The sequence below is a fragment of the Humulus lupulus genome, chromosome 1 (genome assembly GCF_963169125.1).
Source record: "Humulus lupulus chromosome 1, drHumLupu1.1, whole genome shotgun sequence".
NCBI lineage: Eukaryota > Viridiplantae > Streptophyta > Magnoliopsida > Rosales > Cannabaceae > Humulus > Humulus lupulus.
In genome coordinates this window covers 3410652-3482740 of record NC_084793.1, presented here as the reverse complement: position 1 = coordinate 3482740, position 72089 = coordinate 3410652, and the positions used below count along the sequence as shown (strand labels likewise).

At 37.8% G+C, this 72089-nt stretch overlaps 3 protein-coding genes across 3 annotated transcripts; 2 read left to right on the top strand and 1 right to left on the bottom strand.

Moving 5' to 3' along the window:
- The first annotated feature begins 28068 nt into the window (after window positions 1-28068).
- Window positions 28069-30453, top strand: LOC133782532 (dimethylnonatriene synthase-like). Its single transcript, XM_062221866.1, has 2 exons — window positions 28069-29094; window positions 29817-30453. The coding sequence occupies exons 1-2, from the start codon at window positions 28123-28125 to the stop codon at window positions 30444-30446; spliced, it is 1602 nt and encodes a 533-aa protein (XP_062077850.1). The 5' UTR covers window positions 28069-28122; the 3' UTR covers window positions 30447-30453.
- A 28325-nt stretch (window positions 30454-58778) lies between these two features.
- On the top strand, window positions 58779-61119 carry LOC133782524 (dimethylnonatriene synthase-like). The gene is made up of 2 exons (XM_062221856.1): window positions 58779-59819; window positions 60378-61119. The coding sequence occupies exons 1-2, from the start codon at window positions 58842-58844 to the stop codon at window positions 61005-61007; spliced, it is 1608 nt and encodes a 535-aa protein (XP_062077840.1). The 5' UTR covers window positions 58779-58841; the 3' UTR covers window positions 61008-61119.
- Window positions 61120-69647: 8528 nt separating this feature from the next.
- Window positions 69648-71792, bottom strand: LOC133812978 (uncharacterized). Its single transcript, XM_062246830.1, has 4 exons — window positions 71655-71792; window positions 71416-71428; window positions 70797-71110; window positions 69648-70748 (listed from the first exon to the last, which is right to left on the bottom strand). The coding sequence occupies exons 1-4, from the start codon at window positions 71790-71792 to the stop codon at window positions 69648-69650; spliced, it is 1566 nt and encodes a 521-aa protein (XP_062102814.1).
- Between the last annotated feature and the right edge of the window lie 297 nt (window positions 71793-72089).

The following is a 72089-nucleotide window of genomic DNA, read 5'->3' as shown; positions in this document are numbered from 1 at the left end:
CCGGTCAGGTTTTGCACGTCCTTATGCTTCCGGGGAGAGGGCATATCAATCAGTGCCTTGATCTTATCCAGATTGGATTCTATTCCCCGGAAGCTCACTATGAAGCCCAGGAATTTCCCGGAAGCCACGCTGAAAGTACATTTCTTGGGATTCAGCTTCATCCCGTACTTTCGAATGACTGCGAAAGCTTCGGCCAGGTCGTCCAAATGCTTCCCGGATGTCTTGGACTTGATCAGCATGTCGTCGATATAAACTTCCATGTTTCGCCCCAGCTGGGCTTGGAACATTCGACTGACAAGCCTTTGATAGGTTGCCCCGGCGTTTTTCAGTCCGAAGGGCATAACGATGTAGCAGTATATCCCCTTGTCGGCTTGGAAACTGGTGTGTTCCTGATCCGCCACATGCATGGATATCTAATTGTAACTGGAATACGCATCCATGAAGCTTAAGATCTCATACTCGGACGTTGCATCCACCATTTGGTCGATCCTGGGGAGCGGGAAACAATCCTTCGGACAAGCTTTGTTGAGATCCGTGAAATCAATGCACGTTCTCCACGCTTCGTTCGGTTTTGGCACCAGGACGGGGTTGGTCCACCATACGGGGTATACAGCCTCGCGGATGAAGTTGATTGATGATAGCTTCTCTACTTCCAGTTTGAGGGCTTCGTCCCTCTCCGTCCCCAAAGGCCTGCGTTTTTGGCAGACCGAGGTCGCGTTCGGGTCGATACTAAACGCGTGGCAGATGATGTTGCGGTTGATCCCCGTCATATCCGGGTGAGACCAGGCCAAAATATCCTGGTTCTCCTTAACTTGGATGATGATGGCAGCCCGGACCTCCAACGACAGATTTTTCTCGACTTGGATAACCCTGGGCAGATCGGTGTCGCTGATGCACACCTCTTCAATTTTGTCCATCGGCTCCAGGACGCGGTCGTCCCTTAACCTCGGGTCTAGGTCATCTTCTTCCCGGATCACTCTCTCAGCAGGTGGGGGAGGAATCAGGTCGATGAAGTCCCCAACGGGCTTGTCCTGACCATATATATTGGCCGGGCGGCACATGATAGCACTTTTGGGTGCTCTTTTGATCTCCGCGGACAGTCCCCACCCCTCCATTGTCTCAAGGGAACTTCATGCAAAGATGACGGATAGAGGTGATGGCCCCAAACTCAACTAATGCGGGCCGGCCAAAAATGACGTTGTAAGTGGTGGGGCAGTCCACCACCACGAAGGTGCAGAATTTGAACGAGTGCTGCAACTCACTTCCGAACATTACGGGCAACTGGATCTTCCCCATGGGTAGCAGTATGTCTCCGTTGAAGCCGTAAATCTGGGTCGGGCACGATGCCAGATCCGTTTCAGTCAAGCTGATGGCGGTGAAAGCTGGATTGAATAAGAGGTTGACAGAGCTTTCATCGTCCACCAACACACGGGTACCAACTTGTTGGCGATTTGCGCATCTATGACCAGCGGGTCATGGTGTGGGAAATGGACATTGCGGGCGTCGTCCTCCGTGAAGGTGATGGGGAGGTTCATCAACTTCGGGCGCTGAGCTAGGGCCTGGACAAGGGCGCATACCTCCTGATCATGGTCCAGTTCACTCAGGTAGTGTTTTTGGTCGTTCCTGGATGGTTCTCCCAGGTGAGGTCCGCCCGAGATGGTGGCCACATGTCCGTCCACTCGAGGGGGTGCAGCCCCAGACGGGTAAGGCATTCCAGGGCTGAGAGATAGCGGGACGGGGGGCCCTTGAGGGGCCTGTGCCCTTGGTCCCTGTGCATACCCTCCCAGAGGCGGGTAGGCCCTGGGTGCTCCCGGGACGAGGGAATGTCCAGGACCTGCTAACAGGCCCAGAACTCCCACGGGCATCCTGACCCATTGGTGGAGATGCCCCAGCTTGATGAGATTCTTGATCTCATCCTTGAGCTGCCGGCACTCTTCGGTAGTGTGGCCCACATCCTTATGATAGGCGCACCTCTTGCTGGTATCCCTCGGATTTCTTCCCCCCTTGAAAAAGGGGCCAGGCTTCTGATAGTGAACCGCCCTTTCTGTGGCCAGGTAGATGTTCTCCCTGGTGTCCACCAGATTGGTGTATTCTGTATATTGGGGCTCGAAGCCCCTTTTTCCTTTCTTGGCAGGCTTAGGCCGGTTTTGGCCTTTGTTGAATCTCTTCCCTCGGGAGGGGTTTATGCTTGCCTCTGTTGCTCCCACATGCGATTGTTGGGCCCCGACAATGGCAACGCTGTGACCCGCCGGCACGGCTCCGTACCCGAAAAGTGGGTGGATTGAACCGGGGCATATCCTGAAGAGGCAAGACCGGACACCGTAGGGGTGTAGGTGATTCCAAGCGCAACTGCCTATCCTGGGGCGACGGGGGGCGTGACGTAGGGCTGCACCGGGAACTGCATCTCATACCCCGGGAACATTGGGGCACTTGGCTGTGGTGCCGGAGGCCATCCGAAAGCATGGATCTAAGCCTCTTCCCAATTGATAAATCCTTCGGCCCTTCTGATGAACTCTTCCAGGGTAGCCGCCTGGCTACGCTGCATGTCATCCCAGAGTGGAGACTCGGCCTGGATTCCGGACTGCAATGCCACCAGGTGCTGTCCATCGTCCACCTTCATCTTTGAGGCTTCTTCAGTGAGCGTTGGATGTAGGCCCTCAGGGTCTCCGCGGGAAGCTGTTTAATATTTGTGAGGGCGCTGATTTTCATGTCCATCCTCATGGCGGCCACGAACTGCTTGCGGAATGCCGACTACAGCCCTGGCCAGAATTGGATGGATCCCAGCTTAAGTATTTTCCATCACTCCTCGGCGGGACCACCTAGAGTGATCGAGAAATAGAGGCACTTGCCGTCGTCGCTGACGTGGGCCACGGTCATAAGCCAGTTGTATCGGGATAGATGGTCCCTGGGGTCAGTGTTTCCGGTATAGGAGGTGAGGCTTGGCATCTTGAACCCCTTGGGGAGCACAACGTCCAGGATGTGCCTCGGACATGGCTCTTTGTCCTCCTCATCTGAGTCGGTATCTGCTCCTTCCTGTTTGCGGACCAACGGTCCGTGACCTTTTTCAACGCGACCATCTGCTCCATGAGCTGCTTTGCCGTGCCATCATTCAGGGGGATTCTTTCGTTCCTCCTACCGTTGATATTGTTCCTTAGGTTGCCACCTCAGGGGAGGATCTTTTCCTTATGAGCCCGCTCTTTCCGAGCGTTCAATCCATCGCGTAAGTCTACCCGGGATGTGTCGTCCCCTGAACTAAGGGCATGACGCTCCTCGCTGCGCGTCTGTTCCCGACGATTTTTGTTTACCGAGGCACTTTGGTGCAAAGACCTTTCCCGTTTGTCTCGCCCTGGGGCGTGCTGGGACTGTGCGTTCTGTGGCCGTGTCCCCTGCGGATCAATCGGGTGGGCCCGTCCTAGGACAAGGTGCACCTTTTCTTTCCTAGAGAGCAGCCGGGAACGGGTTCCGGGTTTTGTGAGCGGGGGTTCTCATCTCAGGTCTTTCCACCGGCCTTCCTTTTCTCCCTGTCCGGGTTTTCTGGGGCTGGCTCAGGAAACTGTTCCAGGGGAGGGGTCAGACTCGCTCCTTTGGGGCCCCCAGCTCAAGCTTGCGCAGCAGGATGCTGTGCTCCCAGTAGTGGTCCAGGTGGAGGATTGGTCTCCGGACCTTGCGTGGCTATGAATGCCTTCAGGGCTTGGAGAGACTCCTGCATCCGCCGATGCGCCTCTGCTTGCTCAGCGATCCTGGCCTCCTAGTCTAGGACTTGCTCCCTCAGTCTAGTCACCTCCAGGTCCTGCTGGTTGGGCTCTCCTTCTGGAATCTCGGGATCCACAGCTTCGTCGTGGTACCCCCCTCGTTTTCCTCTTCGTAATAGTCCTCCTCGTTCTCCTCTTCGTACAATGTCCCACCCTCATAGTCTCGTGACTTTTCAAGGTGAGATGTTGGAGGAGGAACGTTCTCAGGCAGATTCTGAGGAAGATGATGGGAAGGCAACGGGCCTCAATTGCCCTGCTCTAGGTTACTAGGGTCGAAAGTGGTGTGTCGTGTATTCACCATTGTAGTAGAGACATGGTATTAGCACTAGCTTTCTCAGGCTCTCAATGAAAGCACCAAAATGTTTACCGAGGTTTTCGGCAACTATATTAATGAGTATTAAGCAAGATTAATGGTATGGAATTTAGAAGATAAAAACAGGATTTTTATGTGGTTGGGGCGTTAACGAGCCCTAGTCCACGAGTCAGTTGTATTAGAGCTTGGAAAGCTTGTTACAATGGAGTTTCTCTATGTTTTGACAGAGCAACTGTATATTTTTCGCCCCCTTTTCCAGTGTTCTAGTACCTGTATTTATAGGCCCTCAGGAGCACTGGGCTTGGGCCGGGCTGACCCGAGCCCAACAAGGAAATAAATACCCTTGGCTTCTCTGTCGAAAGCCCAATATAGAGGATAAAAATACAGACAGACTAAGAATTATCAAGGCCTAAAGGGGCAGCCAAGAACTGCATTTCGCCCAACAAAATAGGGCTTTTGGTCTAGACATTCCGAGTTACGAGGCAGATTCAGGAGACAAGATTGGTCAGTGTACTGGCGGCGCAGATCTGAACCAACGCCGTGCAATCCCGAGGTGGCCTTTCCTACAGGTGAAAAGTGGGGACAGCTCCCACGCGTCACGGGACGGCTTCAGGGTCACGGATGCCTTTACCTGCCAACCTGGAAGGCATGACCCGGGATCGTTTACCTCTATCCCTCTTCATTTACCACAGGCCCGGACCGTACCAGGCTTCGGGACCGTTTCCGCGTACCTCGACCGTACCCCCAACTGGCCATATGCCTCCCGAGTGACCTTCACGGATCCTCTTCTTGGATACCATCCGGGCCCCCCGGAAACACTTGGGCCATCGCTCTTGGTTACTCCCGGACTACGCGGCCTGGGCTGGGCCCACATCCATTCTCCCCAGACCATGGGCTTGGACCTTCGTCTCGGGCCCACGACAGGAAATGGGGATAACAGTAATATTCTCAAGAGTTGTGAAACTCATGAACTCTAGTTCATTGATCACAGTGTTGAGATTCAAGATCAATAATAAGACTAAGTGGACGTAGGTCATTACCATCCAATTGAGGCTGAATTACTATGAATTGTCTGTGTTATTTACTTTATATTTGATTTTCATCTTGTTTTCCTCTCATTTCCTGTCATTATTTTGACTCCATGTCGTTGGCCAAATCAATGGTCAACATTTTGGTGCTTTCATTGAGAGCTTAACAAATCATTTCAAGAAGATCAAATGGCTAAGACATCGAAGAGGGCAAGTCAGGCTGCTGGCGCTGCATCCACCCAACCTCCTCCATCAAATGTGGCAGAAGATGAGCAACAATTGGATTTTGAGGAGGAAGAAATGGATTCTGAAACTCTGAAGACAACACTTTGTGTGTTGCAAGAAGAGCTGCCCAATTTGAGGGCCATCCAAGAGAATGCGGCTGAGACATTGGTGCTACAGCAGAGGAAAATCGAGCATCAACGTCAGGAATTGAATGAGCGGCAGGCAGATATGGACCGGTTGCAGAGAGATGCCACAGCCACTTTAGCAGCAGTCATTCAGTTGGCTCGGGGACAAGCTGTGCCACCTTCTCAATCGGGTCGGCCATCATATGAACCACCACAAAGGGCCCCAAATCTGAGTCCTTCGCTTCAGCCAAAGAGCCCTCAAAGGCCGAAGCACCCGCATGCTGCTCAACAGGATATCCCAATTCAGGATCCTGAGCAGCAGCCTCCTTCCCGAAGCCCTAGATGCCCAGCGGATGATGAGCTAAATTTACCGAGCAAAGGCCAACGTCCTTCTGCTAACAAAAGGCACACCGAGTCAGGCTCTGCGGTCAGAGGACCCCCACGGCATAATAATGCACGGGGCCCACTGACCAACGTAGGCCCCCCTCTGACGCTCGGGAAATGCCAGCTAGAGGAGGAAGCAGCATGACCAGCCGGTCGTGACATAGTCGATCACAGTTTAGAGATGACCATGGTTATAATGAAGCTGACTCCGACACGAGAAATGTTTTTCGAGGGCATGAAGAAAGAGGTGGAGATAGAAACCCCCACCAAGAGAAAATAGGCCTACGAGCTAATTACGCTAGGGGGCAGCCTAGGCCGCCTAACGTCTTCGATTGGTTGGGCGCCAGCGAGCAAAGGCGCAGAGATGATGACCTGAGGGACGTGCTCAACGACAGTCGTGAGAGGCACGATGAGTACACTCCTCCGGTACTAGTCTCACCAGCGATCCAAGACGTCGTACAATCCCAAATCGACGCACTAAACAAGGTTGTTCACACAGCTGGTGAAAATCCAAACATCCCACATGGAGTACGATCGAAGAAGAGGTACTCCGTTTGTACAGAGGATTGCTGTAGCGGAAACCCTCAGCAAGTTCATGATGCCATTATTGCCGAACTTCGATGGGTATGGGGACCCAGTATCTCATGTAAACATGTTTGAGATACAGAAGGAAATCCATAAAGTATCGGACGGTGCTCGATTACAGCCAAGGAGGCAAGAGCAGGCGCATATACGCCAACGATCGCCACCTTTACAGCCAGCTCCTGTGGCAGGCACGTTACTCACTATATGTGGCGGCCCACACCTAGCAGGAGATAGTGGGAAGGCAAGGGAGTGATGCGCTCGGTCCTTACGCCATGACCAGGACATCGAGATGATGAGTGTAGCGCATAAAATATCTCGAATAGAAGAAGAGTCAATAACTTTCTCTGAAGACGATGTTCAGCATGTCCGGTTCCCACATTCAGACCCGCTAGTCGTGGACGTCCAGATTGCCAACATAATGGTGAAGAAGGTGTTGGTTGACACAGGGAGCTTAGCCAACATCTTGTATAAACCTTCACTGGAAAGGATGAAATTGTCTGTAAAGGACCTGGAGCCGTGCAACCAAACCATATATGGTTTTTCTAGCAAAGGGCTCACACCGACAGGGTCAATTAGACTCTCAGTTACAGCAGGAGCTGCGCCCGTGAACACGACATTGCTCACTACTTTCATAGTAGTTGATTGTCCTTCCGCATATAATGTTGTAATCAGAAGGCCTATTTTGGTCGACCTGCGATATGTGAGCTCAGTTTTGCACCTTGCCATGAAATTCCCAACTGACACAGGGATAGGATGCGTATTGGGAAACCAAAGAGAAGCAAGGGAGTGTTACAACTCCTCGATATCTAAGGCAAATAGAGGTGGATCAAGGGAAACCGCTAGAAAAGAGGTGCAGATAGCCAATGGAGTACAAGCCCAATCAGGTGATTGTGTCACCAAATAGGGTGTTGCCCTAAGTGAGGATAGGGATTTGGATCCTCACTTTGGGGATTTTGATGAAGAAGTAGGACCTATCGAGGACCTCGAAGAGGTCCAACTCGATGAAGCAGAACCAACCAGGGTTGTGAAAGTCAATAAAAACTTAGAGACAACCAGCAAAACAAAAGCTGGTGGAATTTTTAAAGAAAAACCAGGGAATCTTCGCCTGGTCACATAAAGACATGGTTGAAATTGATCCAGCCGTTATCAGCCATGTCCTGAACATAGACAAAAATTTTCTACCAGTGCAACAAAAAAAAAGGCTCCTCGACAAAGACAGATCAAAGGCTTTGAAGGAAGAAGTCGAGAAGCTAAAGGAGAACGGATTCATCAAGGTAGCGTTTTATCCATCGTGGGTCTCTAATCTTGTATTAGTTCCAAAGCCGAATGGCAAGTGGAGAACATGCGTGGATTTCACTGACCTTAACAAAGCCTGTCCTAAAGATTGTTTCCCACTCCCTAGGATCGACTAGCTGGTCGATGCCATTGCAGGACACGGGATCCTGTCATTCATGGGTGCGTACTCTGGGTACAATCAGATCAGTATGCATCCACCTGATAAGGATCACACTAGCTTTCGGACCGATACATGGCTTTACTGTTGTAAGGTAATGCCCTTTGGTTTGAAAAACACTGGTGCGACTTACCAGTGATTGGTCAATCACATGTTTAAAGATCTGATCGGTACAAACAATGAAGTATATGTCGATGACATGCTGGTCAAGTCAAAGAAGGCAGAAGAACACATAGGGGACTTGCAAAAGTGCTTCAACGTCTTGAACAAGTATCAGATAAGGCTAAATCCTCTCAAGTATTCCTTCAGAGTTGGATCAGGGAAATTTTTGGGATTCATAGTGAACTCACGAGGAATTGAAGCTAATCCCGAAAAGATCAAGGCTCTGATCGATATGAAATCGCTAACAAAGTTAAAAGATGTTCAAAGTTTAGCCGAGAGAATCTCTGCTCTAAGTAGATTTATTTCCAAATCGACGGACAGGTGCATCCCATTTTTTAATCTACTTAGGGGCAATAAGAAATTCGAATGGACCAAGGAGTGCGAGCAGGCTTTTCAGGCCTTAAAGTCCCATATGTCACTGCCACTGATTCTATCTAAGTCGGTTGAAAAGGAAACTCTGTTAATCGATTTGGCGATTACAGAATATTCTGCAAGTGCTGTCTTGGTAAGAGAGGAGGAAAATGTGCAAAAAGTCGTATATTATGTAAGCAAGAGGCTAATAGGAGCAGAGCTCCAGAATCCACCCATTGAAAAATTAGCATACAGCTTTATTTTAGCCTTCAGAAAGTTGTGGCCGTACTTCCAAGCTCACACCATCACAGTATTAACCGACCATCCCTTGCAGCAAGTTCTGCAGAAGCCAGAAACTGCTGGCCGATTATTGAAATGGGCGGTCAAACTTGGGCAGTTCGAAATTTTTTATTTACCACGAACTACAATAAAAGGGCAAGCTCTGGCCGACTTTTTTGCAGAGTTCACTGGAATTCCAGATGGTGAACAAACAGAGAAGCATGATCCTCACAACCAAACTCCCACTTGGAAGTTGTTTACGGACGGTTCTTTTAATGAGCATCATGCTGGAGCCGGAGTGATTTTGATAACGCCTGAAGGGCATCGATTCCACTGCAGATTAGATTTGACTTCGCGACGTCCAACAATGAAGCCGAGTATGAAGCGTTGCTCGCAGGTTTACAATTAGCCAAGGACATGAACATAAAGTCACTTGAGGTCTACAATGACTTCTAGTTGGTGATTAATCAGATCATTTTAGAGTATCAAGCTCGAGGGATGAAGATGGTTGTTTACTTGAACAAAACAAAAGATTTGTTGGCATAGTTTGAAAGGTATAACCTGCAGCAAATACCTCACGACCAGAATTCAAACGCTAATGCCTTGGCCAAGTTGGCAAGTGCAACGGATGCAGACACGGTGAATATAGTGCCAGTTGAGCGGCTATCCGAACCAAGCATCAGCACAGAAGAAACTTCTCTGATAATTCAGACGGCAGATACGTGGATGGTACCTTTCAATGAGTACTTGACGCATGGAGTATTGATGACGGACAGGAACAAAGCCAGGAATCTTCAGCGGAAAGGCTGCCCGGTTTATCCTGGTCGATGGAATACTGTACCGAAGAGGATATTCAATGCCACTCTTAAGGTGTGTTTCTAAAGAAAAAGCTAAAGAGTTAATGCGAGAAGTCCATGAAGGTTTCTGTGGGGACCACATTGGGGGCAGAGTTTATCGAAAAAGATCTTAAGGCAAGGGTACTTCTGGCGAAGAATGAATGAAGATTCGATAGAATTTATTCGAAAGTGCGACAAGTGTCAGAGATTCTCCAAGATTCTGCGAGCAGCCCCTAATGAGCTAAAGCAGATACAAAGTCTGTGGCCATTCGCAGTATGGGGAATAGACCTAATCAGGTCATTGCCCACAAGGAAATGTGGCGTCAAATACGCTGTGGTGGCTGTCGATTACTTCACGAAGTGGGCCGAAGCTGAGCCACTCGCAACCATAATGACCAAAAAAGTGCTGGATTTTGTGGTCAAAAACATTGTATGTCGCTATAGATTGCCGAGAAAAATTGTCTCAGACAACGACACGCAGTTTGATAGTGATCTATTCATGGATTTTTGTGAACAACATGAAGTTGTCAAAAGTTTTCTTCAGTTGCGCATCCACAGGAAAATTGACAAGTCGAGGCTATTAATAAAACACTGAAGGATACACTGAAGAAGAGGCTTGAGGAAGCAAAGGGGGCATGGCCAGAGCAGCTGCCTGAAGTCCTATGGCCGTACAGAACATCCCATCGAAAAACAATGGGCCATACTCCATTTTCCTTAAGTTATGGATATGAGGCTATGTTGCCTGTTGAATTAGATCCGCCATCACATCGACGGATAGCATACGTTCAAGATGCTAATAGGTAGTTATTGATGGAATCTTTGGATTTGGTGGATGAAAAGCGTGAGCAAGCCCAACTCCGTCACCCGGTATTTTAACTTTAAAGTATGAGAAAGGAAGTTTAATGTGGGAGATCTGGTACATAGAACAGTTTTCCTTAACACCCGCGATCAAGCTGCTAGAGTACTCGGACCTAACTGGGAAGGGTCCTACCAAATCAAAGAAGTCCTCCATCCAAACACTTATAAACTTGCTCGCTTAAATGGAGATCTCATTCCTCGCTATTAGAATGGAGAACACCTGTGCAAGTACTATCAATGAACAATTCTTCTTAAATAATTGGCTTGTATTAATTTTACTTTTTACAAGTTTATGAACAAGGGTTAGTCATTCTCGTGGCTGATCGCTTATAAGTGTAAGGTCATACTTTTGATCACTCATACAGACTCGATTGTCCATTAATTACAAGAAATAAAAGGGACTGTGCGCAGCCAGTCAATCTTGCCAACTATTATATTTATTACAAGTATTTGCTCATTACGTGTGTTGTATTGCTATATCATCATTTTTACAAGTATCTATTACGAGCAGAAATGTTCGAACAGGTTTTGGTCAAGGCAAGTGACCGAGGACCTAAAGCTTCTCAATCACTTGGGGGGCATATAAGGTATCTAGTAAGCAAAGCAAATCAACAGATATGTAAACACACGAGCAAAATAAGTGAAAACATACTACGGTACTTAGAGAATTTTTCAAAATTTTGTTATCTTGTTAAATTAAACTAAAGTGCTATGCTAAGTTCAGTCATGCAAATAGATGTTATAATAAAATGCAAGTATTATAATATCAAAAGTGAAATCCTTTACACTGCGAGCAGTTACTGCTCGGATGTAATTGTCTATTAAAAGGAATGTTGCCCGTGCAGCAATAAAATTAAAAAATTGTCTTAACATCACGAACCGTGGTTCATGTGTCTTAAATTTCAAGATAAATTGTAAAAAGAAAAATAATTATGTGGCAGGAGGGTCTTGAGGATTTTCTTGGTCGACCAAGGCCCCAACTTCCATTTTTGAGCCTTCAACACCCGTGGCCAAAGAGATCTTGGGGGAGGCTGGGATTTGTGCTCTCTCCTCTTCCTCTAGGTGAGCAATGCACCGGGCTATTTCAGTTCACCTCATGCGCTCAGGAAGATAGTTGAAGTTGGCCTCGCGGTTGTATTTCCAGAAGGCATAAAAGCAATTAAAGGTGGCGCCCTTGTACCTCTCCAAGTTGCTGGCGTTTGTCTCCTCGAGCTCTTTGACGCATGCCTCCAACCCATCAGCCTCTTTCCTGTTCGCGATCAGGTCCTACTAGAGTCTTTTGGCTTCCTGGTAATTATTGATGTTGGCACTCTTGTACTTCTCCTTTTTTTCGAGGGCTTTGATCAGAGCAGCCTGATGTTGTTTCATCTCCTCGCCCAATTTGGTATTCTTCTCGAGCAGGGCAGCATTTGCCTTCTTAGCCGCCTCGAGTTGCCCAGAGTACCCCACCTTGGCTGCCTCAAGTTGCTCGATATATTTCGCTTCAACAGCCCTAAGCTCCTCAGTGTGCCTTTGCTTGGACGCCTTAAATTGCTCAGTGATGACCCCTGAGCAACACCGGCTGGCGGTCATAGTCAGCATTGCCTATGATCGGAAGAAAAGTTAAGTTGATGGTGAAAATTAAAAGATAAATAAGTGAATCTCAACGAGAAAAGGCAACTTACATTGGCTAATTCATTCAGCGAGCGATTGGTGATCTGGTCGACGTCCATGGACTCGGTCCCACCCATGACTTATCAGCTATGTTTGTGCCTCAGGATTCTTGTCATCCTATCCTTGGCCGATTTGAGTACGCGGCTCGACAAGTCATCTCATGTTTGAGCAGGAGCAGCAGATTGTGTCAGGTCAACAGGAGCTGGTGGAGGAGGATTCAGGTCAACTTGTACAGAGGGAGACGGCTGGTCGAGGGGAGATGGAGGCGATGTTGTATTTTTTGAAGGAACCGCTGCTAGAGGGTTCTCGGTGCGGGCCTTTTTGGTCGGAGGCTCCTTGCTACATTCTCCGCGGTGTCGCCTGTTCTCCTTCTTCTGGCTCGAAGGAGCAGCATGTGCGCTATAGAGATTGAACATATCTTCAGATGGCATATCTACAAAGTAAGAAAACACACGAGCAGTTAGGCAGTATGAATAAATGTATGTGCTACGTCAATGAAGATAAGAACAAGGAAATTGTAAGTAAAATACCCAAGCTATAACTACTGGTCAATACACTATTTACCGAACTACTGCAACACTCACTCTTTGGCTTGAAGAAATCTGAATTTAAAGTAGGGTGTATTTAAAGTTGCCATCCCCATCAAATCAATGACAGGGAATTGGCAAATTATCTAAAAGCGAAAAGTCAGTACCGTGCTCATCTAAGGATTCGTCGATAGGCGCAGGGTGTTCAGAGACCTTCTTTTTGCCCTTTCCCATAGGGGCAGAGGGAGCAGTTGCTCTCTGGGTGCTCGAAGGTTCCCTGATTGTCACCCCAGTAGCCGCCTCCTCAGAGTTTGGGTCACGTCATGGTGCTGCTTGGGAATTTCTTCCCTAGTAGCACTCCCAGCTGTTGATCCCTCACATCCTGGTGAGGGGCCAGAAGGCCAACTAACCTTAGATTATTCTCCATGACCAGCTCTTTGACGCTTTCTTCTATGTCAGTGAGGCTGGCCAGGGATGCTGCTCGAACCTCCATTTCAGGAGTAGGAGCCGGTCGGTGCCATGGACCTGAAGAATAAAAATTTTCTAAGGAATGTCTAGAAAATCTAAAAAGAATTTAAACGACTAGAGAATAGAGAAGTTACCTCCTTGAGTGAAGGCCAAGTTGTTAGCGACCAAGTTTGTTGTTACAAAGTACTCTTGGAAGTACTTTCTTACATTGGACTTGTAGGTAGTCTCACTCAGGAAGGTGCGAGCAGATTCCTGGTGGTAAAAATGGAAGAACCCTGTATTGTTGTGATTGAGGTTGGATTTGAGATCGAACAGATAGTTGATCACATGTGGTGTCGGGATGGGCCACTTTTTATGGTTATACAAGATATAGAGAGCAGAAAGCACTCTATACCCGTTTGGTGTGATTTGGAAGGGGGCAACGTCAAAATAGTTGGCCACTACCTGGAAGAATGGATGAAGAGGCAAGGTTTCCCCTGCCTCAATGTGGTATCTCGACCAGGCGCTAAAGGCACCCCCAGCCAAGTTTGTCCGCTGGTCGGTGGAAGGTTTGGTTAGGTCTACCCCAGCAAGGCCATACTTTATGAGATAATTTTTTACCATCCTAACAGTAATTCTGCTAGGAGGTACCATGTACCACTCGACTTCTGGTCAGAGGATGTCCCGAGGTTTGGCCTTAGTTTGGATTTCTGGGTCAGTGTTTTCAGATCGACTGCTGGTGGAAGGAATTTCAGCCCGAGGAGCAGGTTGATTTGAAGAGGGGTTGGTGGATATCTTTTTCTGGGCAGTAGATTTTACTCGACCCATGTTTGATGGACTAGTAGAGGATTTTTTAGACGGGGTGTGGGAAAAAGGAATCTCCTAGATAAGAAGAGACGGCTGGTCGTAATCCTTGAGCAGCTGGGCAAGCAGGTCGTCGTCGACCGACCTCTCACCTCCCCACAGATCGTGCATGAAAATCTACGAACAGAAAATGGAAGATGAGAATCTACGGCCAAAAGACCAAGTTTAAAAGTTTGAATAACGTTGCTCTTGTATAAAAGTTAAGCTTCTATACGACTAGCAACATTCTAACAAAAACACTACATTCTAAGCGAACAGTTCGGAAACGGATTAAAAAGCATAAGTGAAAAGATTTTTAGAAAAAACTTTTCGACTCTGAAAGGGTGGGAAAAACCCAGTTTTTTCTACAAGCTTAAAAATAAAATTTTTACTTCGATTTTACGCCCTAAATTTACAATCCTAACTACCCAACTGATTCCTCACCTCTGCAAAGTGTTATTTTCCTACCATGCTAAGCTCAGATCTACGTGCCCTTTTTACCCCGAAACGAATTTTTCAAAACAGTCAAGAACATTCAAGAGTAACAGATATGAAACAGATATGGCACGACATCTCAGTGACTGGAAGGGTTGAGAAACTTAGTTGTATAGAGGTTGGAGTAGATTTCTATGATGCTAAGTCGATTTGGCTGGGCAGGGACTTCGTAGATCGTCAAAGACTGTTTGAGTTTCTGAGATTTTACGCCTTGTTCTTTGGTGTTCTTGAAGATAAGGTCAAGCGTAAAAAGTGAAAAGTTATTCTGAGGGGTTATTTATATTAACCAAGGAGCAGTTACCAAGGTAATCATGAGGGGTAACTTTCCAAGGCATGGGTAAGTGTAATAGCCGTCATATCACTATTGGGAAACTGCAGTGATATGATTGGTTGCCTATTTCGAAAAGACACGGCCGACTCTGATAGATTTGGTGGAGCGTACGAAGGGTCGGTCACCTAAGTTTATTTTATGTTGGTTGTAGTAAAATAAACTTGGGGGCAAATGTTTACCCTAAAAAACGGCTCATGATGACGTGGCAGAATTGATCTATGCGTAGAGGACACGTGGGGACTTTAAATGAATGAGCCCTGTTCGACTATCGACCAGAGGGTTATTGAATTGTCAAGCTTCATGTTAGGTACGACCAGTCTGGTCGCGTACTTTCATTTATTTCCTTTTGGATACACAAATCTTGTAATAATTGCTCTAATTATATTTTTCTTTATTACCATATATAATACGTGAATCCAATTGTAATTATGACTCATCGGCCCATGTAACCTCCTTAAGCCTATAAATAAGAATCAAAGGGCTCAAAGGAGGGGACTTCTGGAATTTTTATCTTTGTACTCAGAGAGGAAGAATATAGTGTAATTATCCATCGAAATTGTAATCTTCTCAAGAGTTGTGAAACTCATGAACCCTAGTTCATTGATCACAGTGTTGAGATTCAAGATCAATAAGAACACTAAGTGGACTTAGGTCATTACTATCCAATTGGGGCCGAACCACTATAAATTTTCTGTGTTATTTACTTTCCATTTAATTTTCATCTTGTTTTCATCTCATTTCCTGTCCTTATTTTGACTCTATGTCGTTGGCCAAATCAAGAGTCAACAAAATTATTTTATTAAAAAATATTAATTACATGTATGGTTCAACATTAACTAATTAACAAAATTTATATCACAAACAATATATATAAATTTATAAAATATTAATATAAAAATTAGAAAAAAAGGGCTATGTTGTTGCTCCAGTGTCTTAACATTATTGACAAACATTGTAGATCACCTCCAAAATGCTGAAGAATTTTTCGTTCAGTTAGGTGTCATGCATTGTTAAGATTGGTTAAAATACAAAGTTCAAGTGTTCTTACGTAAGTTAAGTGTTTTGACAGTCTGTTCTCTCTCCACCTAATAAAATTTTGACAGATTGGCAATATTTAAATAGTTTCATAAATAAAAAAATTAGGATAGTTATCTGATGCACCCCTAAAAAGGAACACATAGGTGCACATCCTCTTCAATTTTTGGCTCGGTAAGTACTTTTGACACAATTTTTTTTATGACTGTGCATATTGTAGTTATTTAGAGCATCATGTAAATTTTCATGAAATTATGAATAATTTACAGTGTTAAAAATATGTGTTCAAATAAACTGCTATCCACGTGCATAAAAAAAAAACAATCATGAGTGCACCAAACTATTTGAGCTTTATTTTTCAGCACTGTAAATTATTCGGAATTTCTAAAAAATTTGCAGGATGTTCTAAATAACTACAATATACACAGTCATAAAAAATTTTTGTCGAAAGTACTTCCCGAGCCCAAAATTGAAGAGGATGTGCACCAGATATATCCCCTAAATCTTATTGATTGTATTCCCTATTTACAATATGACATGTGCCACAATAATTTTGTAAACGATTTGAAGATAATAATATAATGAATTTTTCATTGTTAAAAAAATATATATTATAATGAATTAATTCCTTGTAACTAAGGTAATTTAGTTATATTAAAAAATTTGCTAACAGTTTTATAATGATTTTATAATAAAGAATATAATAAACTTATATTTTGTTTAAACATAAAGTATATTTTATATTTTAAATTATATTTAGTTTGAATTATTAAAATATCATTATTTAATACATAAAAATGAAATAATTATCTAAATGAATTAGTTCTTGAGTCTCAATTGGAAGAAAAAGTATATTCTCTAAAAGAATTTTTTATTTTAATATTAATCTATAAACTACCTGAAAACCAAGTAACACTAATAAATTAAAAATAGGGCTGGTAACTATGTTTTTGTAAAATATTGTTTTGGTACCCTGTGTTTACAATAATGCTCATTAGTACTTTGTATTTTGAAATAGTACATATTTGGCACCATATATTTTTAAATCGTATATATTTAGTACATTAATCTAAAATTTAATTAATAGAAATTTACCAATTTAATTTAACTGTTCTCAATTATATGAGTTTTGAATTCAAATTTAATTACTTAATTACATATAACTGATGACAGTTTGGTCATATTGACCAAATTTTATTTATTAAATATGAGTCTATGATACCAAATATGTATGATTTTAAAATACAGGATCTCATATAAGCATTATTAAAAAAAATGTACATAAACAATGCTTTACAAAAACACAAAATACCTAATAATTAAATTCCCTTCAAAATATATCCCTTTACATACAAAATAACATAACATTCATATAAAGTTTTTTTGTTTAAAAAAATAAATAAATTATTTCTATACTATTAGTAAAAGTGTGCATAAGCAGCTCTTGGTTCATCTTTTTTTCCATTTTCACCCCTTAATTATTTATTATATTACTTTTGCTTTTTAATCAACAAACATGTAATTCTTTTTTTAAATAAGGTTATTTAGGTAGTTTGAGTGTTTTTGTTTTGGACTTGTCTAATTTTTTTTTTTTGGAAAGTGTTTTGCCCAGCACATCATCATCTATTCATATATTCTCCTCTCAGGATCAAAAAAAAAAAGTAGCTCTTCGTTCATATTTTCTTCTCATTTTTACCGGTGTACAATCTTATATTTACTTTCTTTAATATAACAAAATTGCATACTTTTTTTAATTACGTATGTCTATTTAAGTAACTTTACGTTTTTTTTGTTTTGAAGTATTGTGAATATTTTACCTTTTCACTAACAAACAGATTCCGAAAAATTATACCCAAATCTAATATAGAAATTATACTTTTTATGAAAACAAGATAAAGTAAATATAAATTAGCATAAGGTTAAAAGTAGCAAAAAAGTGGCAAAAAAGTGGCAAAAATTAGCATAAGGTTCTCCTCAGCTTTGTGTGATATTACTCTTTCTCTCTCCTCACGTTAGGGAGGATACCAGACACAGTTTAAATCCGGCGAAAGCTCAAGCTCGGGAGAGGAATAGAAGGGGCAAGCATACCTAGGCTCCATAATTATTTTTTTCATTTGCACTTTAGCCGGCTTCTACCCACTTCATAATATTTTAGCTCCTATTTCTTTCTCTTGCTACCTCATCATTATCTAAAATTTATCATAAAAGTATAAATTTATAATACATGATTAGCACGTGCCTCACATGCTACACCCTACTAGTATTGATATTATGTGGCTAAATTTTGTTGACATAGATGTAGAAAAGCAATGATGGAGACTTTAACTATTTCTAGCCACTAAAAGAATTAAAATTATTTCAAATTTAGAGCCAACTCATTAAAAATATATATATATATATTAATAAGGGTAGGTAACCATTTGGTACCCTGTGTTTTTGCAAAATATCATTTTGGTACCCTCTGTTTTCAATAATGCTCATATGGTACCCTGTATTTTAAAATCGTACATATTTGGTACCCTAAACTCAAATTTAATTAATAAAATTTTACCAATTTAATCAAACTGCTGTCAATTATGTAAGTTCCAAATTTAAATTTAATTACTTAATTACATATAACTGATGACAGTTTGATTATATTGATAAAATTTTATCTATCAAATCTAAGTCTAGAGTATCAAACATGTATAATTTTAAAATACAGGGTACCATATGAGCATTATTGAAAATAGAAGGTACCAAAATGATACTTTGTAAAAACATAGGGTACCAAATGAGTAAATTCCCTATTAATAATAAAATCAACATATATCAATTTTTTTCTTCTTCTCAATTCCTTCTTAGTCTTTTTTTTTCTCATTTATTATATTATTTTCATTATTTTATATATTATTATTTCTAATCATTTCATATTTTTCTAAAAATATATTATGTACATACATAATTTTTTTTCTCTTAAAAATTAGAAGAGGAAACAAAGAGAGTTCATCACATAGTAAGAAAACACTAATTCATATTAGTTTTAATGTAATGATAAATAAGTTAGTGTCTTTGTAAGATGGTCACTATATAATATGCCTCTTGTCTCTTTTCACTTCACTATTATCTTTTTTTATAAATTTAATTAGGCAATTTAGAACATCTGTTGATCGATACATCAATCTCTAAAGTAAAAACCACACAATGGAATAACTAAACAATAAAGATTATTCAAAAAATATAAATGGTTGACTGACTTGAATTGTGTTCTTCTGTTTCTTTGTTTTTCCGTCGCTCATTATATCTCACCACCAAAAACGTACTATCTTTGCTTGTTTGTAATTATTAAAGAAATAAACTATTAAAGCCTGTAAAAGACTGAGTGTAATATTGGATTTAACATATTTACAAAAAAATATATATAATTTTTAAAAAATATGGTACATCAATAAATATTATTTTTTTATTTGATATATTATCATTAATTATTATAATTTCGTAATTGACAATTAATTATCAATCATACATTATTTTTTGTTTATTTTTTTAATGACAAATTTCGTAGAACACATAATTTAAATAATAAAAAAAATTAATTTTTATATATTATCAATAAATATTAAATAAATTATTAATTTTTTGCATTAATTTCCATCTTATACGTTTGAGTACAATTACAAATATTGGGCTAAATATAGTATTAACTAATTTTTTGTGCTAAATTTGACACAAAATTTATATATTTTACTGAAGAAAGTCTTACGAGTTATTATCATTGTACCAATACATGTGGTGGAGAATTCAAAAGTGGGGTATGATAATTTGGTTACCTTAGGTGAAAATCTTCATATATATAAGTACTACTACTACCACCACCCAAGCAAAGATGTGAACGAGAAGAAAACTTACTTGGTTGTTAAACATTTGTTGCCTATATAGTCGACAAAGAGTATTTTCTTTGAATCTGATCACGATCATGATCGTGATTAATATCAATATCATCATCAACTCATATCCATCAAGCCTTGTTAGGGCTTACAAAAACTCGTTTTGGGCTCTTCCTATCTAAAATGTCTTTTATATTAGTTTGATTTCTTATGTAATTTTTCCAAAAAAATAAAATGTGAGTTTTTTCAAAAGGTAAAGTCAAGAGTACAAATTTAGCCAAACAAAACTGTAATGTTCTACAAATACTTGGTAAGTATTTTCGCCACTAATTTCATTACTCAATATAAAATTTATAATGAAAGAACAATTAGAGAAGGTTAATAAAATTTATTAGAAAATTTTTATAAACAAAATATGAGAGTGGTATTGCTAGAAAAATAACATCAGGCATTGCGGTTGTAAAGATGTTGGATTTTATTGATATCTTATGTGTTGAAGTTCTATGAAAAGACACATATGATGTCGAATCATGTGTCTCATATGCCATTTATACCTACCATGTTGGTTCTAATGATATAGACATGTTATAAGTATAATTTTGTAGTAGTATGAATTTTTAATATAATAATATTTGTGATATATTTAAATCTATATATGTTTTAAAATCTCATATTCTCATACAAATGCAAATGCAAACTTTTGTTTTTAAGTTAAGGTGTATGTTTGATTATGTAGTAATTTTTTAAGGGTGTAATTAGTAATTTAAGTATTAATTAAATATATTTAGATTTTTTGTTTTGTCTCATTATTTTTTAATCTTGTGTTTTAAAAATTATTTTTTTATCATGTGTTTTATCAAATAGTTCAAATAGAATCCTAAATTAGACTTTAGTAAAAAAATTTAAACTAAAATTATAAATAATTTATCAAACTAATAATTCATAATAAAATTACTACTGACAAATATTCTCATATTCAATATAATATCGCGGGTGAAGTATAATACTATTAGTACTGTTATTGGTGATAAATATTTATAATTTTTATTTTGTTTTTAAATATAATGAAAAGGCACGTGCTTTTAGTTTTTGGTATGGCGACACATTAAATAATTAATCACAATAATTGTACTCAAATTTTGACCCCATTAAAACAGAAACTGTCTGCTATTAATTATTCATCTTGTTAAAAACGTTGTAAGAGAAGAATAGGAAAGCAAGGAAAAATTAACTTACATTTGATATTTCTATCAGTAATTTTATTGAAATATAAATTTGTTATTTTATATTTTTAATAATATTTATTTAATATTTTTTAATTTAAAATTGTACATATTTTGTAATCTAGACTTAAATTTAATTAATCAAATTTTATCAATATGACCAAACTGCACTCAATTATATATATATATATATATATGTTTCAAATTCAAATATAACTACTTAATTATATATATATAGATAATGATAATTTGATCATATTTATAAAATTAATATTATTCTTACTAAAAATATTCTTATGTAATGATCTCATTATTTTGTAGTGGTTTGCACGAATGAACAGAGAATCGCCTGCTATGGACAGAGCTCGATATCATTTTTTGAATTTTTTTTTCTCTTGAATTTCATTTATATTTTTGAGTAACAATTTCTTTCTATTGAAGCTTTATGTCGAAGCTTAGAGCACTCACATTGGATGAGCTAAAATTAGTTATTCTTTATAATAAAGAGAAAAAATAGTTAAGTAGCCTTCCATTGGATGATGTAAAATTATATTATTTTACCTAAATGAATAGTATTTCTTTATATGTAGTGAAATACTATTCATCAAGCTATAAATATTTTATTATTTTTTTATAAACTTTTGTATATATATATGAGTGAGATACTATTATGTTTAATTATTTTATTTCTTAAAATAAATAAAATATTTTTAAAAATATTTTATTTAAATAATGTAAAGAAGTAGATGTATAGTATAATGTAAAAATTTTGAGGTAAATTATAAAAATGTATGTTTTTGTGATATATTTTATACTACACTTTCTTTATAATATTTAGCTAAAACTCATAAAACATCTTCCATCAGCTCATTTATACATATATTTATAATAGTTATGTACAAACTTCAATTAATCCATATATACATTTACATATCCTTTATATAATATTTTAATATTTTTTTATAACTTTTTTCTCACTATTTAGTATATATATATTTTTTTCTTTTTCAATTATTTTATTTTACTTTAAGTAATAAAATATGTTTAAAGATATAATATTTAAATGATGTAAAGAAATATATTGTAACGCCCTAATTTCTCATAAATTAGGGAGATCACAGCGTTGGGTCATAATCGTAAATATTGTTCTTTTATTTAATAAAAACTTAAAAATAAATACATGGATCCATGGTTTTATAAAAATAAAATAAAATACTTGTCTTTAACATAAAAATGAGCAACATTTAAATAAAACAAAATTTTAAAATAAAAGTTTAAATAAATAAATAATTTGGCCCGCTCGATCTTGCTCGACTATATGGTCCCCAACGAATACATCACGAACCTCCTAGGTCCCACTCGCCACCGTCTATCCCTAATTTTCTGAAATAACAACATCATAAGGAGTGAGCTTCTAAGCCCAGTAAGGAAAATACAAACAAAGGTTAGTCATATAATCAAACATAACATATATTCACCCAAAACATCTAGATCATATCATATCTTAAGTCATAATTCTAAATCATAATCTATAAACCATAGGTCATACTCTAAGTCATAAGTCATAAGTCATAGGTTATAGATCATACATCATAGGTCATAACTCATAATCATAACTAAAAATAACAAATCAGATATAATAAAAAGATAAGTGCTTATAGGGGTGGCAATTAAGCCTCGGACAAAAGTCCGTCATACACCGGACATAGGTCTGTCATAAAGTTTTGGCAACTGAGCCTACCGGACATAGTCCGTCATACATCATTGGACACCTTAGGTCCAGACACACTTACTCGTCCAGACACACTTACCTCTTTATTGTACCTGAAATGTTAGGTCATACACACATAAACTATATCATACATTACATAAACTAGATCATAATACCAAACTATCTAATTTTCCTTACCTCAAAGATTATCAAATAACGAGTGCGAGAGATTGCAAAACGAAAAACCCCAAGAATATGATTGAAACAACAAAGATCACCTTCTTAGCCGCTAATTATTTGAACCTTAATATCATCAAAAACCCCATCAATGATTTTCTAAAATATTTATTTAAATTACTAAAAATAAATAACTCAACAATACCTCGAATATTCTACCAGCCAAAATCTCAAGCACCCAAAAGCCACTTATTTTCTCTTAATTTCACTATCTATTGACTACTCTTATTTACATGCTTATATGACCTAACAATAATTATTTAAAATTTGAAATTATAAATAAAATCTAACCAAATTTCTATAATATCTATTAACCACTATTGCCTCTACTACATAGCTTAACAGAAGCTCCTTAAGAGATAATTAGATATTTGAGTCATTTATTTATTTTATTTTTATAACTAAAATAAATCCTAAAATCATGCCTATAATGATTGTATAACCAATAAGCTAATCCATTAAGTCTATCTACTTTCTTGGTAACGTCATATTTTTAAATTTCTTTAATAACATATATATATATATATTTATATATGTATATATCCTTAGTTTAACCATAATCAAAACTTTAACTAACTCATCACAAAATATCTTAGTTTTAAATTGATCACACATATATATTATATCACCAAATACTAGCTGACTAACTAATTGACATTTTAAAAAAATACATATGTTCTATTATTCTATCATTAAATAAACAAACAAATGTTCAAATAAAATAAAAAAAATCTGTTATGAACAGTTCTCATAACTAAAAGAATATCTAATTCCTTTTATCATTAATTAATATCAACTCAAATATATTCAAACTTAAATATCATACCCAAACACAAATCTAGAGCATTATCTTATTTCTGTTATCAAACCACTATAAGAATTCTAAAAGAATTATTATTTACATAAATAATAATATCACCACATTATATGATAATTTAAACAAACTAGAAAACTTACTCTAGTTTATTCAAACTCAAGATAAATGCCAATTCATCTAATACATGCAATCATCTCACTTTTCTAAAATTAATTAAAATAATACCACAACTAAAAGTATTATTTTAATTTTAACACTATTAATGAACTGTCATAACTAAATAGCAAATAATTAAATAATTGAACTACTTGGATATTACATATATAAAGAAGCTGATATATGGTATAATGTAAAATTTAGAGGTAAAATAGAAAAAAGTATGTTTTGATGAGGTATTTTAAATGATAGAGCTGAGCACCCAATAAAAGTGCTCTTACGTACTAAATCTATGTCTTTATTTAAATTTTACAGAGAAGACCTGTGTTTCCATTCAAATTTTGCAGGGGAGACATGATGGAGAGATAACTTGACACGTGATTGAAGAAGAAGTAGAAAAAAAAAGTATTATAATGTGGTTAGATTTAGATTATTATTTTATTTAGGTTAGATTTAGATTTTAAATTTGTTTAGTTATTATTTTTCTTTGATTAATTTAATTCTTTTTTAATTTTATTGAAATTATTTTTCAAAATTTATAATTGATCAACATACTTTAATTAGGGTTTTAGTTATTTTTATTTTTTTAATTAACTAATTTAAAAAATTAAAAGTATTTCGGTCATATTAATTTTTTTTTGGACCAAAATTAAATTCAATTGACTATTTTCAACTCTTTGAGAAAATAAGGGGTCCAAAAATAAATTTTTTGAACAGATGATCCAAACTGATAATTTGGCAAAACAAAATGGCTAAAGTATAATTTTTCTTAAAATATTATATTAATATATTTTGAAAAAAAAATACCCGAGCACATGTCATGATATAATTAGTCCAACTTATATATATTTTAAAATTAAAAAACTAATTTAAAATATATTTTAATAAAAACCAATCATATTAAATAAATAACTTGATTTTTATTTTCTCTCTCCAAAACATTCTTTAGATCTATTTCCTCTTACTTTCTCGTTTTTCTTTTCCTTTTAATATTCCAAATTAAAAGTCTTATTCAGAGAAAATTGATAAAAAAAAAAAAAAAAGCAAAGCAAAGCAAAATGAAGTCCAAGCAAAGAAATGTTAAATTTAAAAAAAAAAAATATTGAGACACAAGTAGCATATAGTTAAGAGGTGATACTTAAGTAATACAAATATAATAATTTATATATTTTTACTATAAATATCCTATATAATAAGGTTCAAATTTTGAGATTAGAAACTTTCATTCTTGTTATAATGGTAACAAGTGGTGAATAATTCCATTTATGTACTTTAAAAGGAATATATCATTTTGGCTCATTGGGTTTGTAAAATATAATAGATATGCCTCTCGGTTTTCATAAATTCTAAATTAGTACGCTGTGTTTTATTATTCATACTAAAATGATATACTCTAAATCTATTTTTAGTCAAAATTGTTTTTTCTAAGACATTTTTACCCTCACTAGTATAATTTGTTTATAATTAAAGTTATTTATAATTATTTTAATAAATTAAATAAATTTAAATAAAATGTAAGTAATAATAAGATTAAATAAATTTATATACTTAAATAAATAAAAATGATTAAATATAATGAATAATAATACTTTAAGTTTATTAAAGTTCAAGTCAAATATTAAATAATAATAAAATCTAGTAATTGATTTTATTTATTTTATGTACTTATATTATTCTTATTTTTTATAAGTTTATGTTTTTAAAAATATTGTTTAAGTACTATATATTAATTTATTAAAAGAATTGAAAATAATTTTAATTATAGACAAGATATATAAGTGAGGATAAAAGGGTTTTCGAAAAAATAATTTTGCTAAAAATAAATCCAAAGTAACATTGTAGGTGATTGTGATATATATGAAAATTAAGAGGCATATTGGTACTTTGTATAAATCAGGGACCAAAATAATATATTCCCCACTTTAAATCCCATTATTAAGAATTATTATTTATTTCATCTTGTTAACGCCGTTTTTCGTCAACAGATAAAAGAAGAGCACAAAAACAATGAATAACGATGGCCAAACGGTACAAACAAATCAAACACACGATTTTTTTACGTGGTTCAGCAGTTAAATCTGCATAGTCCACGAGTCTCTGTTATTAATCTTAAGATTATCTCTGAAAAATTCTTTAGCCTGAATTCTCCAGAGTTTTCTCTCAAGGATCAGAATTTCGGTCCTTTTTAATGGTGCATGGCTTCTCTATTTATAGAGAAGGATGCAGAATACTATCCCACATATTTTGGGTAGTTACTCTTTTGTGAATAAAATAAATGGCTTTAAATGCCTATAATCAGATAAAAAAGGAAACGTCCCTGAAGACCAGGAAACGCATAACTGATTAAATAATATCCCACGATTCTTGGGGATTTACATTAACAAATGAGGATTACATCTCATGTTTATAATACTTGTTGATATTCAATGCGGCGATCGCGTATCTCTAAGGCTTTTGCCTTCCAAGTTTCCCATCATTGCCCGAGCCAGTGACATCTCCCGAGCTAACGTGACTTTCAAGATAGTACGTCGAGCTCAAGACCCCTACTCCGAAGTTGTTCCTAAAGAAGAGAGTGCTCTCAGAGCTCCCTTTCGAGCTCGAGATCATTTCGAGGTCACGATACTCGGGGTCGTGTATCGTACTCTGCAGGCTCGATTTACAATCCTAGAGCATACCCTAACCCTCACGAGACTATTTATTGCGAACTCGGCTTTCGAGGTCATATTTACTATAGCTCGAAATCTGGGTATAACACATCCCATTTTTAACCTTCACATTTTTTACAAAATGTTGAGATTGATGTGATAATAAATACTAAAAACAAAAACACTAGTACTATACGCATACCAATCACACATCTTCAGATGTGGCTAGAATTTAATGACGTATTGTGATAATTTTTTTATATTTTATTTGCAATCAAATAAGTAGTCTTTGTACCGAGCAATCAAATATTAATTCGTTTTTTCTAGGGAGGAATTTTAATTCAATAGGTGAAATTTTCTATTGTTAATTAATTGAGAAAAATTTCCAATTTTAGCGTATAATATGGAAATTATAAAAAAATTATTATTAAAATTTTAATTGCTCCTTTATATTAATTAAATAGTAATATATAATTAAAGTTATTTTAACCTATTAATATTTTATTACAATATTTTGTTTTTATATTTGGAAGTTAAATGGTATTTTATTATTAACCTAATTTTTTTTTTTATTATTAAGAGTGATTATTTTATAATTATGTTTTCTGTAGTTTATTTATTCCAATTATATAGGTATAATGTACAAGAATTTTAGTTTTTCTCTTTAATATTGTTAAAACCAAAATGTATGTATCTCCTTAAGTCCTAAATTTAGTATATGCTATCTCTCACATATTTTGTGACTCTTTGTAAGCTTGTTTGTGCATGTTTATAAGCTTACTTTTTGTGCCTGTTTGTAGGCTTGTTGTGTCTGATTATAAGTTGGATGAATTGGTAGTCAACACACAAGATTGACTATTATAAAACTGTAATCAGGTTCCTAGTGACTTTCTTCAATTCACTTTCGTTCAAAATAAATTTTAGCTTTCTTAATTGATTATTTTTAATTGTTGAATGTGATTGTTTTGTTACTTTATTACTCTCAATCTCACTAGACAAAATTAATGAGGTCTAACCAAAGAGTAGCCTTTGATTAGACCCCTAAACTTAAAAATTAATTTTATTTCTAAAAGTTAAATCAAGGAAAAACCAAAAATGTAACTTTGACTTGATTTCTTATTTTTAAAGATTTTCTTTTATTTTCTTTTAAGAAGTTACTTATATTTATTGGTTTGTGTTACAGGTTTACTTAATTATAAACTTTTCAAGCATAAATTATGGTGAAACTAAAATATATTTTCTATGCTCAACATTTAATTTTCTTCTTGCGGCCGTTTCTTTGATTTTTCTTCAATTTGTTTTGGTTTAAAATAATAGTTCAACCTATTAAATTATCTAAGTTTTAGTCATTTTGAACTATTAAATAATAGTTCAAACATCTTTGGTCTAATTTCCAAGAATTTCTTTGCATTATATTTGGCTAAACAATTAAAATAAATTTATTCCCTAAAAAAAATAAGTAGTCTTTGTAGTTTCGGTTGTGACTAATTTTGCTTGCTTTCGTTATTTTATTTTTTAACTTCTATTATCTACTTTTTTTCAAGACAAGACATTTTTTAACGTTTTGGGATTAGACAATAAGATTAAATTGTAATCCTAAGATGTTTTTCAAACTGAAAACTAGTCTTTCTCGCCTAGATTAATTTCCAACAACTTTTTCTGAATAATATTGAAATATAAGTCCAATTATCTCTATCTTTGTATCTATAAATACGAACCATATATCCCATGCAGATTACCCAACTCCCATAATCTTCATCTGCTTCAAAAAAATCCATCTCTACCATGGATTTCTCTTCTCCATTCGAAGCATTAATCACAGTTATGGCTCTCTTAAGTTTCCTAGTTATGTATTCTGCTTTGAAAACATTGCTCAAACATCCAAACAAAAAGACGAAAAGTAGTATTATAAGCAATAGTGTCCCTGGACCCTCTGGGGCGTTGCCAATCATAGGTCACCTCCACCTTCTCGGCGGTCAACTTCCAGTAGCCAGAATCCTCGGCGCCATGGCCGACGAATACGGCCCAATCTACTCACTCAAGCTCGGCCAGTACCGAGCCCTGGTGCTGAGTAGCTGGGAGCTAGTCAAGGAATGCTTCACCACAAACGACAGACTCTTCGCTAACCGCCCAAACATAGCAATAGGGAAGTACGTCCTGTACGACAGTGCTGCCTTTGCAGTCGCCCCTTACGGCCAGTACTGGCGCGAGCTTCGAAAGCTCGCCACCCTTCAGCTCCTCTCGGTGCACCGGATCGAGTTGCTGCAACACATCCGAGTCAAGGAAATCGACTCGTTCATCAAGGGTTTGCTTCGTTATGATGATGACAGAGTAGTGCCTCTGTCCGAGCTGTTGGAGCAACTGACGTTCAATATAAACGTGAGGTTGATCGCCGGTAAGCGATTTTCGGTAGAAGCTTTCAGCGAAAAGACGAACGAGGTGCAGCGTTTCAGGGAAGCCATTAAAGAAGGTTTGCATCTAGCTGGGGTTTTCGTGTGGTCGGATGTGATCCCGTGGCTCGAGCGTTTCGACTTTCATGGTCACGTTAGGTCCATGAAACGGACTTTCAAGGAGCTTGACTCGGTGATGGGGAAGTGGCTCGAAGAACATCGTCGAGCTAGAGCTAACAAGAATGGTGATGAGTCCAGTGGTGGTGGTGGTGGTGACCTCATGGACGTTATGTTGTCGAACCTCACTGAGGACGACGCAGTGTTGTCTGGTCATAGCCGCGATACTGTTATCAAAGCCACTTCTCTGGTAACTAGTTTTTATACTTTGTTGATCGAGATCATATTTCTCAAATAATTTGAAACATAGTTTAAAAACTATAGTAAAATATTTTAAATTATTTACCAACTTTCTCTTCTCTTAATTATATTAAGACTATAAACAAATAAAATGTCTTAAAATAATTGATGAGACATATAGAGAGACAGAATTTGTTTTTTTTCTAAGGTTTAAGGTCGGGAACTGGTGAGTTTGATGAAATGACATGTCGATTCAGTGGAAGATCGATCCTAGATTGAGATTGAGATTGAGAAGCCTATCTCTTATGACTTTATTATGAAATAGTGACACGTGTTAGTATTTTATTATCCTAGATTGACATTGGGTCCATTTGTGCAACAAGCTTCACTCAGTAGTAATTGAGCTACTTTTTATAGGGAAAATATACTACCATATAATATGCCCCCACAGGCTTCATTTCTTATTTGGTCAAAATTATTTTTTGAAAGATCTTACCCCTACTTATATATTTGTCAATAATTAAAATTATTATTAATTTTTTTAATAAATTAATAGTACTTAAACTTTATTTTAAAAATATATATAAACTTAATAAAAAAATAAGAATAAAATAATTGAATAATGAGAAATAATTTATTATTATTCAATATTTGGTTTTAACTTAAATAAAATTTTAAAGTATTATTATTTATCTAAGTACATATATATATTTCTGAAATTTTTTTCTTCAGATTCTCATCCTAACTGGGACAGAAAGCACAGCTGTTACACTAACATGGATAATCTCATTACTATTAAACCACCCAAGTGTTTTGAAAGCTGCCCAAGAAGAGTTGGACACTCATGTAGGAAGACAGAGATGGGTGCAAGAATCTGACATCCCCAATCTCAAATTTCTTCAAGCCATTGTTAAAGAAACTCTACGCTTGTACCCACCAGGCCCCATAACAGGCCCACGTGAGTCCACACAAGATTGTTATATTGGTGGCCACTATGTCCCCACAGGCACACGTTTGATTGTGAACTTGTGGAAACTACAGCGGGACCCGCGCATGTGGTCAGACCCATCAAAGTTTCTTCCTGAAAGGTTCATGACTACTCATGCTGGCTTAAACTTTAGAGACCAGAATTTCGAGTATATTCCTTTCAGTGCTGGTCGAAGGTCGTGTCCTGGGGTGGCGCTTGGTTTGGCTGTGGTTCAACTAGTGCTGGCTCGAATTCTTCAGGGTTTTGAGTTGAAAAGCAAGGACGAGTTCCCTGTGGATATGAGTGAAGGCTTGGGAATTGCGTTGCCGAAACTTACTCCTCTTGAAGCTCGCTTGGCTCCTCGCCTTCCTCCACAACTTTATGAACCTCTATGAAGAATAATTTATGTAATGAGTAGTACTTTGTTAGCATTTAATAGTGCTAAAAAAATAAAATAATGTATTATAAACGAATGAAGATGAGCTTTAATGAAATTGTGTTATCCATGGAAAAGGTTGGGAAAAAACAACAACAAAATTCTTCAACTAACCAATATATACCACATCATTTAAAATATTTGAATAAACGTGATTTAATTGGAAAATTGAATTATTAATTATACCAATTTTAAATAATTTTTCATTTATTTAATTCATTTATATTATTTTAGAAGTTGGTTACACTACTAGAATTGAATGGATAAGATTTAATGATATTGTGTTTTCAATAGAAAAGGTTGGGAAAAAAAAAACCAAATATACCTCATCAATGGAAAAGGTTGGAAAAAAAAAACCAAATATACCTCATCTATTCAAAATATTTGAATAGATCAAAGTGTTCGAAACTTAAATTATTGATTATACTAATTTTAAATAATTATGTAAAGATTAAGAAAATATATATATATATTAATGGGTGGGACCCACTTAAGTGAACTCTTTTCTTTTTTTTTTCTTTTCCTTTTCCTTCTTTTCTTTCTCTTTCCCCAACGAAAAAAAATCTGCTGTCCCAAATTCTCTGTCTCCTCTATGTCCCATCAATTATTTTAAGACACCACATTTATATATAGTTGGGAAAAGAGAAAGTTGTAAATAATTTAAATATATATTAAATAAATAAATGGAGTGTCTTTAAATAATTGGTGGGACATGGAGGAGACAGGAAATTTGGGGACAGGTGATTTTGTTAGTTCCCCGACTCCCTCTCTCTCTTCTCTTTCTCTTCTATCTCTCTTCTCTCCACGGCAACACACCACCACCACTAAGACCCAACTTCCGCCAACCACCACTTTTGGCATACGGCGGCTCATTGGATTCGCCTTGCTCCGGCGACCTCAACCACCAAGCGGCACCGCCCAACTCGCTGTAAGTTGTTCGGAATAGTCAGTCAAAGTTTTGGTCCGCCAACTTTGACTATGTTTTCTGGCCAACCCCGACCACCACTCGGCAAGTGGTTGGTACCTTTGGAACCAGCGTGGAGAGAGGAACAAAACCCACTAGGTCATTCCGGTCAACTCGCCGTTTTTCTCCGGCAAGATTTTGAGTATCTCCGCCCTTTGGAAGCGTTTTCCGACGACACCGGAGGTCATTTGGGAAAAGGAGCTGTACTTTCGTGATGTACTCATCGAGATGATCGTTTTAATATCTGCCATGCATATTCGTTGACGTTTCCGGTACCGCCACTAACCGCTATTGTGCACTGCTTGGGTGAGGTTCGGAACTTGAAATTTTAAATATGGTCATATTATATATCATTGGACACGATTTTGAATAAGGAATGCTATAATGATAATCATTTTCTCATTTGGTGCACGTAGGAAAAGCGTGATATTAAAATCAGACTAAATTACTCTAAGATCTTCGTTAAGCTTAGTAGCGTCGCTTTGGGCTCAGATTAAATTATAAGGAGGTATCTAAAGAGGTAGGGACTCAACTTGACTTTTGGACTTATTTTACTCATATTGAATTGCATTAAACATATTCAAATTTTGATATTTATAAAATGTTTGAAAAATTGAAAACTTATGTAGAGTCCAAGAACTTTACTTAGCTAATTGTTTAGTAGTATTATAGTATGTTTAGTGTTATCATTGTTACTTTGGATTTTTGGTTCAGACCGGGAGTTATTTGGACACTCATAGTAGTACTTATAGATTTTCTAAGTTTAACCTATAGTTTAAGAATATTAAGTATAACCTAAGGTTTGATTAATGTGTCTGATATTAAGGATTATATTATTATATTATAAGGTTTAGACATCAACCAATAGGATTTTAAGCACATGTTTTGAATGGTAATTAAGGATTAAGTATTTTTGAGGATTAAATTAAATAAGGGTAAAAGTTTGAATGTATAGGGTCAGTCAGCAGCTTTGAGCACGTTGAGGGCTTAGTCAAGGCTGTTTACTCCATTCAAACTTAGCTAAAAATGTGTAAATTCGTGTTTAAATATTCAGCGTATGCCGATATATCGCAGCTATAGGGGGCGATATGTCGCAGCACGTAGATACGGAAAACACGAATCGATGCACGGTCGCCTCGGGAACAAAGGTCCAGGCGATATATCTCCTATAGGGGGCGATATATCGCCTCCACCAGCATGAATTCAAATACATTTGAATTCTTTTCCCTTCAGCCATTCAAACTCCTTCAACAGTCCAGCATCTTCTGAACGAGTCTTCAGCCTCTGCTGAACGATTATTCAAATGATTTTCACTTAAAAAGCCATTATTTTTATTCAAGTAAAATCAAGATATTTTCATTCCCAAACTCTATAAATAGGACCTAGTACCCAGCCATTATTCACCATTTGCTCTAAGTTCAGAGGCTGCTAGTGTTAAGTGAGTGTGAGAGTGTAAACACTTGGTTTGGGGAAAAACTATAAGCTTAAACATCATAAGCTTATCAAACACTTTGGGAAGTGAGTGCTATAGTATTTCGGTGGATGTTAGATTGATCTTGCAATCTTTGAGGTAAACCCAAAACTCTAGTTCTTTTCTGTATTTTTATGTTATTTCCTTTCTCAAAACCTTCTACTCAGTCCCCTAACCTTATTCTTATTTTGGTTAGGGAATCCAAGCTTTTAAGCATATAAGTCGGTAAGTATGTTTTCTATGGTTTAGTCTTTCCATCTCTTTCATTTCATCTCCTTTCTTTAGACTTACTCTTTCTTATGGTTTTAGGAGTGTTCCAACAATCCCAACTCAGTCCATAATCTCGGTAACTTTGGTAAGGAAATAGGCTAGAATCAACATGTTATGTGCTTATGTTATCTATATGTTTTATGTTATTGAAAGTGTTATGATATGTATATGTGTATGTTTGTAGGCTTGGGCATATGACACATATGACTAACAAGACCCCAAATGGGTTATGGGCATATGACCTACTTAGCTAGTAGGACCCCACTAATCCCATGGGCATATGCTTGTTTAGTCTATGGGACCCCAAGTAATAATGGCCATTATAATAAGTGTATGTTATATGTATTATGTTAAGTCTTTATGTTTTCTTATGAAATTATGTATGTGACTTTGTGTTAGATTTTCCTTACTGGGCATTAGGCTCACTCCTTTCTGTTTATGTGCAGGAAAATAAGTTTAGAGGCGGAAAGATTCGTGACGCTTGGAGAATGTGTATCGATGATGAATGGAGTCAAGGGGCCGAGCGTTATTCGATTCGAGGATATAGTCTCCTTTTATGTTTTTATGGTTTTTATGTGTATTTTCCGCATTATTATGTAATGTCTTTTATTTTAAATCTTGTTTTGTTTTAAAGACAATGGGATCCCAAAATCCTTCTTAGTATTCTGTTTATTTGTAAATAACTCTTATTTTCAAGTTACTTAATAAATTATGGTATTTTCGTAAAAATGTAAGTTTTATGTATAGTTTCGATAATGGTCCAATTAGTCTAGATTAGTGGGTCATTACAGTTGGTATCAGAGAAAACGGTTCCTTCGCATGAAGTTCTCCTCGATACACATGCTCAAAGCTCCGAATCGGACCGCCAAGTAAGTGTTTAAGTTACAAGTTACAAGTTACAAGTTACTTTGTCTATGTGTATAGCTAACAACTTTAGTGTTTATGTTTCAGTTAAAAATGAATGGAGCTTTAACCTACCAAGATATCCGAGCCATTAAGGCCTTAAAAAGAATAAGGGAGCCAAGAAACACCGTAGGAGCCTTAGAAAGGATTACACGAAGGTTGCTTTTGTTTCACCAAGCAATAGGTGGCCTTCAAGAGGCTAAACAAATAATGCTAAGATCAACGGAACAATATGTATTAGTGATTAGGTTGTTTAAAGATTTCCATCCTGTAATAGCAGCCTTAGAAGAAATATGGGAAGAAATGAATGATGAGGATGAATCACCATTAGCAATGAGATACTATTTCCTCTTAGTTAGGTTCACCGCAAAATTTGAATTTCAATTCACCAAGGAGCAAAAGAATAGGATTCTCACAAACCTTCCTAGAGGGCATTTTGATGCTCATGATAATGATGACTATGAGGCTATAGATGATGATATGTTAGATGACGGATCGGATGTAGAAGATCCTGATTTTTAGATTAGTAGTTTTTTATTTGTTTTATTTACTTTTATGTTATGATTGTAATAAGTGAAATTGTTTTCCAAATGAATAAACATGCTATTTGAATATCATGTGTGAGTTTGAATTTTTTTTCACAATCATAATAAATACTAAATAAAATGAATAATGACTGAGTTCGGTGAGGGTGGATACAAATCAATGAACCTGGTTTCCTTATTGAGAGTTAGGGGGCCTTAGTAGTGGGAACGATTTTACTGATCCCAGCCCTCCCTCAATATGGTTAACTTTGGAACAAAGATAAGTTTCGAGCCTGAGAATTAAGTCATATAGGATGATTAGAAACACACTTAGAAAATAAAGATGACTTGTTTTTCTAAGTATAGAAACCCACTCTAATAATAAATAAAGACCTATATAATTTTTCATAAAAAGTCATAATAAATAGGTCCGAGATATGTTTGTTTTAGAATAAGTTTTTGCCTTAGAGCCTATTAGGAAAAAGTTCTAACATGTTTCTTTTAACTGTTAGAACTCTGCTACGATGTCTCTCCGAAGATCTGCTCGCACCAACGGGAACGCTTCCAACGATGTTCCAGCGACCAATGCGGTCCCTACCATTCGCCGAAGGGGAGTGCGTGTTACTGCTCGCCGCAACGCGCCGGCACAGCCAGCTGACAACACTGCAGAGATTGCCAGACTGCGACAGCAAGTCAAGGAACTTCTGCAGCAACAACGCCAACAGACTCAATCTCAGCCTCAGCCTCCGCCACAGCCGCAGCCGCAGCCACAGCCAATGGCCCCAGCACCCCAACAAGTTGGTCCGTATGGGGGATGGCCTATGACGAACTACGCTCCTTATCCTGTTCAGCACATGGAGCCAATGTACGAGAGGTTCCGCAAGCAGCACGCTCCGAACTTCGAAGGGACTACGGACCCCTTTGAAGCAGAAGAATGGCTAAGGAATGTGGAGCCGATCCTAGCCCACATGAACCTTAGTAATGCAGACCGCATATCCTGCGTCTCATCTTTGCTCAAGAAAGATGCCAGGATATGGTGGGACTTGGTCCAGCAATCCCACGATGCTGCCACCATGACGTGGACCCGATTTGTGGAGCTCTTCCACAAGAAGTACTACAATTCAGCAGTGCTTGCTACGAGAGTTGAGGAGTTCACCAATCTGAAGCAAGGGAACTGATGAGATGACTTGAGGAAATTTTGAGATGGGTTCTCGAAGAACAACATTTTAACCCATCTCATAGGAGGACTTGATTGGATCATTTGATTGCTTAAGATCAATGATAGAAAAATGAACAAGAAGAACCAAGGGCAATGGTTTTCCCAAGGACAACAACTTAGTGGGGGTAGCAATAGTAGTGGAACTTTAGGAAAGACTCGAATTGGGTCGTATGGGTGTTTTAGTTGTGGCCAACAGGGTCATAAGAAGAAAGATTGCCCACACGACAACAGAGGTTCCAACCATCACCTGGAGGACCCATAGGGAGTTATGCTAGGTCTACTCCTTTCACAAGACAACCTAAGAGTAACCAGTCTGAGACTTCATCCTATGGTTTCATACCCACACCAGGGCAACAATCCCAATATCAACATCAGTTCTAGCCCCAAGGCTCATGATTCAACCAGGGGTACTCGCAGAGTTTTCAAACTCCTATTTCTGCTAGAAGTTAGAGAGGGTTCAATCCCGGAGGAGGCTCTAGTGTAAGCACAAGCCATATGGTCAAGGAAAAAGGAATGCAAAGGAAAAAGCCTCTGGTCAAGCCTATGCTCTTGGTGGTGATGATGTACAAGGAGGAGCATGCCAGGGAGTTGTGGATGGTGTGGTTCTTATCTCATGTATTATTTGATACTGGTGCATCTCATTCTTGTATATCACTAATGTTTTCTAGCATGTTGGGTTTGAGTTTGGTAACTTTTAGTCCTACATTGCAGTTGAGTGTACCTATGGGAGGGCATGGTGAAGTATCAACCATCTGCAAATCGGTTGTATTGTGTTTGAATGGCATAATTTATTAGGAAACATGATGGTGTTACCTATGTGACAAGCTGATATGATTCTTGGCATGGATTAGTTGTCTAAGTACCAAGCCATTGTTGAATGCTCACACAAAATGTTGACTCTTTTAACTCCAGGTGGAGATTTCATTGTATATCGGGCCAACATGAGTGCAGTCAGGCAGGATCCTATCCTTAAGGCATGTTTAGGTGGGAAAAGAAACTTAGAGTTTTATGGGAGTCTGTTTGCAATTGAGGATAAGTCTAGGCCTCTAGACAAGTTTCCTTGGATATCAGTGGTTAGTGGCTTTTCAGATTTGTTTCCTGGGGATTTTCCAGGACTACCACCTGATAGAGAGATCAAATTTTGCATTGATTTGATTCCCGGGACTCAACCAGTTTCTACTACCCCTTATCGCATGGCACTTGCGGAGTTGGATGAATTGAAAAAGCAATTGAGTGAGCTAATGGATAAGGTACATCAGGAACAGTACTTCCCCATGGGGAGCTCCAGTTTTGTTTGCCAAGAAATCGGATGGATCTTTGTGCTTGTGCGTCGATTATAAGAAATTAATTCAGATGACAATTAAGAACAAGTATCCATTGCCAATGATATATGAGTTGTTTGATCAGCTCATATGTTCAAAGTGTTTTTCCAAGATTGACTTAAGGTCAGGCTATCATCAATTGAGGATTTAGGAAGAGGATATTCCTAAAACTAATTTCAGAACGCGTTATGGACACTTTGAGTTTTTGGTGATGCCATTTGGATTGATGAATGCACTTGCAATATTTATGGACCTTATGAATAGAATCTTTAGACTCTATTTGGATAAGTTTGTGGTTGTTTTTATTGATGAAATTTCGGTGTATTCCAAGACACCTGAGGACCATACAAAACATTAAACAGTTGTATTGCAAACTTTGAGGGACCATCAATTATATGCTAAAAAAAGAAAAATGTGACTTCTGGAGGACAGAGGTCAAATTCTTAGGGCATGTAAAATATCAAGAGGACATTACTGTGAATTCATGCGAAGATAGATTCTATCTTACAGTGGGAAAAATCAAAGAACGTTACAAAGATTCGAAGTTTTCTTGGGTTAGTAGGTTACTATCGTCGCTTTGTGGAGAATTTTTCTCGAATTGCTATGCCTTTGAAAAAGCTAACAAGAAAGGATTTAAAGTTCGTGTGGGATGACAGTTGTGAAGAAGCTTTCAGAGAACTTAAGCCAAGAGTGACTACGGCGACCATTCTCGTTGTGCTTAATAGTGATGAACCGTTTGTGGTATTTGTTGATGCTTCTGATACTGGTTTAGGTGGAGTTCTCATGCCAAATGGCAATGTTGTTGCCTATGTTTCATGCCAATTGAAGATACATGAAAAGAACTACCCCACACATGATTTGGAACTTGTTGTTATCCCCAAAATTTGAAAATGATGATGTGGCAATAGAAATGACAAGTGGCAAGGAATGGATGGGTGACCTGGCTTAGGAGTAGCCCAGTAGGCCATTGAAGAATTTTGACTGGCTTGAGAAGTGTCATGACCGACCAGGCATGACCTTGTCCGACCAGTCACGTGCTTGTCTGCCCAGGAATGACCTTGTCTGCCCAGGAATGACCTTGTCTGCCCAGGAATGACCTTGTCTGCCCAGGCATGACTTTGTCCGACCAGGCATGAACTTGGCCGATCGATCATGACCATGTCCGACCAGCTAAGTGCATGTCTGCCCAGCTAAGTGCATGTCTGCCTAGTCAAGTGCATGACTGCCCAGTAAAGGTGTGGCCGACCAGACTGAAGGTGGTATGGATCAACTATATAGAGTAGGACTACGTCAAGATTCCCAGAAACGGATTCAACAAGAATCGGTCTTGGCATACGCGGGAATCTCTCATTTATCCCACGAATATGGTGTACTGTTACATTTTGAATATTATTATAATTTAAATATAATGAGAATAATAAAATATCCTGATTATGGGGGATATCATTTGTGCGATCCTAAGCCTATAAATACAAGGCTTATGGCATCATAAAGAGGACTTTTGGAATTTTGAACTTTTGATCTGAATTTTCTAGAGAGAGAAAGTACTTGTATTTGAGAGAATTCTTGTATTCTTGTAATCTACACTGAAGAAACTCAGTTGACTCAGGTTCATCTGATCTTGAGTGTAGATATATAATCATAACTCTAAGTGGATTAGGCTATTACCATCACATTGGGGCTGAACCACTATAAAATCGTCTGTGTCGTTTATTTTCTCTTGAAGGTTTTATCGTTTTTGACGTTCTCACGTCGTTGGCCAAAAACGCGGTCAACATTTTGGTGCTTTCATTGAGAGCCTGAAGAGAAAGACAGACGGTCCCTGGGATATTATGGCGCCTAAGAACACCAATGCAGCCTCCAAGATAACAGGCTCCTCTAAAGAGCCTGCCAGATCAGAAGGTCCTAGCCTTCAAGATCGTGAAACTGAGCCTAGAGTCATGCTCGAGGATGTACCCCCAGAGGTTGAAGAGCTCCAGGAAGCCATGAGCGCCTTCCAGGAGGAGATGGCACAGTTCAATGCCAAACAGGAGGCGTTCGCTGAAGAAATGGCTAGGCAGAATGCCGCATTCGAGCAGCAAAGGCGGGAAATGGACGTCAGGAGTGAAGAGATCCGGCGACAGCAGGAGGAGGCTGATAGACGGCATCGCGAGGCTGCACTCGCTCTGGAGGCAGCTACGCAGTTGACCCGGGCCAATGCCCAATCTGCACCTGGAGTGGCAGCCACCCCAGGAGCAAGGACCACAGAAGCTGGTCGTAAGAACATTGATAGACCCCACTCTCGCGAACCAAGCAGGGGTGGTAGTAACCCACTTGGTCGTGAGGAAGATGGAGTCCGGTCGGACACTTCCTCAACTCAAAGGGGGAGCTCCAGAACTCCCTCAAGGAGCCACCGATCAGAGACTTCCAGGTTAGGAAGTCATAAGTCAGGTAGCAAGAAAACACCTCCTGGGCAGGAGCACAATAGAGCTTCTCAAAGTAAAGAAACTTCCCACTTCAAGGATGGGCATGGGCGTGATGAAGCTGACACTCGTCACATTGACCAGTCGAAGGAGAAGAATAATGATAACCATCGAGGAGGAAAGGATCGCCTAGCTCAGACAGGAAGGCCACCACTGCATCCTAACCAGCGTAGTGGCAAGGAGCATGTTCCACCCAGCAAACCTTCCGAGAAGACTTGGAGTACAGTATTCGATCGATTGGGAAAGCACACTACTCAGAAGGATCTAAGGGACGTCATTGCTGACAGAAGAAGGACCGTCCCGGTCGAAGGGCAAAAGCCAATCTGACCCACCAGTCGAGTAGAAATACTCGATGATGGTTTGCCGGATAGGAACGCCCGACCAGGCGGTCCCGAAAATGGGTCCCTAGCAGTGGCCCCAAGCATCCAGGCCCAGCTTGATGCTTTGACAGCAGCAGTTCAGAGTCTGTCAAAACGACCATCTGCGATTGATCCGGTAGACCACATGAGTGGCAGCTCTTTCTGTGCTCGAATTAGAGCAGCTCAAGCACCAGCAAAATACAAAGCACCGGTACTGCCAGTTTATACAGAAAAGGCAGACCCGATAAGGCATGTTGGGAAGTTCGAAGATCAGATGGAGCTGCTCGGGGTGAGAGATGACTATCGCTACAGAGTCTTCCCCACCACATTGTCCGACACTGCTCAGGAGTGGTATTGGAAGTTTAAGCCTAACTTCATCACTTCTTGGGAAAGTTTTAGAAAGAAGTTTTGCAGGCAGTTTAGTGCTGCTCGGACCCCTCCTATTTATGCCAATCACTTGGCAGATATTAAGCAATGAAAAGATGAGTCTCTTAAGAACTACATACAAAGGTTCATGAGAGAAGCTAACCGAGCTACAGCAGTTTGAGATGAGGGGAAGATGGTGGAAATTTCTTCCGGAATTATCTATCGGAGTCCTTTGTGGGACAGCATTCATCGCAACCCAATTTCAACATTACAACAATTTTTGGACCGGGCGGACAAATACATGAAGTTGGATGATGCGATTGAGAAGGGAGAAAAAGGCCTGAATAACCCAAGTGGATCGACTGATCCTCCCAAGAATGGTGGAAATGATCAAAATGGTGGTAAGAAACGTGGGAATAACGGGTCTAACCGCCACAATGAGAAGAAGGCTAAGTCGGGACCAAACGACAAGCCAACGAATTATGAACTTCGATTCACCAACTACACCACTCTTTCGGCGAGCCGAGCAGAGATCTATTTGGCCAGTCATCAAGAGGTCCCTTACCAGAAACCCCCACCTATCAAGAAGGAGATGAGTAAAAGAGATATGAGCAAGTTCTGTCGCTTCCATGGAGACTATGGTCACGACACGAATGAGTGTAATCATCTTAAAGATGAGATAGAGTTTCTCCTCCAGTCGGGGAAGTTGAAGAAGTATCGAGCAGAGAAGACCTAGGGAGAGGGAAGTAACAATAATCCTGGGTTCAAGCGGCAACGATCCCCACCTTTGCAACCTGAACCTGTGGACTTCACACTAGATACCATATGTGGAGGTCCATATCTTGCTGGAGATAGCAATAAGGCGAGGGAGAGGTATGCTCGCACCCTTCGTCATGAGTTGGATGCAGCATCAACCTCCGAAGTTATGACAGTGAAGGAGCGACCACCAAAGAACCCAAGATACGAAAGTGAGTCCCTCACTTTCACTGAAGAAGATGCTCGACACATGAGGTATCCTCACAATGACCCTCTTGTTGTGACAGTCCAAATTGCCAATATGAAGGTGAAGAGATGTCTGGTCGATACAGGGAGTTCTGTGAACATTATTTATAAGTCATCCTTCGAGAGGATGAAGTTATCTATCAATGACTTGAAGCCGTGCTCTCAAGTCATTTATGGGTTCACTGGAGAAGGATTGTCACCAGCTGGAACTATCAAGTTGCCAGTTACAACGGGGGAGGCTCCCAAACATGAGACAGTAATGACCGAGTTTTTGATTGTTGGCTGCCTGTCCGCCTACAATGTGGTTATTGGTCGACCACTTCTCACAAACTTACATGCAGTGGTTTCAATCTGGCACCTTTCCATGAAGTTCCCGACCAGTGCGGGCATAGGCTGCGTCCAAGGAGACCAGAGGGAGGCTAGGGAGTGCTATAATGCCTCGGTAGCTAAAGCGAGGAAGGGAGCCAAGGAGAACAACATGATTGTATGTCCTGAGAGAGAGGAGGTGGACGAGATGGATGTCGACCTGAGTTTTGCAGTGGTAACCGATCAGGAAGAGATGTTAGAGGAGTTTTGCCAAGAGAGCACTCTAGGTTTAAAAGAGCAGAAAAACCCATTCGGTGATGAAGTCACCAAATAGGGCGTTGCCCAAAGCGAGGGAAGGTACTTTGATCCTCGCTTTGGGGATTATGAAAGTGATGTAGGACCGTCCAAGGAGTTAGAGGAGGTCTTGATAGATGAGAATGACCCGACCAGAGATGTCAAAATTGGATAAAAGTTGAAAGCAGAGGTGAGAGCACAGCTGATAGAATTCTTGAGAAGGAATCAAGATTTCTTCGCCTGGTCTCACAAGGATATGGTGGGTATCTCACCAACTGTGATCAGCCACGTGCTCAACGTGGGTGAACGCTATCCAGCGGTGCAGCAGAAGAGGAGATTTTTCGACAAAGATCGAGCAAAGGCTCTTAAGGAGGAGGTAGAGCGGCTAAAGGAGAATGGGTTTATAAGGGAAGCATATTACCCTGCCTGGGTTTCAAACCCAGTGTTGGTGCCCAAACCCAATGGAAAATGGAGGACTTGTGTAGATTTTACTGACCTGAACAAAGCATGCCCAAAGGATTGCTTTCCTTTACCAAGAATAGACCAGTTGGTAGATGCAACCTCTGGTCATGAAACATTGTCCTTCATGGATGCATATTCGGGGTACAACCAGATCAGCATGCATCCTCCTGATGAAGAGCATACCAGCTTCCGAACAGATATAAGGCTATACTGCTACAGGGTCATGCTCTTCGGACTAAAGAATGCAGGAGCTACCTACCAGCGTTTGGTAAATGGTATGTTCCGTGACTTAATCGGCAAGAGCATGGAGGTGTATGTAGACGATATGCTGGTGAAATCAAAGGAAGCTGAAGGGCACGTGCGAGACTTGGAGGAGTGCATTGCAATACTGAGAAAGTACAGCATGAAGTTAAACCCCCTCAAGTGCTCATTTGGAGTGGGTTCTGGAAAATTTCTTGGGTTTATTGTGAACTCCCAAGGAATAGAGGCAAACCTAGAAAAGATAAAGGCTCTCATAGAAATGAAGTCTTCGGCCAGAATAAATGATGTGCAAAGCTTGACTGGGAAGATTACAGCTCTAAGCAGGTTCGTCTCTAAATCAACGGACAAGTGTGTCCCATTTTTTAACCTGCTTAGAGGGAGCAAGAAGTTTGAGTGGACGGTAGAATGTGAGCAATCTTTCCAAGCAATAAAGGAACATTTGGCCCAACCTCCTGTTCTTTCGAAGCCCGTTGATAGAGAAGACCTCTCTATGTACCTAGCAGTCACGGAGCACGATGTTAGTGCTGCCCTAGTAGGAGAAGAGGATAGAGTGCAGCACCCGGTATACTATGTCGGCAAACGGTTGATTGGAGCAGAATCCCGGTATCCCATGATCGAGAAGTTGGCTTATTGCTTGGTACTTGCATCACGAAAATTGCGGCCGTACTTCCAGGCACACCCCATTAAAGTCGTTACTGACCAGCCACTACGCCAAGTCTTACAGAATCGGAGTCGTCTGGTCGGCTACTTAAATGGGCAGTTGAGTTGGGCCAATTCAAAATCTAGTACCAACCGAGATCTGCTATTAAGGGTCAGGCTTTGGCAGATTTCATTGCTAAATGTACCGAGATCGCTGATGTTCTCGATCAGCAAGAACGTGTCACTGAGCAAAAAGAGGAACTTCCTACTTGGCAACTTTTTGTTGATGGGTCTTCGAATGAGCATCATTCAGGAGCTGGAATTATATTGGTCACGCCAGAGAAACACCGAATTCATTGTGCATTAAGGTTCGGATTTAATGCATCTAATAATGAGGCGGAGTATGAAGCCCTCCTAGCAGGCCTGCGCCTGGCTAGAGATGTGCATGCCCGGTCGGTGGAAGTGAACAACGATTCCCAATTGGTGATCTACCAAGTCTTGGGGGAATATCAAGCAAGAGGCCTACGAATGGTGGCATACTTAAATAAGACCAAGGATCTGTTAGCACAATTCGAGGAGTACACCATCAAGTTAGTACCACGAGAGCATAACTCTAACGCGGATGCTCTAGCAAAGCTAGCTAGTGCAAAAGATGCCGAAACTCTGAATATAGTACCGGTGGAATACTTGGCGGAACCGAGCATTGATGAACAAGAAGCCATGCCGATCACGATAACTGACACCTGGATGACTCCACTCATTGCTTACCTTGAGCAAGGAACCCTCCCAGATGATCGTAATGAAGCAAGGAAGATTATGAGGCAAGTTGCTAGGTACACCATGATGGATGGAGTGTTGTATAGAAGAGGGTACTCCCTACCTGTACTCAGGTGCATAACACCTGACCAGTCAAAAAATTTATTAGCTAAAGTGCACGAAGGGTTCTGTGGAGATCATGCTGGGGGGCAGAGTCTATCTAAAAAGATTTTGCAGGGAGGTTTTTTCTGGCCGCAATTTTCCATTCATGCTGATTCTAGTGACCTTAGACACTTCAAGTACTTTTTAGGCACCTTTAGGCACTCTTAGGCACTAAAATTATTTTTTCCCATGCATGCTATATTTTTTCTACTTAGAAATTTTTTTTCTAAGTAGAAAAATAAATTCTCTTCTTGTTGAATTTTATCTGTATGGTTACTCACCTCCCCATTTTTTAATTTTTGTAGATGAATCGCTTCGACTATAGGGGAGGTGACAACCACACGGACTCCGATACAACTATCCCACAGTCAATCGAGACCCCTCAAAGCTGCGACTCCTCATCAAAGTCTTCCACCAGTCGCACTCCTGAGGATCGCCTCCACCGCTTCAAGCAGATCCTTCCCCGTTCAGCTTTGTACTTCCTCCACGAAGAGCAGTTTCTTCAACAAGCTGCACAGTCGACCATGAGGGTGAAGAAGTCCAATAGACTCCCCCAGGACCAAGATCCACAAGTTGCCCGCAAAGCGGTGCAAAAGGTGGTGGAACGCAGTGAGGCCCACACTGCAGCTTCTTCGAGACCACCTCTTCAGGTGTCAAAATCAAGTAATACTCGGAGATGAATCACCCAGGAGTTTGCCACCGAGGTCCAGCACTTGGCCATCGAAAAACCACGGAAGGCAGGAGAAGAAACACCTTCCTGGTTCACTGCCAAGCCTACAAAACTCAATCCCGGGATGTTAGACAAACACATCCAAGCATTGGGTTTGAGTAGGGTGAACGTGATATGTCCGTGCCCCACCAGAGAGCCAACAGGCCCGGCAGACCATACTGTGCCTGGTCCAGGCACCATATCCACGCAGGAGCGACACTTATGCTACACCCCTATTTTTGGTCTGTAGTGGATTATTTCAACGTATCCCCTTTCCAGATCGCACCGAATGGGATTCAGGCTTTGTCTGCGCTGTATATTCTCTACTCTCTGCAAGGCTGGGACAAGCCTACTGTAACGACCTCCTTTCTTAACATACATATATATAGTAAAAACAAATTTTAACATAAATATGACAATACTAAAATTCTGAATTTACAAAAACTTTATTAAACAATACATAAATAATGTTTATAACCTTAACCACACAATACTCACAACTAGATAAAAACTTTATCTTACATACAAATCTTAATACTTTTATAAATCATTTTCGTGGCGTTACTACACCTTAACGTAGAAATGAAAATGTATCCAACTGATAAATTGAAAAGCTTTATGTAAATTACAAAGTTCATGAAATACTTTTTAAAGCTTTAAGTAAATGATAAAGTTCACAAAATACTTTTAATGAAATATAATAAAACCAAGTTTCTTGTTTATTTATAAAATAGCATAGCAGAACTCCACTCCCTTCAGGTCAGCCCCATATGTACAGTCATGTTGGCCCCACGTATACTCATCAACAATTTATATTTGGGGTCTCTTACCTACAATACAAAACATTATCTGATGAGCTAAGGCTCAGTAAGTAGAATAACTACCTCATATGCATTAAAATAAACATGCAACATGCTATGTATTTTCTTTCTTTCACTTTCCTTTCTTTTGGGCCCTAGAGGATGCTGCTGCCGAGGGAATCACATTCCCACCTGAACATAAACATGATAATAGGGAATTTCCCGCATAAACATTCATCATATAGGGACGTACATCTCCCTCCTTACATTTTTGGGACTTAGGTCTCCCAAGCAGCACCTCTACTTTAACGTTTCCAATAACTTGTCTGTGAACATTAAGCGTGCTTATGCATAATATAACATTCTTGAAAATAACTTATGCATAAGAACAATATGACAGATTAACATATAAAGCATATAAATGCACATAAGACACATAAAATACTTGTATTGTAGATGAGGATTCTACTTACCTTGCGTCTTGATAAAACAATCGAAATTGTTAGCTTCCTGATAAAAACACAAACTATTAAATTACATAAAATCTACATTATGAAATGTTAGCTTAATATTGTTATTATCCCATTTTTCCTGTTTTAGTGCTTATTTTATGTCCAGGCGTATGGTCATACTATAGTTGTCCATGACAAGGTCCTGATCTAAAAGTCGTGGTCATGGTCATACTGAAAAGTCCAGGTCATAATACTTGTCCATAATAATAGGGAATAAGGTCATAAGAGTCCATAATAATAGTCCAAAGTATGACCATAGCCTATATAAGTTTACTATTATGAGGATACATAAAAAAATAGTTCATATTTCAATTTTGGCATTTGTAAAATATGACGACATGGTAAAATAATCCATATATAAATTTTAGCATTTTAATGGCATAGTAAAGTAATCTATATAAATTTTGGCATTATAATGGCATGGTAACATAATCCATATATAAATTTGGCATTATATTAAAATAATCTATATATAAATTTTTGGTATTATAACGGCATAGTAAAATAATCTACATATAACTTTTGGCATTATAACGTCATAGTAAAATAATCTATATATAAATTTTGGCATTATAACGGCATAGTAAAATAATCTATATATAAATTATAACGGCATAGTAAATTAATCTATATATAAATTTTTGCATTATAACGGCATAGTAAAATAATCTATATATAAATTTTGGCATTATAACGGCATAGTAAATTAATCTATATATAAATTTTTGCATTATAACGGCATAGTAAAATAATCTATACATATATAATAACTAAATAACTGAAAAGAAAGGCTCGGGAAGAGCTTACCTAAAAGGCTAGCGTTATGGACAGAACTTCGCCTAGATCTCCGAGGTTTAGAACTTTAGAAGGATGTTAAGAATATTTTTGGGTAGAGTAAGAGAAAGGAAATGAGGTTTTTGTGATTTCAAGATGAGTTTTGGAAGGGTTGTTTATAGGAAAAACTTGGGATACTATTCTAATAAAATATTAAAAATAATAAGCATAGTGGAATAATAACATATTCAAAATATCAAGCATAGTAATTTGCTTAAGTCATCAATGTGTCACTACTGCATCAACATGTGGAACCCATGGGGTGGACCCCGCTGTGGGACCCATGTGGACCCTACTGTGGGACCCTTGCGGACCCCACTGTGGGACCCACTATGAATAGTACCTGGTGAATAGTAAAAAAAATGAAAATTTCCCAATCTTCTTATATTACTTAGTCTAGCATTTTTGACTCACAAACTTTTCTGAAAAAGTTTCTCTAACACCCATAAATTAATTATTCCCACCTATTGGTTACTTCAACAACTTAGAATTGTTAAAATCCCATAATAGAAAACAACTACACCCCCAACGGTCATGAACACTATTCACCAACGGTCATAAACGGCTAGTTTTTGCCCTATAAATACTTGTTCCTTCAACCATTTATTTGCACAACTTCTTCATCTCTTAACCTTCTAGATAAAATTCATCATCAAAACATGAATTTCTCTTTATTTTTCATAACTTTAGTGATTGTTTGCTTGTATTTAGCATCATTCTATGGGTATTATACTAATGAAATGCCCATGAATGTTATAGTTGCATATTCATTAGTTATTCTTCCACTTTACTTAATAGCTCTAACATTCGGTTAGCATTGTAATGCACTCAAAAATGAATAAAAATATCTTCTCTTATAATTTGTAAAAAGAAAATGGGAGTTACACCTACTCCTCGTGAGGTACATTACTTGTTCGACTTTAGGACTAACCCAAGCCATAAGAACATGGGTTTTTTCCACCTCTTTCACAGGCGAAAGGGGGTTAAATACCTTTGTGGTATCGCACACAAGTCGAACCCCGGGAAATACTACATAGAGTATTTCCTCACATCAGACATCAAAGCCAACAACTTGGCTTTTACACATGCGGGTCCGTTCAAGCAACCCTTGCCTACTAAAGAGATGTTCAAGCGAGCAAAGGTGTTGGCTAACATGTGTACTGAGGATAAGGACGGGAAAATTTTGGTTACTGTGGACAACCTTCAGATGGTGGGCCTACTACCGTGGGACCAAAAAATTACAGTGGAGAGTACTACTGAGGAGAATAACGCGACTGATCAGTCCAACGCCGAGACTGAGGTGGTGACTGACCAGTTTTCTCTTGGGCCATCTCCACACTCCCGTAGACCAGGCGATATTGTCATTAGGGAGCCTCAGCCTGAGTATCAGCGCAGTCCTGTTATTCCCGCCCAGCCTGGGAAGGGAAAGGCCATCCAGCCTGAGAGGGGCCTCAGCTCATCATCTGACGACGAGGACGACTTCCTCGATCAGATCCTCAACTGAGGTCTAGTAGTCATAGCAATATGTTTGATAACTTGGTGATTTGAGACTAATAAAATTGTAGTAGTAATATACTTATCTACATTTTATTATACATATATGTTTTTTTTTTAACGAATCTCGTGTTTTCCTCTTTTGCAGATCCAGAGATGTTCAGGCACTGCATCGCTCCTCTTGCCCCGAAGAGAAAATATGGCGAAGGAAGTGGCTCCACTCCCCCGAGCAAGGTCCCGAGGACAGTGCCACCGAGCCAAGGGAGTCAACCTGAGGGGTTAGTTACGATCCCGCAGTTTACCCCTTCCTCGCTTCCTCCATCAGCGAGCCTAACTCCCCCTTGTCCGACCGACCTAAGCGAAGCACTACGTACTACTAGTACCATTGGGAGGGGGCAGTTGACCAGACCCTCCACGACGCTTCAACGATTCAAGGCTTTGAATCCTTCCCTCGACTCAGTGTTGATGTCGTCTTAGAGAGAGGGATTGCTCAGTTGGCGAATGTAAGTGCTCTACCACAAGATAGTTTGTTACTCATGTTCATACTTTGTAGTAACCTTTTGTTTTTCATGCAGACGCTCATGACCATCTGCCATGCCCAGCACCGATCAGTCGACTACAAGGAGTTGATCAAGGTCTTAAATGATCAACTACTGAAGGCTCTGACCGATCCAACTTTGATTGAGAAGCTTCCACCTTAGCTCGAGCCTCCACTAGTTGATCATTTAAGACCTTGATCAACTCCTTGTAGTTGACTGATCGGTGCTGGGCATGGAAGATGGTCATGAGCGTCTGCATGAAAAATAAAAGGTTATTACAAAGTATGAACATGAGTAACAAACTATCTTGTGGTAGAGCACTTACATTCGCCAACTAAGCAATCCTTCTCTCTAAGACGACATCAACACTGAGTCGAGGGAAGGATTCAAAGCCTTGAATCGTTGAAACGTTGTGGAGGGTATGATCAACTGCCCCCCTCCCAATGGTACTAGTAGTACGTAGTGCTTCGCTTAGGCCGGTCGGACAAGGGGGAGTTAGGCTCGCTGATGGAGGAAGCGAGGAAGGGGTCAACTGCGGGATCGTAACTAACCCCTCAGGTTGTCTCCCTTGGTTCGGTGGCACTTTCCTCGGGACCTTGCTCGGGGGAGTGGAGCCACTTCCTTCGCCAGATTTTCTCTTCGGGGTAGGAAGAGCGATGCAGTTCCTGAACATCTCTGGATCTGCAAAAGAGGAAAACACAAGATTCGTTAAAAAAAACATATATATAATAAACTGTAGATAAGTATATTACTACTACAGTTTTATTAGTCTCAAATCACCAAGTTATCAAACATATTGCTATGACTACTAGACATGAGTTGAGGATCTGATCGAGGAAGTTGTCATCGTCGTCAGATGATGAGCTGAGGTCCCTCTCAGGCTGGATGGCCTTTCCTTTCCCAAGCTGGGCGGGAATAGCAAGACTGCGCTGATGCTGAGGCTCCCTAATGACAAGATCGCCTGGTCTACGGGAGTGTGGAGATGGCCCAGGAGAAAACTGGTCAGTCACCACCTCAGTCCCGGCGTTGGACTGATCAGTCGCGTTATTCTCCTCAGTAGTACTCTCCACTGTAATGTTTTGGTCCCACGGTAGTAGGCCCACCATCTGAAGGTTGTCCACGGTAACCAAATTTTTCACGTCCTTATCCTCAGTACACATGTTAGCCAACACCTTTGCTCGCTTAAACATCTCTTGAGTAGGCAAGGGTTGCTTGAACGAACCCGGATGTGTAAAAGCCAAGTTGTTGGATTTGATGTCTGATGTGACTGAAGATCTGAAGGTCGCGTGTTCGATCCACGCTCACCGCATCTAATTTGATTTTCACAGAGAAGAAAACCCTACAACCCTTCCTCTTGATCCCCTAAAGCTTCCATCAATGGTCGCCACAGCCGCTGCTCGACCTCTCTGAATCTATTTTTGGTCAAAATTATTTTTTCAAAGATTTTACCCCTACTTATATATATTGTCTATAATTAAAATTATTATTAATTCTTTTAATAAATTAATAATACTTAAACTTTATTTTAAAAATTGTATAAACTTAAGGAAATAATAATAAAATAAATAAATAATGAGAAAAAATTTATTATTATTCAATATTTGGTTTTAACCTAAATAAAAATTTAAATTATTATTATTTATATAAGTACAAACATATATTTATGGTTTTTTTTCTTCAGATTCTCATCCTAACTGGGACAGAAAGCACAGTTGTTACACTAACATGGATAATCTCATTACTATTGAACCACCCAAGTGTTTTGAAGGCTGCCCAAGAAGAGTTGGACACTCATGTAGGAAGACACAGATGGGTGCAAGAATCGGACATCCCCAACCTCAAATTTCTTCAAGCCATTGTTAAAGAAACTCTACACTTGTACTCGCCAGGCCCCATAACAGGCCCACGTGAGCCTGTAACAGCCTTTTTATATGAATGTCAAAATATGTCTGTGTTGTTTCATCTACAGGGTTTGTTGTTCAGTCTTTGAATTATATATTGCATATGTTGTCTCTATTAGAACTAGTTTGTCTCCAGTTACATCTACTGTGTGCTGCAGATTAATAAGTACACGTCAGCTATTGTTGGTTTAATTGAAAACGTGTTAAATCTCATTAGCTAGTTGTTTAGTTGATTAGTTAGTGGTTAGGGTTGCTATAAATAGATTAATCTGTTCCTAACAACCTAACCCTTTTTCCAGTGAGTTTGTCAATTTGTGAGAAAACAAAATCTTGGTTTTCTCTCTCTTCGTTTCTTCTTTCTTTCTTCTGTTTTTTGCAGGTTCACCATTGTTGGAGGTGAAGCTTGTTGCAGAGCTGTGGGAGGTTCTGATCTGATTCGAAGGGAGTTCGGATCTGGCTAGTAGAGGGATTCAACTAGCTTTCTCGAGGGGATCTTGAGTGTTTTTGAATCGAGGGATTCGGTTCATAAGTTCCAAGGGATTTGGAAACTATTCTTGAGTGGTTATTCAAGTTTTTAGGGTAATCTGTAACTTTTGTATTGTAAAGATGTTGATTTCATTTCTGAACTGGTCATTGTAATTAACATTGGATTTATTAGTGAAAGTTACATCTTACCCGATCCAAGCACTAGTCGGCTGGAATTTGTTCCAGTGCAGATGAAGCTTGTAAAATTCTATGTGTGATTTTACTTTGCTTTAAATTGTCATTTACTTTGCAGATGAAGATTGTTACATTGGTGGCCACTATGTCCCCACAGGCACACGTTTGATTGTGAACTTGTGGAAACTACAGCGGGACCCACGCATGTGGTCAGACCCATCAAAGTTTCTTCCCGAAAGGTTCGTGACTACTCATGTTGGCTTAAACTTTAGAGACCAAAATTTTGAGTATATTCCTTTCAGTGCGGGTCGAAGGTTGTGTCCTGGGGTGGCGCTTGGTTTGGCTGTGGTTCAACTAGTGCTGGCTCGTATTCTTCAGGGTTTTGAGTTGAAAAGCAAGGACGAGTTCCCTGTGGATATGCGTGAAGGCTTGGGCATTGCGTTGCCGAAACTTACTCCTCTTGAAGCTCGCTTGGCTCCTCGCTTTCCTCCACAACTTTATGAACCTCTATGAAGAATAATTTATGTAATATTATAGTAGTGCTAAAAAATAAAATAATGCATTATAAACGAATGAAGATTAGCTTTAATGAAATTGTGTTATCCATGGAAAAGGTTGGGAAAAAAACAACAAAATTCTTCAACTAACCAATATATACCGCATCATTTAAAATATTTGAATAAAAGTGATTTAGTTGGAAAATTGAATTATTAATTATACCAATTTTAAATAATTTTTTATTTATTTAATTCATTTATATTATTTTAGAAGTTGGTTACACTGCTAGAATTGAATGGATAATATTTAATGATATTGTGTTTTCAATGGAAAAGGTTGGGAAAAAAAACCAAATATACCTCATCAATGGAAAAGGTTGGAAAAAAAAACCAAATATACCTCATCAATTCAAAATATTTGAATAGATCAAAGTGTTGGAAACTTAAATTATTGATTATAATAATTTTAAATAATTAATTAATTTATATTATTTTAGAAGTTGGTTAACTTTATTTAATGAGAAAAGACCAACCCTTACTAAATACTTTGTTTCATGTCACTTTGATTAATGATTTCTTAGGTGAAATAATGGGATGTAGATTTTGTAGAAAATCTCATAAAAATGGTTAATTTGGTTAGATGATCCCATTCAAATCTCTCTATTGTGTTAATGTTGGGACCAACATATTTTATTATTATGAGGAGATTATAACTTAATAGAATTAAATTTATAAAATGTTGAAAATATGCAAATTTAAATCTAAATTTAATGCTTCTATATGAGTTGAAACAAAGCCTTAAGTCCACATTTGAAATTTTTTCCTAATATTCGTACATCTCTCAGTATTTTGGTCGTATCTCTTGAAATTTTATACATAGAAGCCTAAGACATATGGCCACAATATTTGTGCTCATTACCCTTGTTGTTTTCTTAGTCTACTTTTTCAAAATATTGCTCGAATTCATAATATAGTAAATGAATTTTTCTTAAAGGGGTATCTCTTTGGTAAATTGGAGATTTCACTGATTTTGTCGTAATGTATTGCACTCGTGTTCTACTCGTTCGATATTTTTCCCCATGACTTCTCATTGGTAAATTAGAGGTGCACACGGGTCAAATTTTCGGGTTTCGGGTGCATCGGGTTCGGATTTTGCGTGTTTCGAGTGGAGAAAAGTGGTACTGAACTCGATCTGAAATTTTCAGCTTTTTTTTTTCGGTTTCGGGTTTGGTCGGGTTGAGTTTTGGGTTGGGCTGGGCCAATTGGGCCGAAAAGCCAAAATTTTCAAATATATCATTTTTTTTTTCAAAAATACCATTTTTACACTTTTGTAATTTTTAAAGTTTATTTTGCAAATTGGGCCTTGATAAAAATTTTGAAAAAAATATAATGTCAAAAGTCCAAAAACACTTAAATATAAACAAAGTCCAAATTACAAATTACAAACATAAAAATGTCAAAAGTCCCAAAATACAATCATAAACAAACATAAAGTACATAACTAGTTAACTACAACCATAATAAAGTCTATAAGTCTACAACCATAAACATAAAGTCCATGAAAATTCAAAATACAAAGAAACTCCATGACCACTCCTTCTTTCCTTCCTTTCAAAATTCAAATAAAAAAATTATTAAAGAAAAGAAATCAATAATTATAAATAGCAACACACTAAGTAAAATAAGGCACAAATAAATTCTTACAAGCAATTCTTTCACTTCGTAGATTGTTGTGCAGTTGATGAGGCTGAAAACTGAAAATTGACAAAGGATGAAGCTGGCCCAATTCTTATAGGATCATCGGTCCTCTCTGCAAATATTATTACTATAAAAGATAAATATTAGATTATAAAACATTCACACTTAAAATAAATATTTATAAGTTATAAGTTGCAAGGTAGACCATCAAAATCCAAATAAAAGACATGTGTCACAATAATTTTGTAAAAGATTAGAAGATAATATTATAATGAATTTTTCATTGTTAAAAAAAATATTATAATGAATTAATTCCTTGTAACTAAGAAAATTTAGTAATATTAAAAAAATTGTTAACAACTTAAAGTACTATTTTATATTAATTTTATAATGTTAGGGTATGAGGTGAGTTTAAACATAAAATACTAAATAAGTATATTTTATATTTTAAATTATATTGAGTATTTAATTATTAAAATATCATATTTAATACATAAAAATTAAATAATTATCTAAATGAATTAGTTATTGAGTATCAATTGGACGAAAAAGTATATTCTTCAAAAGAATTTTTTATTTTAATATTTGTCTATAAACTACCTGAAAACCAAGTAACACTACTAATAATTAAAAATATATCCCTTTACATACAAAATAACATAACATTCATAGAGTTTTTTTCTTAAAAATAAATAAATTATTTATTGATATTATGTGGCTAAATTTTGTTGACATCAAAGTAGCAATGATGGAGACTTTAACTATTTCTAGCCACTAAAAGAATTAAAATTATTTCAAATTTAGAGACAACTCATTCAAAAAAAAATAATAATAATAATAAAACCAACAGATATCAATTTTTTTTTCTCAATTCCTTCTTAGTCTTTTTCTTTCTTTCACATTTATCATTTCATATTTTTCTAAAAAAATAAAATATTATGTATGTACATAATTTTTTTCTCTTAAAAATTAGAAGAGGAGAGAGGGTTCACATGGTAAGAAAACACTAAATCATATTATTTTTAATGTGATGATAGATAAGTTGGTGTTTTTGTAAGATGGTCACTATATAATATGCCTCTTGGCTCTTTTCACTTCACTATTTTTTTATTTTTATAAATTTAATTAGGCAATTTAGAACATCTTGATACATCATCCTCTAAAGTAAAAACCACACAATTGAATAACTAAGCAATAAAGATTATTCAAAAAAATATAAATGGTAGATTGACTTGAATAGTATGTTCTTTTTTTTTTGTTTTTCTGTCGCTTAAACACATACTATTTTTGTTTGTTTGTAATTATTAAAGAAATAAATTATTAGAACATTATTAATGGAGTGTCAAAAAGTTAGTGCAATAGTGAATTTAACACAAAACTTACAAAAAATATGATTTTTTTTTTAAATGTAGCACATCAATAAATGTTACTTTTTTATTTACCATATTATCTACTTTTTTATTTAATATATTATCATTAATTATTATAATTTAGTAGTTGACAATTAATGATCAATCATACATCATATTTTGTTTATTTTTTTAATGATAAATTTTTTGGAGTACATAATTTGAATAATAAAAAAATTAATTTTTATATATTCTCAATAAATATTAAATGAATTATTGATTTTTTGCATTAATTTGCATCTTATGCATTTGAACACAATTACAAATATTGGGCTAAATATAAAGAAAGTCTTACAAGTTATTATCATTGTATCAATGAATGTGTTGGAGAATCAAAAGTGGGGCATGATAATTTGATTAGCTATGGTGAAAATCTTCATATATATAATAAATATATATAGGTACTATACTACTACTACCACCCAAGCAAATATGTGAAGGAGAAGAAAACTTACTTGGTTGTTGAACATTTGTCCTTATATAGTCCACAAAGAGTATTTTCTTTGAATTTGATCAGATCATGATTAATATCAATATCATCATCATCAACTCATCTCCATCAAGCCTTGTTAGGCTTACAAAAACTCGTTTTGGGACTCTTAACATCTATTTTTTTTATTATTTTTATATTTGGTTGGTTTTCTTATGTAATTTTTTCTAAAATAGAATTGTTATTTCTTGATAAGTTAATAATATTTGTAGCTTTCTTTAAAATAGTTTTTTCAAAAGGTAAAGTCAAGAATAAAAGTTTAGCCAAACAAAACTATAATAATGTTCTACAAATACTTCGTAGGTATTTTCACCACTAAGTTCATTACTCAATATCAAATTTATATTGAAAGAAAATTAGAGAAGGTTAATAAAATGGATTTTATATAATCTGTAGAAATATTTTTGCTCAAACATGCATATTTGGAGGTAAATTTATAACTTTAGTTAGAAATTTTTTATAAACAAAATATGAGAGTGGTATTGCTAGAAAGATAACACCAAACATTGCGGTTGTAAAGATGTTGGTTTTTATTGATATCTTATGTGTGTAAGTTCTATGAAAAGACACATATGATGTCCGTTCCGCGATAAATCACATCTCTTGTACTCAAATTTTCTGTCTCCTCCATGATCCACTAATTATTTTAAAACACTTCCTTTATTTATTTAATATATATTTAAATTATTTATAATTTTCTCTTTTCCCAACTATATTAATACTATAAATAAATAAAGTGTCTTAAAATAATTGGTGGGATAAGAAATTAGGGACAACAAATTTTTTTCGGTGGAAATATTTTGTCAACTAGTTCAAATAGACCCCTAAATTGAATTTTGGTGAAAATTATTTTGTGTCATTATGTGTTTTTTATTTTCTCTCTCCAAAACATACTTTAGATCTATTTCCTCTCACTTTCCCGTTTTTCTTTTCCTCTTAATTTGGAATTTTAAAAGTCTTATTCAAAGAATCAAAAAATTGAAAAAAAGAAAAGGAAAGCAAAATGAAGTCCAAGCAAAGAAATGTTAAATTCTTTTTTAAAAAATTTGAGACACATGCCGAGTAGCATGCATAACTACATATAGCTAAAATGTCAAATTTAACTTAAGTACTACAAATATAATAATTTAGATATTTTTACTATAAATATTCTATATAATAAGGTTCAAATATCGAAATTAGAAACTTTCATTCTTATTATAATGGTAACAAGTGGTGAAAAATTCCATTTATGTACTTTAAAAAGAATATATAATTTTGGCTCCTTGGGTTTATGAAAAATAATAGATATGCCTCCCTATTTGACTAAATCTATTTTTAGTCAAAATTATTTTTTCTAAGACATTTTTACCCTCACTAGTATAATTTGTTTATAATTAAAGTTATTTATAATTATTTTAATAAATTAAAAAAAGTTAAATAAATGTAAGTAATAATAAAAGTTAAATAAATTTATATACTTAAATAAATAAAAATTATTGAATATAATGAATAAATTTTTTATGTATTTATATTATTCTTATTTTTTTTAAGTTTATGTTTTTAAAAATATAGTTTAAGTATTATATATTAATTTATTAAAAGAATTAAAAATCAATTTAATTATAGACAAAATATATAAGTGAGGATAAAAGGGTTTTTGAAAAAATAATTTTGCTAAAAATAAATCCAAAGTAACATTTTAGGTGATTGTGATATTTATGAAAATTAAGAGGCATATTGGTACTTTGTATAAATCAGGGGCCAAAATAATATATTTCCTACTTTAAATCCCATTATTAACAATTATTATTTATTTCATCCCATTTTTATAGAAAAAAAATCAGCTGTTCCCAATTTCATGTCCCATTCTTATTCCACAAATTATTTTAAGACACCTCATTTATTTATTTAACATATATTTAAATTGATTTACAACTTTCTCTCTTCCCAACTATATTAACACTATAAATAAATAAAATATCTTAAAATAATTTGTGGGACATGGAAGGGACAACAAATTAGGGAAAGCATAATTTTTTTCATTTTTATCCTTCACATTTTTTTTCAATGTGAACAAAATGTTGAGATTGATGTGATAATAAATACTAAAAACAAAAATACTAGTACTATCCGCCATACCAAATCACACATATTCAGATGTGGCTAGTATTTAATGACAAATTGTGATAATTGTTTTATATTTTATTTGATTTTATTTGCAATCAAATTAGTAACTCACACACTATGTATTTATTTATATTTTAGTAACTTATAAATCTTATTTGGTTTTCACGATGATATCTGTTATCTTTGTAGTTTCACATGTAACTAAGAGGGTGTTTGGCACCTTAACTAAAAAACTGTTTTTTGTTTTTAAAAGCTAAAAATTGTTTTTTGAAAACAAGTAGAGGTGTTTGGCATTGTTTTCAGAAAACAATTTTTAAAAACAAAGTTACAAAAAACAGAAAATTTTGAGAACAACAAAAAGTTGTTTTCTGCTGTTCTCAAATTTTCTTTCCTTACTTTCTCACTTCTTATTTTTCATCATTTTTTCTCTCAAATTATTTTATCTCATTATTTATTACAAACTTTTAAAATATTTTTCTCTTTGTAAATATATTTGTTAATTTTTTATTTAAGATTTAAAAAAAATAAAACTAAAAAATTGTTTTTCGAAAACATTAACCAAACACCTCTTGTTTTTTGAAAACTACAAAAACAGTTTTTTGTTCTCATTTCTGAGAACACAATTTTGAAAACAAAAAACAGAAAACAATGCCAAACAGGCCCTAAGTTTGCTGGCTTTTGTTTTTTTTTTGTTTTTTTTTTTTTCTTATCTATTTTTTCAAGACATCTTTGCTCGTTTTTTTACTAGACAACAAGACTAAATTGTATTATTATGCTGCTGTTTTTCAAACTGAATACTAGTCTTTCTCACCTAGATTAATTCCAACAACTTTTTCGGAATAATATTGAAATATAAGTCCAATTATCTCTATCTTTGTATCTATAAATACAAACCATGTATCCCATGCAGATTACCCAACTCCCATAATCTTCATCTTCTTCAAAAAATCCATCCCTACCATGGATTTCTCTTTTCTTTTCGAAGAATTAATCACTGTTATGGCTCTCTTAAGTTTCCTAGTTATGTATTCTGCTTTGAAAACATTGCAAAAACATCCAAACAAAAAGACGAAAAGTAGTATTATAAGCAATAGTGTCCCTGAACCCCCTGGGGTGTTGCCAATCATTGGTCACCTCCACCTTCTCATCGGTCAACTTCCAGTAGCCAGAATCCTCGGCGCCATGGCCGACGAATACGGCCCAATCTACTCACTCAAGCTCGGCCAGTACCGAGCCTTGGTGCTGAGTAACTGGGAGCTAGTCAAGGAAAGCTTCACCACAAACGACAGACTCTTCGCTAACCGACCAAACATAGCAATAGGGAAGTACGTCCTGTACGACAGTGCTGCCTTTGCAGTCGCCCCTTACGGCCAGTACTGGCGCGAGCTTCGAAAGCTCGCCACCCTTCAGCTCCTCTCGGTGCATCGGATCGAGTTGCTGCAACACATCCGAGTCAAGGAAATCGACTCGTTCATCAAGGGTTTGCTTCGTTATGATGATGACAGAGTTGTGCCTCTGTCCGAGCTGTTGGAGCAACTGACGTTCAATATAAACGTGAGGTTGATCGCCGGTAAGCGATTTTCGGCAGAAGCTTTCAGCGAAAAGACGAACGAGGTGCGTCGTTTCAGGGAAGCCATTAAAGAAGCTTTGCATCTAGCTGGGGTTTTTGTGTGGTCGGATGTGATCCCGTGGCTCGAGCGTTTCGACTTTCATGGTCACGTTAGGTCCATGAAACGGACTTTCAAGGAGCTTGACTCGGTGATGGGGAAGTGGCTCGAAGAACATCGTCGAGCTAGAGCTAACAAGAATGGTGATGAGTCCAGTGGTGGTGGTGGTGGTGGTGGTGACCTCATGGACGTTATGTTGTCGAACCTCACTGAGGACGATGCGGTGTTGTCTGGTCATAGCCGCGATACTGTTATCAAAGCCACTTCTCTGGTAACTAGTTTTTATGATAATAATTACGTATTTTCGTCTGGTTTTGGAAATAATACTTTGTTGATCAAGATCATATTTCTCAATTTTTTTGAAAAAAGTAAAATATTTTGAGGCTCAGGTTTAAGGTCAAGAACTGGTGAGTTTGATGAAATGACATGTCTATTAAGTGGAAGATCGATCCTAGATTGAGATTGAGAAGCCTGTCTCTTATGACGTTATTATGACTTTGGGTCCATTTGTGCGACAAGCTTAGGACTACTTTTTTTAGGGAATAAATTATGCCCCCATAGTCTTCATTTCTTATTTGGTCAAAATTATTTATTGAAAGATCTTACTCCAACTTATATATTTTGTCAATAATTAAAATTATTATTAATTTTTTTAATAAATTAATAATACTTAAACTTTATTCTAAAAAATATATAAACATAAAGAAATAATAATAAAATAAAAAATGAGAAATAATTTATTATTATTCATTTAACTTAAATAAAATTTTAAAGTATTATTATTTATTTAAGTATATACATATATTTGAGATTTTTTTTTTTTTTTCAGATTCTCATTCTAACTGGGACAGAAAGCACAGCTGTTACACTAACATGGATAATCTCATTATTATTGAACCACCCAAGTGTTTTGAAGGCGGCCCAAGAAGAGTTGGACACTCATGTAGGAAGACAGAGATGGGTGCAAGAATCTGACATCCCTAATCTCAAGTTTCTTCAAGCCATTGTTAAAGAAACCCTACGCTTGTACCCGCCAGGCCCCATAACAGGCCCACGTGAGGCCACACAAGATTGTTACATTGGTGGACACTATGTCCCCACAGGCACACGTTTGATTGTGAACTTGTGGAAACTACAGCGGGACCCACGCATGTGGTCAGACCCATCAAAGTTTCTTCCCGAAAGGTTCATGACTACTCATGCCGGTTTAAACTTTAGAGACCAGAATTTCGAGTATATTCCTTTCAGTGCTGGTCGAAGGTCGTGTCCTGGGGTGGCGCTTGGTTTGGCTGTGGTTCAATTAGTGCTGGCTCGAATTCTTCAGGGTTTTGAGTTGAAAAGCAAGGACGAGTTCCCTGTGGATATGCGGGAAGGCTTGGGCATTGCGTTGCCAAAACTTACTCCTCTTGAAGCTCGATTGGCTCCTCGCCTTCCTCCATATCTTTACGAACCTCTATGAAGAATAATTTATGTTTTATTATATTTAATCAGTAGTACTTTGTTAGCATTTAGTAGTGCTAAAAAATAAAATCATGTATTATATAAATGAATGGAGATCAGCTTTAATGAAATTGTGTTATCAATGGAAAAGGTTGGGAAAAAAACAACTAAATTCTTCAACTAACCAATATATACCGTATCATTTAAAATATTTGAATAAAAGTGATTTAGTTGGAAAATTGAATTATTAATTATACCAATTTTAAATAATTTGTCATTTATATTATTTTAGAAGTTGGTTACACTACTAGAAATGAATGGATAAGATTTAATGATATTAAGGAAAAGGTTGGGAAAAAAACCAAATATACCTCATCAATTCAAAATATTTGAATAGATCAAAGTGTTGGAAACTTAAATTATTGATTATACTAATTTTAAATAATTAATTCACTTATATTATTTTAGAAGTTGGTTAACTTTATTTAATTAGAAAAGACCAACCCTTACTAAATACTTTGTTTCATGTCACTTTGATTAATGATTTCTTAGGTGAAATAATGGGATGTAGATTTTGTAGAAAATCTCATAAAAATGGTTAATTTGGTTAGATGATTCCATTAAAATCTCTTTATTGTGTTAATTTTGGGACCAAGTAGATTATAACTTAATAGAATTACATTTATAAAATGTTAGAAATATACACATTTTTAAATCTAAAGTTAATGCTTCTATTTGAGTTGAAACAAAGCCTTAAGTCTACATTTAAAAAAAATTCACTTTCCAATGATAATTTTTTGCAAGTTTTTCCCTAACATTCGTATATCTCTTAGTATTTTGGTCATATCTCCCTCTACATACCTCAAAATTGCACGAAATTTTATACATAGAAGCCTAATACATAGGGCTACAACATTTGTGCTCATTACCCTTGTAGTTTTCTTAGTCTTCATTTTCAAATTATTGCTCGAATTCATAATATAGTAAACTAATTTTTCTTAAAGGGGTATCTCTTTGGTAAATTGGAGATTTCACTAATTTTGTCGTAATGTATTACACTCGTTTGATATTTTTCCCCGTGACTTCTCATGGGTAAATTAGGGGTACACATGGGTCGGATTTTCGGGTTTCGGGTGCTTCGGTTTCGAGTTTTGCGGGTTTTGGGTGGAGAAAAGTGGTACTGAATCCGGTCCAAAATTTTTGGGTTTTTGTTCGGTTTCGGTTTTCGGGTTTGTTCGAGTCGGGTTTCGTGTTGGGCTTGGCCAATTGGGCTGAAAAGCCCAAATTTTCAAATATACCATTTTTTACACTTTTTTAATTTTTAAAGTTTGGTTTACAAATTGATTTTTTTACAAATTGGGCCTTGATAAAAATTTTGAAAAAAATATATTGTCAAAAGTCCAAAGTCAAAAAATCCTTAAATTACAAACAATGTCCAAATTACAAATTACAAACATAAAAATGTCAAAAGTCCCAAAATACAACCATAAACAATCATAAAATTCATAAAGTACATAACTAGTTAACTACAACCATAATAAAGTCCATAAGTCTACAACCATAAACATAAAGTACATGAAAATTCAAAATACAAAGAAAATCCATGACCACTCCTTCCTTCCTTCCTTCCTTCCTTCCTTCATTCCTTTCAAAATTCAAATAAAAAAATTATTAAAGAAAAGAAATTAAGGGTAATAAATAACAACACACTAAGTAAAATAAGGCAAAAATAAATTCTTACAATAAATTCTTTCAATTCGTAGATTGTTGTGCAGTTTATGAAGCTGAAGGCTGAAAATTTATAGAGGATGAAGCTGGCCCAACACTTGTAGGATCATCGGTCATCTCTACAAATATTTTTAATATAAAGATAAATATTAGATCATAAAACATTCACACAATTAAAATAAATATTTATAAGTTTTAAGTTGCAAGTTAGAACATGAAAATCCAAATAAAATGTAATAAATTACCTAACTCAAGATACTCTGATGTTTGAAGCGCTTCTTCTTCATCCATATAGTCTGTAGAGGTGATTTCCTACAATTGATTAGATGGGCACCAGCAACCTGTCAAGAACAAAGAGAAGAGAGACGAGAGTTCAATTGGGAGCACCGGTGGGGTGTCAGCCAAAGGGACTCCGACGCTCAAGTCAGTCGGGTTGTAATGAGAGCTAATAGAAAGCAATAAAATTAAGATATAAATAATCAAAATAATGATGGATGAAGGAGTCGTAAAATGGTCAGAGTGACGGTGGCGATGACGGAGGGGTCAAGCGACTAGGTCAGGTCCAATCAGACTGACTAATTTAGTCTTGCTTGACTGGATTGCTCAGAAATAGAGTAGCCTTTGTTTCAATTAGAGAGTAAAGAAAATTTAGTGATTATCTAATGCCTTTTCTCAACCTCTGATGGTCTTATTTATTGTCCTCCTTTTCGTCCCGTCCTCCTCCGTCTTTCTGATTCGTTTGACTCGCTCCAAGTGGTTTCGTTCCGAGATTCTTGGCGAACGTGATGGGAGCTTTGACTGTTTCAAGGTCTCTGGCTGACTGAGTGTATCCGAATTCGGGTCCGGGTATGGTTTTGGGTATTTGGATGGTACTTTGTATATGCGAGCCTATTTTACATGGGCTTGGCCCTTATTGGCTAGTTAGATAGCTTATTGGACTGACTGACTGCTTGTTGGACTATTATTTATCAAGTATACAGATTTTGTCCACTACAGTTTGTCCCTCACTCTTTGGTAAAGAATTCATTCTTTATCAAAGAGTAAAAAAGAAATTAATTCTATCAGAATTTATCGATCTTCCCAATAATTAGAGAAAATTGTTAGAATATGCCTTGACTCAATTTACCCCTTTCAGCAATTATTCACGCCCTAGTTTTGGGGGTTCGGGGGCGCAACGCGGCCCCCGAAAGGTGTACGTGGTTTAAATTGCTCCCCGGACCCATGTCCGAGTACGTGGCCTTATGCGGTCACGTCATGTGCATGCGGCCGAGTGTCCGGTTGGCTGTGGGTGCATGCAGACCTCGCTGGCCGAGTGACACGCACTCGCGCACGGCTGGTTGTCCGAGCGTCCGAGAGGTTTGACGCGCGCGCTGGCTGACTGATTGTCCGAGTGGCCGATTGGCTGTGGATGCATGCAGGCCTTGCTGGCCGAGTGACATGAACTCTCGCGCAGCTGGATGTCCGAGCGGCCGATAGGTTTGTTGACGCGCGAGGCTGGCTGACCGGTTATCCGAGCGGCCGAAGGGCCTACTGATGCACACGGGCCTAGTTGGCTGGTTGACCGAGTTGCTGAGGGGCCTGCTGATGCACGCGGGCCTTGGTCGAGTGGCATGTGCCCGTGAGTTAGGTAGTCCGACTGTCCGGTCAATATGTGTTAGGAAAAATAATATTGCCTCAATGGAAATGGTAAGATAATGTTACAACTCTATGCAAAATATTACAATGGACAAGATTGATTAAATAAAGTGTTACAACTCTATAACTGAAAATACAAATAAAACAAAGGAAATGAAGAAGATGATGAAGAAGAAGAGAATAGTAAAGTACAACTCAAAACAAAAGTTACAAGTAAAATAAAGTGTTTGAACCAAATGAAGAGATTACAACTCTTAAACAAAATATACAAGCAAATAAAACAAGAGAATAAGAAGAAGAACAATAGAATAAAAGGAAGAACATAAACCACAAACAAACTCTCACTTACACAACCTAAGTGAAGAGGATTGGGGATCACCAACTTGAACAAGGTTTAAAACCTTTGTCCAAAAGCTTATTTCCCCCTAACTCAAGCACTAAGGGATCTCTCTCAGATTTTGGAAATGCTTTCTGGAATAATCAAGCCTCAAGGTGTTTCTAGCCAAGTGCTCTAGTGGATAGAAATGGTGTGTCTTACAAGTGAGCATTAGGCTCCTATTTATAGAGTTTAGAGACACCCTTTGAATTTCAAATTCCACCAACCCCCATGGCTGTTACCAATGATTAATTGGGTGTTTTATGGAATTAAAATAGAGAATTGGGAGTTACTAAGCTGTTGGAATCGTTCAAAGTTGGATAAAAAACTGAAATTATAGAAGTTGTCAGGCATTAGGGTCGCGGCGCTAGTTCCAGGCGCCGCGGCCCTCAGTCAATTTCAGCAACACATTTTTCAGTTTTTTCCAAAACGTTCCAATTTATTCCCACTTGATTTTGTAACTTCCATACACAATATGGGAGTTAAAATCACATCTCTATCAGCCATTTCTCATATGGCTTTAAGAAATTCATCTCAATATTGTGTAACAACAAATCTACACAATAATGGGTGATATTTAGGAGTTACAAATTTGTGATGAATTTGTAACACCAAATATGTTACATGTTTGGATATTTCACATATATCCAAATAATGTAACTCTCTATTATATGTTACAATATGTGACACTCTATGTCACATTTATTTAATCTAAAACATTATATTATAAAATAATATAATATTACATTATATTATAAAATAATATAACAATATGTTTACTAGCCAGGTATATACACGGCCAGGTGGTCAATTGCCCGAATGCCTTGCGGACTATAGTGCATATTTTTTTGGTACGAACTGTGCGCATGAGGGGAGCCAGGTCCGATTGGAGCTCATAACTTTTATCAATCTTTATATGATTTTTCCTGGGTTTATATTTTGCTAAGTATGTCCAAACCCAAAGATGCTTTTTGGTGAATTTGTTTGTAGGTGTACTATTTTCCCCATTGGATGGTTGACACTTGTCATCCATCCAAGGTCCCTTTGAGCCTATAAAAGTGAGCATTGTTTTACAAGCTTTTCACATTTGGTGGAGCATTTGGTGGGGCTTGTCTTAAAGGCTTTGGAGGAAAGCTCACTAGAGGCTGGTTTCCTTTTCCTTTCTTTCTTTGAATATTCTTATGTCGTTCTTCGTGTTCTTCTTTGATCTTCAAGTCATTTTGTATGGGTTGTAGTTGTAACTTTAGTTTGATTCACTTTTTACTGCCGTTTGCATTTGATCTTTGTTGATAGTAGGAACATGTTTTTTTACTGTTTGCCATGTATTATGATAGTTTTGCCTTTGTGAGTACATTCTCTTAGTACGAGTGACCCTATGTCCGACCGTCTGGATAGTTAGATGAGAACTAGTTGTCTGTCTGTCTTTCTGTTAGTCAATAACTTTTTGATCTATATTGTCTTGCTATCTGGTAGGCCGATAATGTTTATAATTACTTTTACGTCCACTCGAACTTAGATAGTGCATTTGCTCTAGGTGGTCTTTCGAGCATGTCATCCAGTAATCGAGGCAGTCTTGCTGGGTCTTCTGGTAGGATGACCTGTTCATCTAGTGATGATGGTAGCTGCACCAATCCCAATATTCCTATTGGCGTGGTCGGCATTGGTGTGGATAGTGATGGGCCTATAGTTGGTGGTCTCCCTAATCGCATGCTTCTGGGTTATAACCCGAAGTCAAAGATTACTTTAGAGGATTTGCCTCGGCTTCGTCGGTCTTACGATATACCTAGTTATGCTAGTCTGCATGCCCCGTCTGGTGGGGAGCGGGCTAATTGGAATTTATCTGGCTGGGTGTGCATGTATGAGCTTCCTTTCAAGGAAGGGTTCAGATTTCCTCTTCCTAGGTTAGTGAAAGAAGTATGTGAGTATCATATTGTATCACCCAGCCAGCTGATGCCAAATGTCTGGCGTGTTCTGATGGCCATGGAAGTTTTTAGTGAGAAACATGGCATTGAGTTTACTGTCGAAGAGGTGTTACTTGCATACTCTTTGAAGGAGCATCATACGGAAAAGGGTAGATACCAATTCTTGTCTCAGTCGAAGAGTTCCCTTATTGTAGATCTGAAAGATTGTGACAAACGTTGGAAGAATCGATATTTTTTTGTTTCTCATAATGTATTGGGGTTGCCGGCTGACTGTAAGATTCCTCATGCATGGTCTTCAGCCAGTGAGTGCTTGTGTGTGATGAAATGAGTAATTTCTTTATGTAGTTTTTGCTGACATTCTACTGACTGGTTGTTTTGTTTAATTTGTAGGCAGAGTGAACATCCCGTTTGCCTGGGTGTGTCGAGGAGCTCAAGGAAGGGTTGATCGATTTGCTGAGTTTCGAAAAGAAGATCGTAGGTGGCAAGCGATCTTGTCTGAGGAGAATCTTCGTGGTAGCTCTTTGTGGAGTCAGGTTCCTCGTCATCCTGAAGGTATTACCCTTCCTACGAGTCATATTCAATCTCGCATTATACTTATCACACGAAGTCTTGAGATTTTGGGGTGTGAATCGTCTTTGCTGACCGAACTGACGCCAGGCGAACGAAATTTTGCAGACCTTCTTATGGCTGGAGAGACGTTTCGTCTAAATCTGACAGGATCTGGGGCTATGGAACGCCTACGAGCACGTAAGAAGCAGGCAATTGCATCTTCAAGTGTTGAGAAGGATGTTGTCAATGAAGTTCCTCCTCCTCCTCTTCCTACTGCTGGAAAGACTCAGAAGAACAAAAGAAGCGGACTTCTCCAACTGATTCGTCTGACTGGTTTGCTGAGAAGATAGAGCTTTCTTTTCCGTCATCCGCCTCAACACATTCTGAGTTTGGTCCTCACCTTGAGGAGGTTATAAGCTACTATGGCCTGAGGACAAAGACAGGTTTGATCAGCTTGGATCAAAGTCATCGCTTTCTGCTTCCATTTCCCACGTCTTTCAGGTTTGTCTGATTTGTCAACTTTATTTCATAATGATGGGTAGTCAGACTTATTGATTGATTGATTGTTTTGTTATTGTTTTTCTTTATCATGTCAGGGTATGCAAGGCCATATGTGGGCAAATGAAAAGGTTCAAGAACTGAAAAACAAGTGAAAACATTGAAGAGTCAAAATGTTGATCTGCGGTCTGAGGTCAAGGGATTGAAGACTTGTAAAAAAGACCTTGAGAAACTTAATGGGGATCTCAAGACCCAATTGGATGCCAAGGAGCTAGATGCTAGTCGACTACAACCTACTTTGGATACCTTGGCCAATGTTTGAACCAAGGTTGATATGTTAGAAGGTTGTTTGACTGATATTGCCTTAGAGGCTGAGATTCAGTGTCGTGGTCAGATGGTGATTGACTTTCGTGATGGGAAGACTGATTCCTGGAATGTAACTCAGTTTATAGCCGATTATGAAGAACTGCAACAAATGAGGGTTGAAGAGGCTATTCAAGCTAACAATCTGGCTGTCTCCTTTGGAGACATGACTACAGGCGATCTTGGGCAGGAGGATTGATTTCTGGCCCTTGCTTGATTTACTATTTCTCTGTTGTAGAAGCCTTTTCTTCTGTTTTTTATATGTTCTTTATGATTGCACAAACTTTTTATAAGTTTTTATAAGTTGTTGTTTGTATGTTTTTGTAATTTCTTTCTAACAAGATTATGTCGGTAGTAGTCGGTCTAAACTGAATGGTTGATATGGCAGGCTGGCAGTCTTGATGGTTATGAGACAATCTTGTATTTTGGCTCAAAGTAATCTTGTATCCTACGTATTTTTCTTTATATTAAAATGACTAGAAGTATTATCTTACTTTTCATATTAACCTTGTCCGAATGACCGACTGGGTGGCCGATTGTCTTGGTTAATCATCTTATTCACCATGGTTTTCTGGCTGATGATATACTCTATCTTTGTCCCCAGTCTAAGTGTAATATACTTGGAATTTCAAACTTAGACTATTGGTTTTCTTTTTTGTGTTAACTCGGGCGTTTGTCCTCGGATAAATTTTAGTCAGGCTAGTTCACTTTCTTGACGTACTTGCTGGACAACCAATCTTAGGTAAAAGAAAACATTGTACGTAATTTGGGGCTGCACTCCGTAGAGCTGCCTACATACCCTTGTCAGGGATCAAGCCCAAATGTAGTTCTGACACTTCCTGCATGATAGTGTCAGTATGTTGCTTGAATGAAGATCCCGTGAGATCAACGATGAAAGAAAATGAAAGAAGACTGGGTTGAGTTAAAAGTGATACTGTTTTAAGTGGACAGCGTTCCAACAGTTGTTGATTTCACGTCCATCTTTAGTTTGTAGCTTGTATGCTCCATGTCCGACTACCTTTGTGATCAGGTATGGACCTTCCCATGTCGGGGCGAGCTTACCTGCTCCCGCTTCTTTAGTGTTCTGGAAGACTCTTCGTAGAACCCAATCTCCTACTTTGAATGTCCGAGTGCGGATGTTCTTGTTGTAATGTCTGGCTATGCTCTGTTGATACGCCGAGACTCTTAAGAGTGCTTTGTCCCTTCTTTCGTCGATGGTGTCGAGTTCATGGCACATGTTTTCCCAATTTTCTTCGTCTGTTGTCAGCTCATATCTGGTTGTCGGAACTTCGCTCTCAGTAGAGATGACTTCCTCCATCCCGTAAGCCAGTGAGAATGGTGTCTCCCCTGTTGCAGTCCTGGTTGTGGTTCGATAGGACCATAGGACTCCCAACAACTCGTCAGCCCATCTTCCCTTAGCTTTTTCAAGGCGCTTCTTGATGTTGTTCATGATGGTCTTGTTGGATGACTCTGCTTGTCCATTTTCTTGGGGATACCTTGGTGTGGAGAAGCTGAGCTTGATGTTCCAGAATTTGCAGAAGTCTTGGAAGTCGAAACTGATGAATTGAGAGCCGTTGTCTGTCACGATTTATTTTGGTATTCCGTACCTACAGATCACATTCTTCCAAATGAAACCCTTTACTTCTTTATCTCGGATTTGGTGGAATGAGTCTGCTTCGATCCACTTGCTGAAGTAGTCGGTCACTGTAAGCATGTACATCTTCTGTCCTGGTGCGGTTGGAAGCTTGCCTACTATATCCATCCCCCATTTCATGAATGGCCAAGGGGATGTGATTGAGATGAGACGCTCCGAAGGTTGGTGGGATATCTGAGCGAACCGTTGGCATTTGTCACATCGTCTTGCATAGTCAGAGGAATCAGCTCGCATAGTTGGCCAGTAGTAGCCTTGTGTTAGGGCACGGTGCGCTAAGCTTCGTCCTCCAGAGTGGTTGCCGCACTCTCCTTCATGCAACTCAGCCAGTACGTATTTGGCCTCTGCATGGTTAATGCATTTCAAATATGGACTAGAAAATGAACGTTTATAGAGTTTACCTCGTATAATAGTGAAGCGGACTGACTGAGCCTTGACCCGACGTGCTTCGTTCTTATCTTCTGGAAGTATGTCCTGTTCCAAGTACTCGACTATTGGAGTTATCCATGTTCGGTTGTTGGAGATGTCATTAACTTGCTCTTCTTCATCTTTCCAAACAGCTGGCCATTGGAGATATACTACAGGTATTGTCTTGGGGTCGGTTGTCTGGATGGAGGATCCAAGGTTTGCTAATGCATCTGCATGACTGTTCTCCCCTCTTGGTGCTTGGTTGATAGTGAACTCGTCGAAGACTGACTGCAACTCTTTAGTCTTGTTGAGGTAGGCTGTCATTTTGTTATCTCGGACCAGATAGCTACCTTGCATTTGGTTGACTACTAATTGAGAATCACTGAAGACCACGATCTTTTTTACTCCCATGTCTTTGGCTAGTCCGAGTCCAGCTATCATTGCTTCATATTCAGCTTCATTGTTGGTAGCTTTGAACCCGCATCGGACTGCTTGTTCGATTACGTCACCTTGGGGTGAAGTCAGGACGAGTCCGAGTCCACTTCCTTTGGTGTTACTTGAGCCGTCTACTTGCAACTTCCAGATTCCGACTGACTGTCCCTTGGTCAGACAACAAAGTTCTCTTTCTGCCTGCACATGCATGTTAGGTGTAAAATCTGCAATGAAGTCAGCTAATACCTGAGATTTGAGGGAAGTTTGTGGCTTGTATGTTACTTCGTACTCGCTTAGCTCTACCGCCCACTTGGTCAGTCTGCCTGACAGTTCTGGTTTGTGGAGGATTTTTTTGAGTGGAAAGGTGGTCAAGACCGTTATTGGATGGCACTGGAAGTATGGGCGTAGCTTCCTTGCTGCGTGGATGAGTGCAAGTGCAAGTTTCTCCAGCTGTCTATATCGGGTTTCTGCATTAAGCAAAGCTTTGCTTACATAGTAGACTGGAGACTGCTTGCCTTCCTCTTCCCTGAATAGGACTGCGCTAACTGCCGTCTCGGATACTGCTAGATAGATGAATAATGTCTCATTGTCTTTTGGCTTTGAGAGGAGAGGCGGGCTGGTTAGGTACTGTTTTAGCTAGCCCAGTGCCTCTTCACATTCAGCTGTCCACTCGAAGGTTTTTGATTTCCTTAGTGTGTTGAAGAAGAGGTGACATCATTCTAAAGATTTTGAGATGAACCGGCTGAGTGCTGCAATGCGTCCAGTTAGTTTCTGTACGTATTTTATGCACTTTGGGGAAGGGATCCTTTGGATTGACTCTATCTGTGCTGGGTTTGCCTCAATTCCCCTTTGGGTTACTAGGTACCCAAGGAACTTTCCTGCAGTCACACCAAAAGAACATTTAGTTGGATTCAGTTTCATATTATATTTCCTAAGAATGTTAAAAGATTGTTTTAAATGGTTGATATGGTCCTTTGCAATGAGGGATGTGACGAGCATGTCGTCAATGTAGACTTCCATCGTCTTCCCCAGCAAGCCGACAAACATCTTGTTGACTAGTCTCTGATATGTTGCTCCTGCGTTCTTCAATCCAAATGGCATGACCTTGTAGCAGAATATGCCCAAGTTGGTCATGAAGGCTGTCTTTTCCTGATCGTCTGGATGCATCAGGATCTGGTTGTATCCTGAGTATGCGTCCATGAAGCTTAGGAGTTCATGACCGGCTGTGGCGTCTACTAGCATGTCTATGTGTTGTAATGGGAATGAGTCTTTTGGACACGCCTTGTTGAGGTCTGTGAAGTCAATGCAAACTCGCCATTTGCCATTCTTTTTTTTCACGATGACTACGTTAGCCAACCAGTCGGGATAATGCACCTCCCTCACGAACCCATTATCAATAAGCTTTTGAACTTCTTCGTTAATGGCTTTGTTCCTTTCAGGGGCAAATTTTCTTCTTTTTTGCTTCCTTGGTGGGTAGTCTGGATCAACCTGCAATTTATGGACAATTATTTCGAGGTCAATTCCAGTCATGTCCACGTG

Bases quoted from the DNA above. Each gene is read 5' to 3' on its own strand.
- LOC133782524 (XM_062221856.1), top strand. From the start codon at position 58,842: ATGGATTTCTCTTTTCTTTTCGAAGAATTAATCACTGTTATGGCTCTC. The intron at 59,820-60,377 runs GTAACTAGTTTT...TTTTTTTTTCAG, and splicing joins TTATCAAAGCCACTTCTCTG to ATTCTCATTCTAACTGGGAC.
- LOC133812978 (XM_062246830.1), bottom strand. From the start codon at position 71,792: ATGCTAGTAGACGCCACAGCCGGTCATGAACTCCTAAGCTTCATGGAC. The intron at 70,749-70,796 runs GTATTAGCTGAC...ATGCATGTGCAG, and splicing joins AAACTTCCCTCAAATCTCAG to GCAGAAAGAGAACTTTGTTG.
- LOC133782532 (XM_062221866.1), top strand. From the start codon at position 28,123: ATGGATTTCTCTTCTCCATTCGAAGCATTAATCACAGTTATGGCTCTC. The intron at 29,095-29,816 runs GTAACTAGTTTT...TTTTTTCTTCAG, and splicing joins TTATCAAAGCCACTTCTCTG to ATTCTCATCCTAACTGGGAC.